The 63,641-nt window shown below is 41.6% G+C and overlaps 2 protein-coding genes across 2 annotated transcripts; one reads left to right on the forward strand and one right to left on the reverse strand.

Annotated features, from left to right (window-relative positions):
- Positions 1 to 16,146: 16,146 nt before the first annotated feature.
- On the reverse strand, positions 16,147 to 31,356 carry b4galt7 (xylosylprotein beta 1,4-galactosyltransferase, polypeptide 7 (galactosyltransferase I)). Its single transcript, XM_083980477.1, has 6 exons — positions 30,920 to 31,356; positions 22,774 to 23,136; positions 20,975 to 21,200; positions 20,175 to 20,258; positions 18,870 to 18,974; positions 16,147 to 17,928 (listed from the first exon to the last, which is right to left on the reverse strand). Exons 1-6 carry the CDS (start codon positions 30,970 to 30,972, stop codon positions 17,773 to 17,775), a joined length of 987 nt encoding a protein of 328 aa, XP_083836603.1. The 5' UTR covers positions 30,973 to 31,356; the 3' UTR covers positions 16,147 to 17,772.
- Positions 31,357 to 40,045: 8,689 nt separating this feature from the next.
- On the forward strand, positions 40,046 to 53,026 carry gm2a (ganglioside GM2 activator). The gene is made up of 4 exons (XM_083981050.1): positions 40,046 to 40,293; positions 41,702 to 41,854; positions 47,029 to 47,211; positions 50,555 to 53,026. The coding sequence occupies exons 1-4, from the start codon at positions 40,183 to 40,185 to the stop codon at positions 50,708 to 50,710; spliced, it is 603 nt and encodes a 200-aa protein (XP_083837176.1). The 5' UTR covers positions 40,046 to 40,182; the 3' UTR covers positions 50,711 to 53,026.
- The last annotated feature ends 10,615 nt before the right edge of the window (positions 53,027 to 63,641 follow it).

Consider the following 63,641-nt stretch of genomic DNA (forward strand, 5'->3'; position numbering starts at 1 on the left):
AAAAAATTTCAGAGTTATCAGGTGATTAATTTTCTGTCAGTAGAGTGAAAGATTTATTGTCTAATTCACTGTCCTACAAAAAACATGAAACTCCTGGTTGTATTTCAAAGAACAAGTCACGACTGACAAACCAAACTAACAAAAAGACAAAGTGTTTATAGTGAAAGAGGAAGAGGAGATGAGGAGGAAGAGGAGGAGATGATCTGAGAACAAGAGCCCAGAAACATCCTCTCACATCATTTCACTGCTTCTTCTGTCGGACTTTGACTTCACCAAACAACAGCGTGCGTGCAGACGTCCGTGGACATGTCCCCAGTGACACCAGCCTCAGAGTGAAATGTGCTTTTTTAGCACCGAGACGTGGAGGCCATTTTCACGGAGGGGCCGGGTGGCGGCCGGGGTCGTGTAGAGACACATCGTCCATCAGTGTCCACGGAAACGTCCCGCTGAGTCGGCGGCTCGGCCTCTCCGACGGCTGATTGTTTCGCATGAATATACGAGGTGTCGCTTTGTAATCGAGTCGCATGTTTGATTGCACCGACGACGGTCTGCTGCTGCACGTTGGAGATGAGACCTGACTGTCTCTGCACAAAACTCAACACAGTGGACAAACAGCAGCAGGAGAAACTTCAGCTGCAGGAAGAGTCAGAGTTCATTCAGCGCTCAGACAAACGGAAACAAGAGTTCAGGGTCAAATGGAGTCGAGTTCAGAGGACAAGAATATATAAAGAGAAAGGAAAAGAAAGAAAGGAGGAGGGATTTATCATCTGCATTTAGAAACATTTCATGATTTAAACACAGAGGACTGTCACTCACTAAGTTTACATGACACTTGAAAAAAACCCCGAATTATTGCCTTAATCCGACTAAAACTGGACAACTGAAGTGCATGTAAACGCGTTAGTCCGGAGTTCTCCAACTCCGATTAAGACACCCAATGGGGACAATGCGTGTGCTCCACAACAGTAGAGATGGCACAAAGTGGAGCAGAGAAGCTGCCCGAACCCGGCCAAGGAAAGAAAAAAAATGGTGTCAGCGCCAAATCAGTGCATTTCACACAGTGCGGCCAGCGAGAGGTTGTGTTTTATTTTAAAAAGAGAGAGAAAGGAAGCCTGTGAACCGTTGTTTGTATCCGAGTCCGGCCCACACCAGCGGCTCTGGTCGGGGACTGTTGAGAATTTATTAAGCTTATTAAGTTGTTTATATTCAGTTAAGTTTATTACTCAGTGACAGAAAAGTCAACAGGACAGGGGCCGTGTTAACCCGCTGAAATGATTCATATTGCTGCATGAGGAGGAGGACACCAATAGTTATTTGATTTTCTCTGTTGCTTGTAAACTGGGACAATGACAGAAGTCCGTTTAGACGCCAAAATCGAATTTTGAGCATAGCTGGATGAAGCTGTGCATGTAAACGTACTGACTGTGGGTGTTTGAGGTTTCGACTCTTCAACCTCAACAATAATACAGTTGTTGTGTGTTACACAACTGAACCTGACCGACAACACTTTTAAAAGTGGGTTTTCTTTAACAACGAAATGTAGTGAGAGACTAAAATCAGCTGTGATTATTAATTTAAAAACAGGGTATATACAGGAATCTTGAAGTTAATTTTAATACCTTTTTAAGACATTTTCAAGACCTTCTCAATATTTTTTAATACCTCACCGCCACTTCAAGCTGTAACCATTTACCATCAGTGACACTTTTAATTTAACAGCTTTAGTTTGTGATAAAGACTATAGACCACTATGATACAACAGAATTCAAAATAGGCTGGGATAATAAATAAAAGGCAGAGTTTATAAAAAAAACAAACATTGCTCCACTCTCAAAAAACAAAAACAACAATCTTCTTTTCTATTTTATGTACCGGTTCATCTTTGTTTTTTAATAAAATGAATAAATTCACACACTTTTACAATGTTTTTTAGGACTCAAACTCTTGGACAGCGAATTCAGAAAAAAATACCTTCAAAATGTAAGACTTTATAAAGTTGTGAAAATACTTTTTAATACTTTTTAAGGGTCTTAATTTTCCCAAAATTGATTTATCACCTTTTAATACTTTTCAAGACCCCGTGGATACCCTGAAAAAGAGTATGTGTGTAACTTTGTGTGTCTGTGTGTAAAAATCACTGACATCTGTTATTGTAATTACTGCTCTGGCCTCACCGGGTCTTGAATGAACCTGGTTGGACGACATTCCCTTTGAAGGAAACGCACTCACACACACACATGATGACACACATACACACACACACACACACACACACACACATGAAGACGTTACGTTCAGCTTCTGTCAGTTTCTTTCATCTCAGACGCATTAGAGACGTCCGACAGTCGGGAGCTGTCAGGGTCTTTGAACGCACCTCGCCGTCCTTTTCTGTCAGCTCCTCCTGATCTGAGGAAACACCGACCGAGCGGAGCCGATGACACAAACACACAAACACTGAGGAGCTTCAGGTTATTTGATGGTTGACTGAGTCGTGCTCATTGTTTTACCGTCCAGTGAGATAAAAATAAAAACTGGTCTGGACCGTCGATCTTTACATCTGAAAAAACATCTGCAGCTTTCTGTCATTAGTTTAAAACTTTAATCATAATAGTCAGTTTTTTAATATACTGTACTAGGATTTAAATCAGGCTCAGGCCCATAAACTGGGTCAGGTTGGATTTCCGTCATTAAAGGGACAACGAGGAGTTTCTATTTGGTTATAAAAAAGTCCCATATTAATGTGGATGAATCTACGTTACCACTTGTTAATTGGCCCATTTTAGATAAATCTATGGTTTTGTCTCTATGGTTATTTTGTTATTATTAGTGGTGGTGGAAATGCTGGGCGAGCCGACCAGCGTTTCTTTACTTTCGGTTTCGTGGCGACTCATGAGAATAACGCCGCCGAATCTCCGCTTATGGTGGGAACTACGACGGTATGTGATCGTCTTCCAACCTCTGACTTTAATTCTTGATGAATGAAAACATGAGTCCGTCTTGCGCCGGTCAAAGAATTTCACGGTGCGGAGGCTCATAAATGTAGTGTGAAAACACTTTGCTTTTCCAAAACTCCTCGTTGTCCCTTTAACATAGCGACCAAAACTAAAAAGCAACATGTACTGCAGCCAGCGGTGGTTGTGTGTCGACTCACCACTTGGCAGCCATATTGGTGACGGCCTGGACAAACAAGACCAGTTAGTCGAACTGGAAGAGAGTCATAGTAGGTTCACTTTCAATAGTCACCAGGACGTTAAAACCTGCACGTGCACGATCACCAATTAGAAATTAGAAAGTTTGGAGACCTTGCTCCTCTGAACGTACCTGTTCTGCAAAGGTTTCACTTTGTGCAACGACATGATTGGCTCGATATCGGGTGTTACAAGGCAGACGATTGGCTGTTGATGTTACGAACTACTCAGGATACTCATGCATCAGTGCACTTCTATAAATATATTGTATGAAATATTCAATATGCTCTTGAAAAAGGAATTATGCAGGATTTTTAGCTTAACTCTGCTACATTTTTACCTTGATTAAACATTTCCAGAGTCCTACACTGCAAAAACTCAAATATCTTACCAAGAACTAATCTAATTATACTTAAAATAAGACTCATCAAATAAAAAGTAGCTTGTTTTTAGACACTTTTTACTTCTTTCAAGCATATTTTAACTTGAAATAAGTAGAATAATCTGATAGTGGAGCAAGTTTTTCTTTCTTATTACAGTTCAAGCACAAAAAAACTTGCTTTCACTGACAGATCTTTCTACTTATTTCAAGTGAAAATTTGTTTGAAACAAGTGAAAATGATCTAAAAACAAGTTCATTTTTAGGTGATGAGTCTTATTCTAAGTGGATAGAGATTAGTTTTGACTAGAAGTGAGACATTTTGACAAGAAATACGACAAATGTTCTTGGAGTTTGGAGTGTAGTGCTGGTTAAATCAATGACTAGTAACTAGTTCCAGGGAGAATGGAGCGTCTCTTGGCTGAAAACCAACCTTGTAAGATCAGAGCCTCCGACCCGGTGTCCCAGCTCTCGTCTCCATGGTAGATACATACACAGATATACACATGGTAACATGGTAGATGATAAATAACGTTATCCACCGCTCCATGGATTGATTTCTCACCGGCTTCGTTGTTGGAAACAAATTAATGCACATGGAGGAGAGGAGGGTTAGAGACACAGAGGAGGAGACACCAGAGTTACATAGTTCCCCTTTAAATGTTAAGAGACTTTGAAACATTGCTATTTATCAATAAAACGTATTAAAAGCAGGTTTTTTAAATACTGTAATTACAGTGTGTGTGTGATTTCCTGTGGGTCAGAGATGGTTGTGATTTGCAGCAGCAGCAGACGTGATCAGACAGCTGCCTGACACATCAGGCTGAAATCTAAAGACTCTGTTCACTCTGTAATTGGGGGGAAAAATCTTGTAAATCAAACATGGATTTTAAAAGGGGACTCCCTGGAAACCCCCCACCCCTCCACCTCAGCTCCCAGGAGCTCCGGGGGGGTTGGAGACCCGGGGGGGCTGTTGCTCGGCCCAAACTGTCAGTCAGCGTGGCGCAGCGCAGCGCCGCGGGCCAACAGTCACCCCCCCTAAACGGTAATTTATGTGTTGTTGTGGAGGACAAATTGCTGCAGGAGCTGCACCATTAGTTAAAACTGCATTTCACAGCGACGTGTTTTCACCTGCAGCGCAGCTATGCCAAAAATGTCATAACTCAGCGCTGGCGGCCAGAGACACAGGATTTTATAGGGAGGTGGGGTGTGTGTGCTTGAGACCGTGTGTGTGTGTGTGTCAGAGATAATATATAGACTCTACAAGTTCTCACACACAGTAATACACAGTCATTAACGGAGGTAAACATGATGAGCGTCCTTCCTGATGGGACCGGTGTGAGTAAACGCTGCACCGGTTCTGTCAGAACCAGGTCAGACTGTTCTGTTCTGTTACACAATCTAAAGTGTTGCTACCTGTGATAAAAGCAAATCAGGTGACGGGACGAATGAAGCTTCGGAACTTTTGGGAAGACATTTTCCATTTGTACAGCGTTATATATAGTAAAGCAGAAGTAAGTGATATATTTGTGTTAATATAAGTCTTAAATAGTTATATCTTCCGACAGCAATCACTTACATAGAGTGTTTGGTCTGAAACACGGGTCTGTCAGTCACTCTGCTCTGCTCTGAGTCGAGGACAAAACATTTATCGTATCCTACAGTTTTTATCCAATGAGGAGAGAGAACGGCATGCAGGGCTGTGTGTGCAGCCAAGGGACGCCGTGAATGTGGCGACGTAGGGACGAGGACTGTTATGGTGCGTTCAAGGAAACTCGTATTTTTCCGACCTGTGAAGTCGTACCAGTTCGATCTGGTACGATTTCACGGGTCAGAAGTTACGAGTGGCCGTTATAGTGACTTTCACCGGTAAAACAGGTCGGGAAAACACGAGTGGGTTGCCTGGAACGCTACAAAGTCGTAAGTTGTGACTTGAAGCTGTAATTTACGGTTTCAAAAGCCTGCCTGGAACGCAGCATTAGCGAAAACGACCGGATCACTTACTTCTGCTTTAAACAGTTGATCCCTGACAGTCATCTGATATTATTGGGCTGTTCCAACTCATCTCTCTGTCACTCTTCCCTCATCATTACAACCGGCCCTCATGTTTGGTTTGGTCGCAGCAAAACGAGTTGTTCTTAGAGATTGGAAATCAGTTTCTCCTCCCTGTTGTGAGAAATGGTTGAACGATATGGTTTCTAGTATCTACCTGGAAGAAATTCGATATACTCTTTTTACATGTTTATATCTCTGTGGGCTGGCAGTTTGTCTTGTTCTGCTCTTTCTGTTTCATTGTATATTGTCTCTGTTGTTCTATATGTGGTTTAAACTTTATAAAGTGTTAAAAAAAAAAAAATCTTAAGTGTGTTTCCACTTCACGGGTCGAGAGTGAGTGAGAAGCCGGTCGTCGTAGTAACAGGCAGAAGGAACAGAGACACACTCAGCTTCGTCCTCACCTGCACACACCTGCACCGTTTTTTTTTTTTTTTAACAACTTTATTTACAACAAGAGTATACACAGGACTGAATACAGTTAGATGAAATAAGTGTATACAACATTAATACACAACCAAACAATCATAAATACGCCAGGGGATGACAGCAAGACAGAAAAAACATAAACTTAAATAAATATTTTGTAAAGCTTACAAAGATCATACGTTTTAACAGCTTTTTTATTCTCACAATCACAGAGGGAGGAGATATATTGACCAACATATGCAGACAGTTCCAAGAAGTTTGGCTTCTTACCAGAAAATTTAGACTTATGTATATAAAATTTTGATAAAATAATTAACAAATTAATCATATAAAACTGAGAATTTAGTTTTTTATCATATTCAGTGTAGCCAAACAAAACATTTTTCCAGCATAAATTAAACTGGGGATAAATATGATCACTGATAAAGCGTGCCAGTCTGCTACACACCTGCACCGTCGTGTGACAAGTCAGAGTCAATGTGACATCACTGGTTTTCACAAAGTTGTGGTAAAATCAGAAGTGTGTGTGTGTGTGTGTGTGTGTGTGTGTGTGTGTGTGTGAGCCACCTCCTCGTGGTCGTATCCTTTCACCACTCACACTAGCTCCAGGTCACATCCCCGTTAGTCTTGCTACGTGCTGTGTGAAGTTGTGACTCGTGACCTTTTGTATCAAATTTGATACATGGGTTTTTGAGACCTCTATATCCTCACTGTGATTTTTTTCCCCTTGAAAAACCTAATGTATACAATCAGATACATGTAATGGTCAGATAATCCACCAGGGTGAAGTAATTAATACACCAGGGGGTCTTCACTTGGGACATCCAAAATGGCCACCGTCAATCAGTGACCCACATGTGTTTTATCATGGATATTTTTGGCTATTTTGAAAACATTATGGTAAGAAAAACTTTTTTTTTTTTACTGAAACTTGAATAGGAACAGTTACTGCATTGATGTAATGTAAAATCATTTAATATTTAATAACTTATTTTATAGTAAAACCGTGTTGAAAATGTGTGTATCAAATTTGATACAGCAGGTTTAAAAGGTAATTTTTTTTGCAAATCTGTCAATAGTCATTTTATTGCATTTCATATATTATGCATTCCATAAAGCAACATACAGTCTTCTTATTATTTAAAGTTACTGTCCCAGGTGGCTATAGCCTATTTAAGATTTTTTCATCAAATTGCACAACTAAACACCCACCCCCTCTGTCCAAGACCATTGCTATGTAAAACAAACCGTTGCTAGCCGCTCTGATAAGAGTAGCACACAGCTATGCATGATATTTACCTTATGTTTAATTTTTACCTTCATTAAACAGCTTGGGACTAATTGTAACTTGCCTTGAACACTACAGCTGAAAACCAAACCTGCATGATAAGTGGTCGTATCCTTTCACCACTCACACTAGCTCCAGGTCACATCCCCGTTAGTCTTTTGCTACGTGCTGTGTGAAGTTGTGACTCGTGGCTTTAAAGTGCTTTGACCTTTTGCCCCTAAAATCTAAACCAGTTTGTCCTCGAGTCCAAATGAACGTTTGTGCCAAATTTGAAGAAGTTGCTTCATGGCGTTTACAGAGCTGTCGCATTCACAAGGTGAAAACTATGTTCTATGAGGTCACTTGACCTTGACCTTTGACCTCTGGCTGTCTGTGGTACATTTGAGGGAATTTCTTCAAACAGCTCTTGAGATATTGTGTTGATGAAGATGAGACGTATCATCACCATCTCAATGTTATAATCATTTTTACCTATCCTGTATTAATTAAACTTATTTTTATTATTGCCATTATTTATATTATTAATTTTAATTCAATTCCATTTTTTAAGTTTGTGTTTATTTTTGGTCCATTTTCATTTATCTTCTTTTATGTAACAAGTGATTATGCAGAGTGTGTACATATACATTATTAATTTAATATATTATATAAAGTATATTATTAATCAATATAGATGAATTAGCATGTTCATATTGCAGTTAGTAATAAAGGTTTAGCTCATTTGATTGATGGGTAATAATCTATAATCACAACATTGTTTCTTTGTTTAAAATATTTCTGTTGAAAAAGTTCAGTGGAGTTTTTAAAGTCTCGTCACATGAACTCACTCAGGGAAAGTTTAATTACTGTACATCAAAGCACCTGAGTTCAAGTGTTGGGCTGTTTTCCACTTGGCAGCGTTCACACGGCTCCACTTCCTCTTCATTAACCCCGACCGCAAATTACAAGCAAATTTCCCACAGCAGACAATTAATAATTTATGATTAATTAATCTGATTGTTTCTGGTTTTTCTTGTTGTAAAGACTCAGAGCTGCTGCTGCTGCCGCTGAGGCTGATTATGAAACTTTCAGGTATTTATAATGTTGAATAAATAAATGTTTGTTGACTGGGAGTTTTGTCTTTGACACGTGGAAACTGAATCATTCACAAAGGATGGAGTCTGTTTTATTTTCCACCTCTGTCCATTAACGTCAGTCGTGTGTTTGCTCCGAGCAGCCGGGGGGGTGAAACCTGTGGATCAGTGAGTTCTGGGGCTCGGAGCTCATAACAAACAGCACAGCGCCCTCCAGTGGCCCAGCACGGAACTGCAGCCGGAGCGGTTTTAGACCTGTTCAAGGTTCTCAAGTAGAAATACAGTTAATGTCCATTTTTAAGGACTGGATCCTGGATTGAAGACTGTGGACAGAGGTTTTCCTGTCGTCCTGACCCGACTACACCATGCAGACCACATGATCCTGGACCTGAACTGGTTTCCAGTACCTCACTACTGGTTTTGAAACAAAGCTTGAAGTCACCAAGTGTCCTTAAATCTCCAGGTTAATACAAGGTGATATACAGTATAAACCATATATGGACATATGTGGAGGTTTGATTTTGTTTTACTGAGCAGAAATATTAAAAATTAATCAATTAAATGACTTTAATCCAGAGTGTTAATTACAGCTGCTGCAGACGAGATGTTTTCTGTTCAGGTAAACCCGATCTTTACTAAACTTTAACTTCAAACCAGTTTAAGTTTGATAAAATGAAAAGTCAGAAGGTTTTAGATCAGTTTGAAGTTTCTCTGTGAAAAACACTGAAATTAGTTTATTCTGTTTTACAGTCTGTTTGTCATGAACAGACCTCGTCTGTGGTACTTTATGTTATAACTGCTCCTCCTATACACGCCATATAGTCTCTTTCTCTCTCTCTGTGTGTGTGTGTGTGTGTGTGTGTGTGTGTGTGTGTGTGTGGTCCTGTGAAGTGTCTGTCAGGTTTGGTTCAGAAGCTTCCAGCAGCAGCAGCGAAGCAGCCAATCAGAGTGTGACAGACGAGTGAGAGTCCGACCATCTGTAGGTGGACTGATGCCGACACGGCCTCACACACACACACACACGCACACACACGCACACACACATGCACGACAAAATAAAATTTGTTATCATATCGCTTTTTGCCTTTCCTGGTGATTTTCAACACTTTACACACAGAAATTGTTTTTTTTTCTTGCTCAGCGTCATTTAATGTTTTAATTGCACTTTTGGGGTCTCTTTTATTGTATCAATTATCATTGTCTTTTTGCTACCTTGCTACCTTGCTCTTGCTATGTATGTCCTCGCTTGTTTCGATTGATTGTTTTGTAATTCTGCTCTTCCTGGCCAGGACATCCTTGGAAAAAAGAGATTGTTACTGTAACTCTCAATGGATCCTTCCTGGATAAATAAAGGATAAATACAATTATTTACTGTGAGTTATTCTATTCTAACTATTTTCCTAAACCACAGCTTTGGAGCTTCATGAACTCGCCTCCAGTCCCGATGAAGCTCAAGGTAAAACTTTACATTACAGTGATTATACTGAAGTAACTGATGCATGTTTTGGCCTCATGTTTATTCCCGGTGGAATGAAATTTATAAAGTGGAACAAAGCACAAACACAGACTTATGCTAAAAAGGATGAGAATTTATATTTCTGGTTTAGTGTAACACAGTTTTTACAACTGGAAACCTCCTGAAGCACCAACACATCTAGAGAAGCCATGAGGACAACAACTCCCATGGTGCAACACTCCTGCCACTAACGCTGACTCAGTTTTAAACTATTGATCAGTGTTGTATGGATTGAGAGGTGCAAACATCTGTCCAGTCTCAGATTAAACCACATATACAGTATATAAATATATATATATAAAAAAAACCTCCATCCTCCTCACATGAAACAACCTGCTGCGGCTTCATCATTGCGCCTCAAATCTGTTTCTACTCCAACATTAGAAAAAGCACCAGATGACACTTGTTTGTGTTTTGACTCCGTCTGGTCCCTCAGTGTTTTATTAGCCGTGTATGAATATGATTACTTTGCTCTCATCCCTACCAGTTTATCTTTTATTTTTTGCTAATTGCTCCATAATAGAAACATAATCCCCCCACATTCATTAACAAAGACTGAAAATTAAGTGTTGGCACCACATCTGCTCCCGAGCCCTCGGCATCTATAAATACGTGTGAACCGTGCAGCACCGCTCTCAGTTATTACTATACAATTTCCATTATCTTATATTACTGCGGAGATAAAGAATTATAATTACTGAGGGGGGAATTGGAAAATTAGCACAAAGCAGCAGTGCAGGAGAGCTGCTGTCGTCTATTTGTGGTTAACAGGGAGGTGTTTTTTTTTTTTTTCCTGTCGCAGTCACCTCCAACAAAAGGTGAAAATTGCACCCAGGGGGGAACAGCTTTGAGGGGGGAGAAGGTGTAGATTCTCTCCATCCTCCCTTTGTCTCTGTCGCCGTCTTTGGCTCCCCCCCAAAAGAAAAAAGAAAATCCACAACTGTACCACCATCAGAGCTGGTTTTTATATCTGCTGGAGACCCGAGCGGCCTCCAGCAGCTAAACGAAGCTGAGCCAATCCAACCCGATCAACATGTGTTAAAACAGAAGCAGAAAAACGCCGGTAAACAGGAAGAAGAAGAACAAACTGTGACTTTAAGGTGAGTCTGTAAAATTAGCGACTGATGTGATTCAATGTCATTCTGGTTCCACGTCCAACAACATATGTTTGTACTTTATACGAAAGACGTGCATCAAAATTCAGAGGGCGGACATTCTCTGAGCTACACATGATCCTCAGGAATCGAATCTACAGCCAACAAACCTTTATTAAATCTGTGACTCATGAGCTGTGAGACGTCAAAACAGAAGCTTAACGAGGAGGAAAACACAAAACGAGCGAACAGACACATAAGACTGACTGAACATGGCCGACTGTCTGAACTCACACATTCAACGTGTGGAGAGAGGCTTTAATAAAAATCAGTATGAAGAAGAACCAAAAACCATCTCAGTGTAGTTTCCATCTCCTCTTGGGAGCTCTAGTAACAACAGGTCGGTGTCAGCCAATCAGAAGAGAGAGGCTTTGAGTCTCTCCTCTGATTGGCGGACTGTTTAAAATGTAGCAGATTTCACAATAAAACAAACAGAGAAACCAAATCCTGCAAGTTGTTGGATGGTGGGTCCTGGTGGTGGTGGGCGGGGCTTTGTTGTGACATCACAAAGTGACAGGAAGTCCTGACGGCTGGTTTTAAGGCTCAGTTTCTGAATACAGGCTGTGTGCATTTCTCTGTGGACTGAGGCTTTGATACTTTCACAGTATTAATATAGAACCTAGAGCTGCTTTATAATCACACTACACATGGACATCTACCTTTATACTGTATGGAGCTTTAATACAAACATCTACCTTTATACTGTATGGAGCTTTAACACAAACATCTACCTTTATACTGTATGGAGCTTTAACACAAACATCTACCTTTATACTGTATGGAGCTTTAACACAAACATCTACCTTTATACTGTATGGAGCTTTAACACAAACATCTACCTTTATACTGTATGGAGCTTTAACACAAACATCTACCTTTATACTGTATGGAGCTTTAACACAAACATCTACCTTTATACTGTATGGAGCTTTAATACAAACAGTAGAACCTCCATGGTTCAGACTTATTCATGAGACCTCAATAAACCGTTTGACCCCTAATCCTCTTGATACATCCTGGGCATTTGGGTTCAAATCTATTATTTATATAGTGTCTTATCAGAAAAAAATTGTTGTTTTACTCCAATAAACTCTTCAAAACATTTCATAAAGGATTCAAATTCGTCACAATCGTTTTAAAGTTGACACTGAACAACAATAAAGTACAGACTGTGAATAAACAGTCCTTTTTTTTTCTTTCCGAGTGCAGTATGCGAGTGTGGGTAATGAAGGCTGAGAGCTTTCATTAGCAGATCCACAGTGGCTCATTAGGAGGAGCAGGATGACAGGCTAACTGGCTGTAAACGCCTGCTGTTTTAACCCGCTAATGGCTCCGCTAACCTCTGATCCGTCGCTCAGGCTAACGGCGCACCTTCATTTATCTGCATTCACCTGCATTTACCTGCATTCCTCCTGCCGAAGAACTCTGTCTGTGTGTTAAAAGTCACACCAACAACTCCACATGTAAATGAGGAGGCAAGAGGAGGTGAGAGGAAAAACTATATAAGATGTATAGGTAGACACACACACACACACATACACACAACAGGGAAGCGAATGTACTTAAAGGCTGTGATCTCATCCTCAGCTGAAAACATTTCCTGTGTGTTTGTGAAGTATTTAGGTCTTAAATTTACTTTGGTTGTTGTTCACAGTGACTGAGAACGAGCAGGAAACGGCTGTCGACACCTCCAGTCGAAGGTTTTGTTGACGTGTTCATACAAGTTCAGAGCATATGAAGAAATACAGTGGAGGAGTGTTACAAAATCACTACATATAACACTAACTTCAGCTTTAACAGTCAGTTTGAATTATATTTTTTTCCTAAAGCTGACTTCACAGAGTGGTCTCTGATCTAACCTGAGCTGTTGGTGTTAGCATATCCATGCAGCTAATTGACTTCCTGGTAAAGTAGCACTGCTTACTATCATTTTGTGGGGTGAGAGGTTGTGTTAAACATCCCTGTAAACAACTGGAACATAAACTGTGTAGTACTGTGTGGGAGCTGTACACAGTCAGAGTGGAGGCTAATGTTAGCGCTGTGTCTGAATTACAGCCAACGTTAGCAGAAACACCTCAGTAAGACTTTATCCCAGAAGTCTGTTTCTTTGTAGCGCTACCACTAATTAGTGTTTGTCTGATTTACTTGAAATATCTTAAGTCTGCTGGTGTATTGGGTACTGTTTCTGTAAGTTAATGTAATTATGAGGAACGTATGTTTTTGAACATCTGATTATTTCACGACTACGGTAATAGCTACACTGTGGAAATGAATAAGGTCCAGTAATATGTATATGTTGTTTGTATTGTTTTTGTTTTGTCTTGTAGATCGTTGTGAGTTGTTGTGGTTATGGATGTTGTTATTGTGTTTATGGTGTGATGTGTTTCTGTAATTATCTACTGCAATGGATAGTTAATCTGTGAAGGTATAGACTCCAAGGAAGAATAGCGATGGCCTTAGTCAAAGCTAATGGAGATCTAAATAAATGAAATGAAACTTACTTAGAATAAACATGTAAGCTAAGCTAACAGGAACTATTATTAGGAAACTAATGGTCCCAGGTTGAATTTGCCCGGAATTGTCCTTTAATATTTTTTTCTTATCATACCTGTTCAGTTAGTGCAAGCTAGCGTCAGACAGTCGCTATTGTTTTAGAAATACAGTATAAAGCAATAGAGTAGCCTATCTTTGCTCTCACCACCTTCTCACCATCCCTTTTTATATACAGTCTATGCCAGGGCTATTCAATTACAAATTCAGTGGGGCCAGATTTTAAAACCGAGACCTTAAGTTGGGCCGGACATTTTCAGCGGTCAAGAAGGTTATGACAAATGAGGGGCATTTTTAAAACCCAGCATTAGCTATTAAAAACAAATCTACAATAGCCAGAAAAAAGAGAATAAGTCAATAAAAGTAGTAGCCTACCTAGTGATAGTAGTAGGCTAGTAAAGGTGTAGCATTAACATGCTTTGAATTGGAGGTTTTTTTAGGAACTAAAAGTTTCCTGAGGCCTACTGTCTGAGTTTCCACTGAGGTTTACAGCAGGGGTTTATGTAAATCACTAAATGTAGCCTAGTCTTAAAATTAGGCCTAAAGATGAACAAAGATTTATTTTCTAACATATTTTGATTGGTGAAAAACAAGGAGCAAAAAGCCATTTTGGGCAAATTACTCTGGGAAAGTATTTGATTATGGATTATTTCTTTGAAAAGTAGCCTAGCTATCCTAATCAAGTTACTGTTATGATTCCATTGCAAGTATTTAGTTGCGTTAAAATTAAATTATTGGTTACTTAATTCCCTCAAAAAGAAAGAAAAGAAAGGGAAAAAAAAGGACAGTGGAGCGTGGCGTGCTGTCACTGCGTGGACGGTGCTCATGTGTGACTGAAAGGAGTGGAGAGACTGGTGGAGTATTAACCAGCCACCACGGTTTATTGTTGGCTGATGGGAGGGCTGAGGGTCGGTCAGCTGCTCTCCAGAAACACCGTGTCGTGCCACAGCGGCCCGGTGGGGAGTGTGAGGTCCGTCGGTCCGGCAGACGGGGAGACTTGTCTCTCGCTGACCTGTAGCACCACAGCCTCGGCCGTCCGGACGTCCGCCGTGGCCCGACACGGCGTTTCTGGAGAGCAGCTGACCGACCGAGCCTCGGTTCTACCGGTAACTTTCAAAACAACGCACTGACCGGGTGGGTGGGTTGCGTGTTGCTAGGCTGCGTTGAGTGGTGCATTCACTGTCTGAACTGCCGTAGGGATTTTGAGTTCTCACAAAACGTGTTTCCCTCTGTTTTTTTTTTTTTTTTTTTTTTTTTGGGGGGGGGGGGGGGGGGGGGGGGCAGGGGACCACGAGCCGGGCCACTCGGACATTGGGTCGGGGCCGGATGTGGCCCGCGGGCCGCCAATTGAATAGCCCTGGTCTATGCTCACCACCTTGTCTTGTTTGACATGGGACACAAACTTTACAAAGACAACAAAATGAAGGACAGTGATCAGATATTGATCAGCTGCTGTGTTGGATATAGTAAAGTTGGTAACAAGACAACAGAGGGATAATTAACGAGTAGTTGTGCTAAACGGATTTAAGACATGATGTGGAGGCGAAGAACCACCTGACGCAAAGCGAAACTTTGGAATATAATTGTTGCATCTGTCACATATTTGCGTCGCCGCTATTGTGAAAGACTTTAAATTTCATGTCGTTTATTCATTACGTCCTGGGTGTGAAAAGGCCTTAAAGGGATAGTAGCATTTTTTTTAAAGTGGGGTTGTATGATCTACAAATAGCCTCTAAGTACTTTAATTGCAGTAGAAGACTCTCTACACTCCTCCCGTTAGCAACGCCAGCCCATAATAGCCCTGCCCAGAGATTTACAACATACATTGTTGTGAATGGACCCAAAGAAACGGCCTATTTTCACGGCCTAAAAGAGGTTTTACGTGAAAAAAATACAGTTCCATTGTTCGCTATAATATAATTTTTTCCAGCCCTTCAAAGTGCAGGAAAAACGCAGTTTTTATTTGGACCTAACCAACTCACGTATCCCTCCGCCCAGGGTTAGCGCCCGCCGATCAGCAGTTGGTTAGGTCCAAATAAAAACTGTGTTTTTCCTGCACTTTGAAGGGCTGTAAAAAATTATATTATAGCGAACAATGGAACTGTGTATTTTCTTCACGTAAAACCTCTTTTAGGCCGTGAAAATAGGCCGTTTCTTTAGGTCTGTTCACAACACTGTATGTTGTAAATCTCTGGGCAGGGCTATTATGGGCTGGCGTTGCTAACGGGAGGAGTGTAGAGAGTCTTCTACTGCAATTAAAGTACTTAGGGGCTATTTGTAGATCATACAACCCCACTTTAAAAAAATGCTACTATCCCTTTAACATGGTAAAAATTATGAGTCATTCAAATTCCAGTGAAGAACCTTGAGGTAAATGAAGGCAACAAGGTCACAACAGTCTGTTTTATCACTGGTTTGAACATTGTTCCACAAAAATTTCAACATCAACAAAAATGAAGGAAGAATGTCGAGTCATTTTTTTTTGTATTGTCAGATTTATATAAATACTTAATATTGTACAAATACATGACACCGCTGTCTCTGGAAAATAAAATCAGAATGACATCATGGTCTGTATATGTACAGACTATTCATCTAAAGCCATCGCCTTTTAAAACTCCAGAGCGCCACCTGGAGGCCGGTCAGCACATTACAACAGCAGAGAACTAGACTACGGAGCCAGACTGGATCAGAACTGAGCCTCAGCTGTAATATACTGAACGACAAGATCCCTCACTGGCTTCCCAGCAATAAACACATGCATTTCCATGGTAACAGACAAGAACTTCCTGTTTTCAGTTCCTATAAATTAAAAAAGCTGCAGCAGCACTACAATGATAGTTAAAATTAAGTAATCTTAAACTTTTTGAGAAGGTTTTGGTCGTGATGAACCTTCACGCTTGTGTCATTCTCAACTCGATTTTAAACATTTTCAAAGTTTGCAGGTTAATAACAGGTCATTTTATTCTAAAATTAACTTCTTGATCTGTGTTTCTGGAAACTTTACATGTCATTTTCATTTCATTTTAATTTGAAAACTCTGATGAGTTCATGTTAACATCTCACTGTCATAATCTGCTACAGTTCAGTTCAAGCTGGTTTCACTTAGTTCGGCTCAGTTTACTTTGAAGAAACTCACTGCGATCATCAAAGGAAAGAAACGAGGAAACATTTTCTCATAATTATGACCAGTTTACTCGTAGTTATGAGAAAAAAAAACTCCTTAGCTTGTTTTCTTTGGCTGATTCAATGTGTCTCTATTTAAAAAAAAAAAAGGAACATACTGTAAAACTAAAAAAGTACCTATCTGAGTAATTTCAGAGCTTGTTCTCTTTGTCCTAACAGTGTCAGCGGGAAAATACAACAATGATACTCTTGAGGTTAGTAGTCAGAGGTCTGCCTATTAACTGTGTTTCTGAGGAATCCTTAGGCGCTGATTCGTGGATAAAAACCTTAAAGAAACCCTCCGATGTCACAGTGTGACAGCAGACATATCCCATATCTGGTGAAACATGAGGCGTAGTAGGCAGCCGTCGCTTGACCATCTCTGCTCCATTTGCACAAGCCCAGAGTAAAAAACAAAACAAAAACAACAAAAAGAAAAACACTAAGTTTGCATCACACCATGCCAGCAGGTACCAAAGAGAACAAAAAAATAATAAAATAATAAAGAGTTTCGACAGCTCAGGTTTGGTCATGCTCGTCTGTTTATGACTGAGCTCAGCCTGGTTCGGTTCGGTTCGGCTCAGTGTAACAGTCTCCATCCTCCCTGGCGTCCGCCACCAAACAGACTCCAGGTCAGTTCAGGTGAAACAGGGAGGAAACGGTAACGTCGTCGACACGTTTTACTGGTCACTGTTTGTTAAACCTGTTGTCGGTTCACGGTCGTATTGAGATGTACCTGATGAGGAGGAGTGTTGAGCTCCGGCCGGTTCTGTTCCCCTCCAGTTTTAAAGTTTAATAATCGATGAGTTTGTTCACACCGTTCGCTCTTTGCAGCTACGTTTAGTTTCACAGAGAGAGGAGGGGGGATTTTTCCAGCCGGTAAAATAAGAAGCATGAAGTAAAACAGCGTCCCAGCTCGGAGACGCGAGGTCGAACCCCGACCCGGCCCCGGTTCCGGCTGCAGGGACCCGGTTGGGTCTAGGCCAGCAGACACCAGGGCGTTTGGTTCTGGTCACACTCCAGTTTGGTGTTGATGACGGTGCAGGGAGCGCCGCTGATGCTCAGCTCCTGTTTGGACTCCACCTGGTAGCGCAGGTTAGTCAGCCCCCCCTCCGGATCCACCTTAAACTGCTCCTACAGGGAGGAGGATGAGAATAATTTGTGATATTTAAGTAAATAGACGGTGCATAATATTAAAAAAGCATTCAATTTATCATTTGTTTTCATTATTCTGAATGGGTATGCCATTAAGCAATCAAATAATTTCCAGGAGATCATAGCTAGATACAATAGCGCATACAAAATAATTAACCTAAATAACTTCAGATAAGACCAAACCAAGATAAGATAAATAAAATAAATATATTTCCATACAGTAGTTTCTATTTTCCATACTTTTAAAGACCTGGAAATGTAAAAAATCAAATTCCATACTTTTCATACTTGCGTAGGAACCCTGTTTTAAATGTGTTTAAAATGTTTTTAATAGAAATCTGATCGACTGCTGTGGAGTCTTTAGGGATGAAGATAAAAGTCTTGACAGTGTTTTTAATATGAAATGAGAAGATTGAGACGTAACTCTCTTCTCTTTTGCTGCTTAAGTTTTTGGAGTTTGTAGATGAACAGCAGCTCGGTTCATGTTTCTTCACAATGTCCAACACTTAATTGTTATTTTCTGATTCATTCATCAATGGCTGCTTTTATAGTTCACAACCTCTGAGGTGTAAACACACACACACACAAAGGTCTGAGATTCTCTGACATTTAATGCTGACGAGGTTATTGTTGTTGCGTTGCAGCCACGTCAGTGTGTTGTTTGGTTCTATTCTTATTATTATTCTTATGTATGTACAGCACTTTGTTCCAGTTGTGGCTGTTTTTAAAGTGCTTTATAAATAAAGTTGAGTTGAGTTGATGCTCCACCTGTTAAAGCTGCAGATTTGATTAAGACCCTTGTGGAGTAGTTTTTTTGTGTCAGTTTTCACATATTCTCGAAAATATAAACTAGAAACTGTAGCAGCAGCTTGTTGTTCATTAGCCCGTTAGCATCGTCTCAGGTGAGTGAGTGTCTGTACCTGTTTCTGAGACGCCACCCTCTTCTGGTCTCTCTTCCTCCAGGCCGGGTCGTGGATGTGGAGGAAGGTTTTATAACCTGTGGTGATTCCACTCGGCCTGAACAGCTGCAGAGAGAAAGACGTCGATCACGTTTACAGATAAACACGGAGGAAGTCGGACGTTTAAACTCTCTTAACTTCAAGTGTTTGTATGTGTATGAGAAAATCTAAAATGCTTTGTTGAACCTTTTGATATAAACTTTAAGGAGGAAACTTAAAGGTGTTTTGTGCCACTGTTTAAGAGAATCTTAACTCAGACTTTAAGGACAATCTTAATAGTCCTTGGACCAAGACCCAAACTTTCACATATCGGTATCACCTGGGAGGGCAAATTCTAGTTGTGATTTTTTTATTCTTATACACCCCTAGATTAAGTTTTGATATGATAGACCTTGCTGACTGGCAGCTTTATAGTATTTATCACCTCTGTTGCTGTTCAAAAATGAAAAAAGTGCCCTGGAAATAATCTTTCTTTCATCATATCTAATCCATCATCCAAGATGGCATAGGTATCAAAGGTTTTGTCCTTGTTAGAGTCTCACTTTAACAACTTTGGGCCTTTCTCAAACGAAATCTGGTGTTTAATTGTCTCGCGTGCTCTCTTTTTTCACACTCCCTCGCTTGCCCTCGTATCGATCTGCCTAGACTGGACAAAAACAGACGTGCGGACATCATGAAAATGAAACACTATAATTCCTGTGACAACTGGTCAAGGTAGTCCCGGTCGCCCCACGTGTCCAGCCTCAGTAGGACAGATTCAGGAGGCTGTGATACTGGTGCTGCTCTGGCCTGTGGTTGTTGGGGAGGCCTGCTGCCATAAAGTTAAGTCAGTAGATATCTTGGAGGCATTCTCTCCCACTGTGGCCTTTCTCCTTGCTCTCTCCCATCATGTTGCTGAACAGGTCATGAGTCCATTTTCCAGCATGGGTGGGAGCATGGCATCCGGCTCGAAGGACCATGAAAAAACTATGATGTGTGATGTCCAAAAAGAGTGTTAAATGACTTTTAATGTGTTGTTTTGGAATTAATGACAATCTGCCTATATGGGAAAACAACAAAATGCGAAAAAAAAAAAAAAAATATAAAAAGCTGCTCCTATGAAAAGGCTATCATATTTTAATTTACTTATATTGACCCTAAAAACAATTTAGTATAGGTAAGGTTTTGCCCACTCAAGTGATAACTTAAGATGTTTTGTGCAGCTGTGGTTTAGTCAGTGAGGTCACTAGATCCAGTGTCTCTCTGCTGTGACCTCAGACTTTTTACCTGGAGCTCAGCTTTTCTCAGTCGTCTGTAGAACTCGTCGTCTTCTCGGCCCCAACCCCAGAACCGGTTTGACATCCCGTTACACTGAAAATTTAAAAAACAAACAAAACAAAACAAAACAGCGAGTTAAGTTAAATCTTCTGACTACAGAGCAGCTACACAGTTTCTACTGAGAGTCTCCTAAAAGATTCACACTGCCACCTCCACAGCTACAGATCACAGCAGGTCACAGAGCTCCATCTAGTGGATGAATCAGGTCATTACATTACTGTAAATAGAGAAAAAGGGACAGATGGGGGAACTGGGCTTCTTCTCCACTGTAGGTGAAGTTCTTTGTGGTTTTCTTATTATGGAAATATCACTTTTTAAAGGCTCTTTAACATATATTTGGGTGTTTGTTTTGCCTTCTGGCCCCAAAAACGTGAGAATTGACGAAGAAATCTGTCATTTTCAGGCTCCCGAGGTTGAAATCCATGTGGTTTTACAAGCTGTTCCCTCAGTTGTCCAAAAATGATGGAATTAGTTTTTACAGACACCTGGGAAATATTTCAATTTGTGGAAAAGGGGCAGAATATGTCTCCTTTAAGTTTAAAAGTGACCAACCAGATCCAAAATTAAACTTGCTGCCATAAACAGCAGATACTTCTACAGGATGATCAAGATTGTTGTGCAACTGTAACTAATTAGTGCTAAAAGGTGAGAACCTACAACCTTGATGTACTGCAGACTGCTACCCCGCGGCAGAATAAAACCCAGACTGAGAACCTGAGTGGTGAAAGGAGAGTGGAGCAGCTCAGTACCATGTAATAATGCCTCTTGGTGAGCAGCAGGATCCCTCCTACGTAGGTCTTGTAGTGGTAGAGCGGGTGCAGCTCGGGCGAGGCCACGTGGAACGGCCCGTCCTCGGGGAAACCGTAGTCCAGAGCGTCGTTGAGGGGCAGCAGGTCCACGTCGTGCATCGCCAGGTAGTCGGTGTCGTTCCCGCTCTCCGTGTAGCCCACGTTGATGAGAGACGCTCGGTTAAATCTGAAACAGAGGAGATAAAGAATGTTAAAGATAGATAGACATATATAAAACAAATCGCCTTGTTGTTTACAACTACTTCGGTTAGAAAACCAGCATGGGAACAATAGTGACAGACGAGTGTTTCGCTATACAGGTATATACAGTATCTCATTTTATGTCACTATATCGCCGTTTAGACTAATCTGATGTTTGTGGCAGAAGTGGCCCCGAAGATGTGGAACGTGCTCCCACTGGAGATAAGATTTGCCCAGTCGGCAGGCTGTTTCAAGGGTCAACTGAAGACATTTTTGTTTAAAAGGGCTTTTGGGTGTTAGATGCTGTAGGATGTGACTCACCTTTTATTTAACATTGTTTTTGCCTCGTCCCCCTCGGGTCGATCAAGTGCCACCTGATGTTTTCCTATGTTGTTATCTGTGCTGTTACTATGTAATATGCACAGTAATTTCTATATTTTATTGCCTATTGTTATGTACTGTATGATGGTTTTATCTATGTGAAGCACTCTGTGTATTCGTACTGAGAAGGGTGCTATACAAATAAAGTACTTACTTACTTACTTACTAAAGTTTATAAAACCAATGATTGGACAAACATTACTATTTATGTGTGCACATTTTTGTAATTAGTCATGGTTATCATAGATTAGCCGGGCTAACGGTTAGCTACCTGTTTAACTTTAATAACTCATTGACTGAATAAACGGTCCATGAAAAAATACTTTTTCCAGCGGATATCTGAGTTACAACATGACTGAGCTAACTGGAGTAGTTTCATGTCGTGTCCCACAACGGGAGGGTTTTAACAGCTGACGTCCTGCTGTTAGCTTAGCTACCGTTAGCTGTCCCTGTCAGCTGAGCCACTGATGCTTTCTAGACACTGTGATTCCCCAAAACTGAATAAATACAACACATACAGTGTTTCCCCCAGAAAATGTGTTAGTTAAGGTGGTGTCCGTCCTGTTGGCGGGGGGGGGGGGGGGGGTGCGCGCGCGCAAGCGGATCGCTCGTCCGGGGGGGGGGGGGGGGGGGGCGTATTAAGTTCCGCTTTCACCACACGCGCTGCTGTTATGCATGTGCGCTTCTCTGTGGTGTGTATGTGTGTGAGATGATGCGGAGATGAATGAAGGCGTTCGTCCGACGGGGGGGGGGGGGGGCGGCGGCGGCGGCGAATATCGCTACTTTTTTTTTTTTTTAAGACGTTAGTTTAGGCGGCAGCTCTTTCCTGTTAAGGCGGCCGCCTTAACAGGAAAGAGCTGCGGGAAACCCTGACATAGCAACACAAAACACACACACACAGAAATAGTAATGTTTCTTCAATCATTTCAAATTTGTCTAAACGGTGATAGGGCGTGAAAATTATGATATAGCTTATAGCTAAACTCTCGTTCGTTACTGTTCTCATTCAAATTACGTGCTGGTTTTCTACCAGGAAGTAGTTGTAAACAACATGGAGATTCAGTCTATTGATCCCAAGCTGGAAAATTACAGTTCTTATTATTATTCAGACTTTCCCAATAAAATGAACTGAAAATGAGGTTGATTTCTTCCTCTGTGGTTGCTGGAGCCGCTCTCACCTGTAGTGATCCACCTGGTTGATGATGATGATCTTGTGCCGGATCTTCTTCTTGTTGAGGAACGTGTGCATGAAGGGGACGAACACCAGCAGCTCCTCGAAGCGCTCTCTGAAGGGGATGATGAGGGCCAGCTTGTGAGGACCCCAGGACGGGTCGTCGGCTGCAGGCGCCTGGCCGTCGTGGGGGGGGCAGGGCGGCTGGACAAGATGCTGCTGCTGCTGCTGCTGCTGGGGGACGCGTCTGTCCTCGTGCATGGAGGACATCTCGCCTGAACAGCTGAGCTGCAGCCAGAGCAGAGAGACCAGCACCAGCACCATGCAGAGGCCGAACAGCTTGTAGACCGTGCATTTACCAGACAGGAACCTGCAGACACACACACAGCAAAGGCTCCGTCTTCAGCAGCAGAAACAATAGGAAAAATCGTAGAAGAATCGAATCGGGAGAAAAGCGTATCGTCCCAGCCCTAAGAAACAAACTAACAAAGAAACTGTGGTTTATTCTGTTTTAAAGGAGTATTATCGCAAATCCAAATCCTTAATTCGGCCACTAGATGGAGCCAGGCGGAGCTTATCAGATATAAACAAGTGGGCAGCTGTCGGAGAGAGAGAGCAGCCTCGTTTAGTCCCCCCCCCCCCTCCTCCTCCCTCCTCCCCCCTCCTCCTCCCTCACCAGGCTGAATGAACGTGCAATCGCGGGAAAAAGAAAACTCGCTAGTGGAAGCGGCAGCTCTACGTCGCGCACAACCACAACAACGACTGCAACTTCCTTCTCCTTAATAACACTGAGAGGACAGCTAAAGAAAGACACAGGGACGTCAGTGACTGTAAGCAGCCTAACACTGCTACATTACTTACTGTTGCATATTTGTCCGGTTCGGAGGTCGGATTTTTAACGCAGCAAGCGCCGGGCCGGCTTGGATCATAACAAAGACAAATGCTGCATTTGCCCCACGGACACTATACTGTTGGCGATTTTTTTTGTAAATTTAGTTATGGCTCCCCCCGACCCATCTTTTGCATATTTCAGCTTATTTTATGCTATTACTGCTGTATTTGCGATAATGCTCCTTTAAAGGTCCAGTGTGTAAAATGGGGGGGGGAAACCGTGACATCTAGCATTCAGATTGTGACAAGTGATGGTGGCCAAAAAAAAACTTGTGCGGAAATGGCGTCTTCTACGACTGGGTGTCTATTTCAGGAGCCTGGATTTTGGGTTTTCTTTTTGTAAGTATTACTGTCAAAAAAAAGAAAGAAAGAAAGCATTCAAACAGAAATAATCATTCATAAATTCACGAGGAACATTTGTGTAGAAGAAGTCGCCTCTGTCTAAATGATACATGAGCTGGAGTTTAAATAAAGTTGGTGCTGTTTAGTTTCAGTGTGTAAAGAGCTGCAGTGGTTTAGTGGTGGGTCAGAGCAGCAAACATCCAGACAAACATCTCAAACCGTCAAACCACCAAACACTCTCAGTCTCATGCTGCTTTTTAATCTTCACTCGCTCATTTGCATATTTTCCTTTATTCAGGGTCTCTGCAGGTTTCACCAGCTCAATTTAAGACTTTTTAAGACCATTATGGATGAAATTTAAGACCTATCATGACAAATAAAAAAATGTACAAAAGAAATGCGGAGTCACAAAATTAGAAATTGATTGCAATATATAAGTTGCGTGTTAGGCTTGTTTGTAGTTGAAAATACATTCAATAAAGCACAATGAAGTGTCGCAGGAGCATGTTATTGAGCATTTGCAGTAGCGAGGGCTCTATGATAACATTTTTCCCAAGGAGCCGCCTAAATGTTCAGGGACAGTCAGGACAGTCTGAGGACAGACAGCTCTGAGGTTGAAGTTTATAATGCACCATGACACTGTGGCAGGTCTCTGTACTAGGGATGTGAATCTTTGGGTGGCTCACGATTCGATTCGATTCTGATTTTCGATTCAACCGATTCTTGATTTTCTTTTTGCGATTTTTAGTTTGCTTTATTAACACCAGACCATGTGAAAAAGTTGAATGATGATGATGTCTACAGACTATTATATCAGAAGCCATATTTCCCCCAAAAAAATGCACATCACATGTTTCAGATTTATTCAGCAGCAATATATTTGAACCATTTTAAAGTAAACTGCTACATGAAGCTGATTTTATAGGCTACTCTCTTTTCAAAAGCCTGGACTGGAGGATGTGAATATTTGGGTGTCTCTTCGATTCAAAATCAGTTCTCATGCACATGCACATGGACATGTAGCCTATCACCTGTAACAAAGGCTGCTAAAAAAAAGAAAAAAAAAAAAAGACGCACTCTGCTCTCACGCCAGCTGACCTGCAGCCTGTCTGACTCTGCAGCGCCACAGAGGAGCTGTCAGAGCTGCTGCTGCTGCTGGTCCTCTCTCTTCAGCCTGCTGTTTGGCTGCACTTTGTATGAGTTTAAAAAAGTGAAGATCTAACGTCACCTGAGCACCGATCAGCTGATCCAGAGCGCAGTGGATGTGGCTGCTCACACCGGGTCCTAACTGGATGCGACGCGAGCGAGCGTCCGACAATCGCGTCACATCTGACGCTCTCTGTCCACACTGAATCCGTGCGTCTGTTGGAGTGGAAGCACATCAGCTGTGCGCTCGCCCGCTCGACAGACTGGAGATGTAACTACCCGGTTAAAAGATGGGTGAATTGTGCCTTTTAAACAGAAAACAAGTTTCTTGAAATATAGAGCCAACAGCAAGTTGTCTCTATAGTGTAGGAACACGAGTTGTAAAAAACACAATGCAGGGTTTTCTGTAACATTATAAGACGGCGCACCCGCCCAAGATGAAGGAAGAGGCTATTAAAAAGAAAAAGTCCGCTAGTCTCCTTGAAGCGGCCGTTATGTGTCGCACACACTGGGGTGAGCAGCAGAGCGGCCTCACCGTGACCACGGTCCACTCCTCCAACTGTCTGGTGTCCCCACTGCGCACCACGCGTCTTTTCAGTCACTTGTCCAAGTTCTCCTTTACTTTTTTTTTTCGAGACAACACTCATTATCTCTCTCTCTTTTACCGGCGGTGTCAGCTGATGTGCACATCTGCAGCAACCCAAACAAATGCACATGTTACTGTTGACTGGCTCTATTCCAGCCACATGATTGGTTCGGCGCCGTGGAAATCTCATTATCATTGGTTATTTGTATTGTCTGCCAAAACATGGATGAATGAAACCTATCGACCACGTCTCATATTTCTATCGAGGAAAAGTTATTTCACAATTTATAGACACAACACCGACAAGCACTGAGAACCGCATGTTGCAGTGACGTTATATAGGCTATAAAAATATATATAAAGCCGACGAAAAGGTGCAACTTGCCACTTAATTTCTTGTCGATGTATTAGGCTATTTGCGGGGGCTTTCGGGGGATCTGCTGACGGTGGAGGATCTGGGACTAATTCACTGTGGACCACCACCAGTCTGATCAGGTCCATCACAGCACAGCAGCTGCAGCTCTGCCCCTGTCACATTACTCTCGCATATCAGCGCAATATGTTTACATTAAACCGACATCAGGAGAATAATGAGAATTATGATAAAAATATATATTTGTTTCGAATTTTGGCCCCTGGATCATGATTTTTTTGGGCGCATTCTTGGTAAAAAAAAATCCTCTAAAAAAAAGACAGTTGGGATGCATAATGTGTCTCATAACAGTATACTGTGTGTCACGTTATCGGGTTAACCCAGAGCAGCTACAGCGCAGCGTTGTGACCTCAACCATGGTTGGTGAGAGCAGAAATGTTGTTGTAGGCCTGTGCATATTCTCATTTGTCCAGGTCATAGTATTTCAAAGGAGGTTAAATCGAAAGCAACTGGACTTATACTGAGTCTCCACACCAGTTAGTTGGACCAGTCCCAGCCTGGTCAGATGCTACATGAACTGATGAAGCCTCTTGGATGAAGGTGAAACGTCTTCCTAGACAAATAACTAAGTCCAGTTGAACCTCCTTTGAAGAAAAAAAAATAAATAAAAAAAAATGTTGTTGGCGGGCTCGTGAATTTTTTTTTGACACGAGTCAGAAGGAGCGCTAATTCGCGTATCTCGCGTTTGGTCGCGCGTCACAACTCGAGCGAAAAAAAAGCGTTCCTCGTGTTTGGTGGGAAGCCCCTTGTGGCCCTTGTGGGTCTTCCCACAAGGGCCACAAAAAAACTGTTTTCTTGTCTGTAACAACATCTATTGCACGTCTGTCCGTCCTGGGTGAGGGATCCCTCCTCTGTTGCTCACCCTGAGGTTTCTCCTGTTTTTCCCTGTTAAAAGGGTTTCCATGGAGTTTTTCCTTAGTCGATGTGAGGGTCTAAGGACAGAGGATGTTGTTACGATGCCATGTAAAGCCCTTTGAGACAAACTGTTTGTAAAAACGGGCTATACAAATAAAATTGCCTTGCCTTGCCTTGCCTTGCCTTGCCTTGCCTTGCCTTGCCTTCCCACCAAACACGATGAAATAGACGAAGACGCGAGGGTCCCGTCGCCCAAAAAAAATCCTGTGTATTGCGTCGCAAAAAAAAAGTTGCGTCTTTGCGTCACGGCCTTTTACACCGCGGACGTAACGAATAAACGGTGACGGTGTGAACGAACAACATAGAACAGGACCAGACGTGGTGTTGTTCCCTCTTTTCACCGACAGCTCCACTCTCTCTTACTTACACTAACTACTGTTATTGTTGAGGCCAGAGAATTGTGGGATTTGTAGTTTTTGACCAATCGCAGGTTGTGCTCCTGGTTCACACATGTATTTCTTTTTTAGGGGCATAAGAAAAATTAAGACCTGTCTAAAATTATTTAAGACTTGAACACAATAATTCAACAAATTTCACCAATCTTACAAATCTCACCATTAACAAATGATTACATTACAATGTCATGGAAAAGTCAATTTCCAGTAGTTCAACCCCAACCAAGTATTGAGTGCATATAGATGGACATAGTTTTCAGAAGGCCAACATTTCTATATTAAAAATGCTTTAATGTTTCAATTTTGGAGATACTGAATTTTAGGTCTTCACTGAATGTTAGTCATAATTATTACTATTAAAATAAAATGAATAAATAAAAGACATGGGATGTTTCATTCAGTGTGTAATGGACATATAGGTCTATATATAATGTGTTAGTTTCACTTTAATTGAACACATTCTACATCGCGGAGGCGACGTCTTTCCACTCAGGGCTTCCTTCACCTCTGAAACGGGGCAGAGCTCCGTGGGAAACACCTGCCTGACACAGCAACGGATATGCACGGGGGGAAAAACGGCGTCACCGGCGCACCGAATGCACGCGGATACGCGCCGCTTTGGGTAACGAGCACGCATGTCCCCCCCCCCCCCCCACAAGTCACCTAATTGGTCATGAAAAAAGCGAGTTTCGCTTTTCGGCGCACTGTTTGCATCCCTGAAAATTATTTAAGACTTGAACACAATAATTCAACAAATTTAAGACAGTTTAAGGCTTAAAATTTAGATTTTCAAATTTTAGACTTTTTAAGCCCCTGCAGATACCCTGTATTGTATTGTTTAGATTTTTGAATATTTTCATGCTGCACGTCATCACCACAGCTCTAGTTTTCAGCTAACTGAGCTGTCAGACTCAGGACACAGATCCCAAACAGAAGAGGCACAAAGCAGAGTTTAAAAACCTGTTGCTGTGAGTCCGGTCAGTCCAACTCCAAACCAGTCAACAAGCTGAACAACAACAATCAGTCCAACCACAGCGGAGGTTCCCAAACTGTGTCACAGACTCATAAACATCAAGTGACTGTTCAGTCGACCGAGAGGAAATCAATCAGCAGCCGTTCAGTCAGTCACTTATCAAAACAACATCTGATGGTTGAAGCTGACATGTTTCTCTGATGTTTATAAAGAAAAAAATCAAATGCAGGTTAATAGAAAACCAAAGTATTAGTTTGTGTGGACTACACTGCAGCCCTGAGATAGTTCCCCTCCTCTGAACTGACTCTCATGTAAGTTCTTCTTCGGCTGCTTGTGTTTACTTGAACTAATAAATAATCAAAATCACTGTAGTCTTCTATTTCCTGAAAAAAAAAAAGACTGATGATGAGTCAGGAAATGTGATCAAAGATGAGCTGATCAGATAATCAAGAACCGCAGAAAAGGTCTGAGGCTGTTTGAGTGACTCTGTAAAAAGCAGCTGCAACAACACGAGGTCAAACCCAAGGGTGTGTGTGTGTGAAGTGTGTGTGGTTGTGGATATGAGATAAAGAGCTGCTGCTTTAATAATAAAGAAGCTACTACTAAAGCTACTCCCAAAACTACAATGGAAAAGGTACCTCTTTACAATGAAGCTTTTACATGCTTCTTTGAATGTGAACATGTTTCTTGTTTATTAGGGGATGCACAAATTCCTGCTTCTCATACCGAACCGATAACATTTTTAATAGTTTATATCCACACCTGAGGTTAAGAAAGGCTAAGATGTAGTGAATAAAGATGAATTTAACATTACAGCTCTGCCTCTGAATAAACCAAATAATAGCCTATCACTGACATCACTACTGTTGTAATCAAAACAAAGAAAACAACAGTTATGACTCATCAAAAATCAACATTAGTTGTCGTTTTAAATCAACTCAGGGGGGAAAACGGACTGAAAATGAGTCATGGTGATGTTAGGTCATAATTATTGGTAGATAATTATCTGCCAATATCAGGCCTATAATCATCTGTACTGATGCTATTGTGCATCTTATCTGGGGATGAGTGACAGATACAGTTTATACTTACACTCTTGAATCCACAGGAAATAAAATTAAGTAAACAAGCTTGATCTAATCAATTTAGTTCCCCAGAAGAACAGAGGCTTACCTCAGATCAGATTTACTATAACACTTAGCTAGATTCTACGAGTTAAATCTGATCTGCTGCTGATTTTTGCCCTTATTTCACTTGATCAAACGTACAATTAATTTAAAACCTTAATATGATAATGTAATTTCTGGATTTTTTTTTGTTGATATTCTGTCTCTCTCTGTTGAAATACCATAACAACTAGTGTGTGTGTGTATCTTAATTTCTAAGTATACTGTATGTTTCCAAACCTAAATCTAGTGATTTATAGATTCATGACAAAAATAAACATTCAACATGAACTGAATGAATTAACCATTTTAGTTAGGCTACTTTTCTTCCAAATGTTAGCTAACCTCCATCAGATCTTATAATACACTGCTTTTCTTGTGTTCATGTCTCTGGACACAGTTTGGGAACCTCAGTTTTCTGAACATGGAGTTTCTACTCACTTCTTTTTGTGCTGGGGAACTTTAGACACCTCATTTCTTTCGAGAAAGGTCGAGAAACAGCATTAGTTTAGTTTCACTACTTTCTGATTAGGGTGAATGCTAATGTCATACAAATTCGACATCCTTCTTATAAGTTTTACTTTTTAATATTTTCTCACCTATTTCAGATTTCAACCATTCAACTGTTAAACTATAAATATGCAGGATTTCTACATTTTCCTCAAACTTTTTATTAACATGTTTAACTTTTACCCTTCAGATATGTTGTAGTTATTTTTAGTTATTCTGCCCTTTAACGGATTGTAACTACTTCTATATTATTCTACTTTTACACTTCAGATATTGTTTAATCTATATTAGTAATGGCTCAAAAAATGTTTTCAAACTGTTTTAAATTATCTGAGTGCACTTTAACCTTTCAATTCATTCATACTATTGTTCACTAATTCAAGTAATTAGCACCCATTTCATACATCCTCCATCTTTCATCTTCTACTTTTACTATTCAGATATTGTTTAATCTACATTAGTAATGGTTCAAAAATGTTTTCAAACTGTCAGTTTTAAGTAAATCTGAGTAGACTTCAGACTTTCAATTTCTTCATACTGATCTTCAACAATTCAAGTAATTTCAAACCATTTCATATTCTTCATATATTGTTTCATCTCTTCAAGATTTCTTCAGCAGTTTCTTAGTTTCAACAATTTATTCAGCTCATTCAGCTTCCAGGTTTCAGCATTCACCCGTATTTCCTTCAGGAAATGCATTCTCTAGTTCTTCTTTATTCCTGTCTTTTTTTTTTTTTTTAATGCGAGTTAAACAGGAATAAAGATACAGACATGGAAACTAAACAAACAAACGTACCTCTTCTCCTCTTTGAAGTAGAGCACCGGTTTTCTTCTCGATGAATACATCATCTTTACGGACCCTCTGACGTCACTCCGTCCGTTTGTTAACGGTCAAACTCAACCGTTAGAGACGTTAAATCCCGTCGCCACCGCCGACTGTTGTTGTGTAACAGTTTCACCGGAGAAAAAAGAAAAATTAGAGAAAAGCCCCTCCGGTGTTTCATTTTTCACTCCTCCATCCCATCCGTCTCTGTCTCCGTCTCGTCGCCGGGCACCGAGCCGTCCTCCTCGGTAACTCTCTGCTCACTTTCGCCGCACAAACCTCCGGCGGCGGTGGTGGTGGTGGTGGTTCGGTGTCACGGCCGAGAAACATAAACATCTGCTCGGTCAAATAAAAGGTTAAACCCCGGTGGTTCTGTCCTGGTCCATGTCTCTCTCTCTCGGTGCCTGTGTGTGTGTTTTCGGTAGCCGCCGTTACCGTACACGTAGCATGTAGCGGTTCGCACAAGCCGCTGCTCCGGGTTCGCACCACACGCTCATCTTCGTCGGCGTTTCTTTTCTTTTACTTCGTCATTTTAACGTCGTGGACACTGGTTCGACGCCGAGTGAGAAATAAAAATGAACAGAACCGGGAACCCGAGAGACACCGAAATAACAACCGGCGGGGATTTGTTTCTGTTTCAAGCTGGCGAGAAAAAAAAAAAAAAATCACACAAGCCGACTGTAATGCGGTCCGACCTGCATAAGAGTCCGGAGGGGAACAGCAGCGACCGACCATTGGTGGAGAAGGAAGGTTCCGGCTGTTTTTTTTTCAATCTCAATTTTTATTAACAAAATCCGGCATAACATAGACACAATTCAAAATATATCCGTCAATATGTAGCCAAAATACACAAAATTCAAAAAATGTCTTTCAATAATAAAATAAACATCTCATTCAAAAAAATTTAAAACAGTGGTGTGCTGTTTGAAAATCTACATCTATGGATAAAATATTTCGCCAAAATAATTAAAGTGTTATATAGCATATCTCTTTTTTTTATCCTGCATCAAAACCCCTATTTTAATAGTGTTGAAATTTAGGATCGGTGCTTGAACGTCCTTTTCTGAGGTCCAGGTTTGAAAAAATCCCCAAAAAGTTCTAATACAATGACAATCAAAAAATACATGTTCAAGAGTTTCAATATCTAGGTCACAGAAATTAGTTATTGCATTGCCTCGTAAACAAAAACAAGTTCCGGCTGTTTGTTTGTGTGTGCGCGCGCTGTTTTTTTTTTTTAATTAAAGGGACAGTAGCCTACAGTGGAAAAATGTTTTTAGATCGGCGGGGCGGAGACGCGAGCTGCTCAGAACAGCGGCGCTCTGGTCTATTGTAAGATAATATAATACATCCATGCCATGGTATGGGGAAGTAAAGAGCTGAAAAAGAATTGAGAGCTGTAAAACAAATTCGGTGCTGTTGTTGTTTGTGGCCTAGTTACGGGCCGACAATAACTGTTGCTCCTCGTCATTCTTCCAACGTCCGGTCGGACACTTTCGCCTTTCCCTCATCAAACTCATCAAATAGGCTACACAATCAAACAACTAGTTGTGATGGCTGCACATTCACCACGCTATGAAATAATAATGCAGCGTTACGAGACGGAGTTGTTTACGAGGCAATGCATAGCCGGAACCATTCCAGACATGGCTGAAATCTGTCTGTCTGTCTGTCTATCTATCTATCTATCTATCCATCCATCCATCTATCTATCTATCTATCTATCTATCTATCTATCTATCTATCTATCTATCTATCTATCTATCTATCTATCTATCTATCTATCTATCTATCTATCTATCTATCTATCTATCTATCTATCCATCCATCCATCCATCCATCCATCCATCCATCCATCCATCCATCCATCCATCCATCCATCCATCCATCCATCCATCCATCCATCCATCCATCCATCCATCCATCTATCCATCCATCTATCTATCTATCTATCTATACACCGCGGAACCGGGGGGGGCCAGGGGGGCCATGGCCCGGGTAACTTTTGTGCTCTGATTATTTTATGAATAGCCTAAAAGCTGTAGTAAAAAGTTGTATCTGTGTTTTTAAGAGCCAAGTCACCACCACACACACCTTCACTGCTGCCGATAAAAAAAACTGTCACAGAGTGCTGCATTTTGATTTGAATTCGTGAGTCTATCAAGTGCATTGTTTATCAATACGTCATGCGTGAGTGTTCTCGGTGCTTTCTTTTTTTGTCTCGGCGCTCAGAGTTTAAATATGTTCAACTTTTGGAACAGCGCCGCACTTAGCGGCTCGGACGTGAGGCGGCTCGTTTCGGCAGCGTTCAGAGAGAGAGAGAGAGAGAGAGAGAGCGCTCCGTGGACACGGCCGTTGGTCACGACTCACGGGCGCTCAGAGCAGTAGGGGCCGTGTCCACCGGACACCGGACGCTATGAAAAATATGCGTACCAGGCACACGTCTCTCATTGCTGGTGAGTCACACCCTCCTCTCTCCAGTGGATCTGTGTCCGCTCTGTTCCCACTCCGGTGCGTTTGATGTATAAAAACACTCTGCAGTAGCCTACACACGGTGGAAACTCTCTGATTGTTCCTAACGGAGTCAGAACGGAGCGGAGACCACCGGTGGATATTCATTTGAGCGCGTGCCTGCACACTGCGCGCATGTAGACCTTATCTCTTTGTAGATGTGCATGAATGAGGGAGACTGGGGACCGTTACGGTGAAACACCCGTTAGCTTTATTAGCCCATAATGAACAACCACAACAACCACGCGTACCCAGCATTCCCCGCGCCCCTGACGTCATCACGCTGTAGCAGTAACATACAGTGTTGTGCTAGTTACTGAAAAATAGTAACTAGTTACAGTTACTAGTTACTTCATAAAAAAGTAACTCAGTTAGTAACTCAGTTACTTAAACCAAAAAGTAATGCGTTACTGAGAAAGTAACTTTTTCGTTACTTTAAAAGGTTTTTTTTCCCAATGCTCCCATTAAATAAAGGTTGATTGAATTCCCCTCTAGCCTCATTTCAGTTCTGTAGCCTACTGATGCTGATGAAGAAACACGTGTTTTTATCTTCTTTTTACAGTCTATGGTTTTTATCTGTAAAATCTTACCATCATCATCATGCTGCATTGCTGCATGATGTCAGCAGTTACGTTTAAGACTGTTTTCAGTGACGGAAGTAAATTCACTCCAGCGGTATTTTTTTATCGATCGATCAGCTGTGTTTACCCAGAGCGATCAGCTGTGTTTAGCGTTTCAGGCGTCATAATTCGAGTCCGTCTGTCGGACTCTAACCGCTGCTGCTCGGGTGGAGTGGGTGCTGGTGTGTGCGCGCTGTGACTCAAGCTGTGTCCCAGTTCAGGGGCTGCAGCCTGAACTGAGACACAGCTTCGGTCTCGGATGCTGCGTTAGCAAAGTTACCTTAGCTCGCCGTCATGCCCTGCTCAGAGAATCGCTCTGACCTGCCCAGTCCTCTTCATGTAGTGTGTTTGATTACGTGTGGGACGCTAGAGGGCGGCCACCAACTAGTGCTTAGTGTCTGTGCTCTGTCTTTCTTTCAATTCAATGAAACTTGCTGAAATGTTATAGGAATTGTGTGTGCCGCTGTAAAACCTCACCCAAAGGAATGGAAAGGAACGGAGTAACGCAGCGTTTGGTAACGGGAACGGAGTTACTGATTTTAAAAAAACAACGCGTTACGTTATTAGTTACTGAAAAAAGTAACGGCGTTACGTAACGGCGTTACTAATAACGCGTTACTACCCAACACTGGTAACATAGCAACTGTCAACACAGTCTACATCCCCCTTCTTAAGTTATATGTCAACGAGCACATAATAGAAAATAGCACAGGCTTGCATATAAAGAAACCCCAAGCATTATAGAATGAACATGGGTTATGCATATAATGTGTAAATGCAAAACATGTAACATATCTGTCTTTTTTTTTTTTTTTTAGAGTGTCCAACAGTCCATTCAGCCAGAACAGGCTGCAACATGAGGGGGGGTCAAATGTCAGTGTGCCTGCACATCACAGAGCTGGTCTGTGACAAAGTCCTTGTAGAGAGAGCTGGGCCTTGACGCTCTCCCTGAGCGAGTAACAATCATAGGCCGCTGTCCCTGTGACAGTGCTGGTCCCACACTGTCATGTTGTGGGCTTTGTGGATGTGCGATTGCGGCAACAGCAGGTGGATCCCCTGCCGTGGAGTCAGACACATAGGTTTCAGGTGTCTGAAGTAGGTGGCGTCTGTTCCTGATATATGTAGCATCTCCAGCCTTGACCTGGTAACTATTGGGTTGTGGTGCTGTTCCTAGCACTGTTGCCAGCCTGTCATGTCCTCTCTGTGTCTGCATTCTCACTGTCTGCCCAGCCCGCAGTGGAGCCAGCGGCCTAGCTGACTTGTCGTAGTAGGCTTTTCCTCTCTGTCTCGCTTGTGTCAGGGCCATTTGGACCTGTGTTTCTACTCTGGGTGAGTACCTGGCTTTGGTCATGGGAATGAAAGCCCTGGTGCGCCGAGAAAGCAGGCATTGAGCTGGCGATGGCAGCTTGTCCCTGGGCATGTTGCGTAGGCTGAGGAGAGCTGCATCTATGTCCGTTCCATCTCGTGCACATTTCTCCAGCAGGTGCTTTGCTGAGCGCACAGCCCTCTCAGCAAGCCCGTTGGACTGAGGGTACAGGGGACTGCTGGTGACATGACAGAAGTCCCACTTGCGAGCAAATTCCTGGAACTCCCTACTTGTGAAGTAAGCAGCATTGTCTGTCATGAGTTGCTGTGGCACTCCGTGAGTAGCAAAGTGGCGTTTAAGCTTGGCTACAAGTGTGGCACTGGTTGTTCCTGGGAGACAGTCTATCTCGAACCAGCCAGAGTAAGAGTCAACAAGCACAAGATGCTCCTTTCCCTCCCAGTCAAAAACATCTGCTGCAGTGAGGGACCACGGTAGGTCAGGGATGTCATGCAGCTGAAGGGGCTCTTTAGGCTGGTGTGGCTTAAGAGCATTACAGGGGGCACACCTGGAAACTTCTCTTTCAACATCACTGTAGATGGTCGGCCAGAACAGTGTCTCCTTGGCCCTGCGCTTTGTGGCCTCGAGACCAGGGTGGCCCTGGTGCAGCTGTTGCATGTAGTAACGCTGGAGGGAGTGTGGAATGATGAACCGTTGTCCACGGAGGAGCAAGCCACTGTCGGTCGTGAGTTCCTCTCTCATGGCGTAGAATGGCCTCAGGTCACGTGGAACCTCCCTATATGTGTCAGGCCAGCCTGCAGCAACGACCTCAGAGAGACGCCGGCACACAGGATCAGCCAACGTCTCACGCTTCAGTTCCTCAACCCTGTGTGAGGAGAGGATGTCCACCACCATGACCTCGTACTCCTCCATTTCCTCAGCCTGGTCAGTGGAGGGCAGATGTGCACGGGAGAGAGCATCAGCGACGTAGAGCTCCCTGCCCCTCTTGTAGATGACGTCGAGGTTGTAACGCTGCAGGCGGAGCATCATCCTTTGGATGCGTGCAGAGGCTGTGTGAAGTGGCTTTTTTAGTATGGTAATGAGCGGCTGATGGTCAGTCTCGACAGTCACAGCCCGTCCATATATGTAGTGATGGAATTTTGTGCAAGCGTAGACAAGGGCCAGGAGCTCTTTCTCGATCTGAGCGTAGCGTGACTCAGTCTCTGTGAGGGCCCTTGAAGCGAAAGCCACCGGCCTGTCGTTTTGGAGGCAGACAGCACCCAGTCCGTGCTGCGAGGCGTCAGCTGACAGTACAACAGGTTGGTGCACATCAAAGTACCGCAGCACTGGGGGACCTGCGATGAGTTCTTTGAGTTTGGTGAATGCCGCTGTGTGGTGCTCCAGCCAGCACCAGTCTACATCCTGGCGCAACAGCTCGCGCAGGGGCGCTGTGGTCTCACTGTAGTCTGGTATGAACTTGGCCAAGTAGTTGGTCATGCCTAGGAACCTTTGGAGACTGCGCTTGTCCTCCGGCGGGGAAATCAGGCGGACGGCAGCGGTCTTGGCAGGGTCGGGTTTAACACCCTGGTTGGTGAGCAAGTGACCGACATAAGCAACCTCCGTGACCCTGAAACGGCACTTCTCAGGGTTCAGTCTGAGATTGACAGTCCGTATCCTGTCCATGACTTGGCGGAGACGTAGATCATGCTCCTCCCTCGAGCGGCCCCACACCAAGATGTCATCGATCACAATTGCACACGGCTGTCCTTCGAAAAGCTGCTCCATGCACCTTTGGAAAACTTCACTCCCCGTGGTGATGCCATAAGGCATTCGCAGGAAAGCATAGCGGCCCACAGGAGTCATGAAGGTGGTGAGTTTTGAGGACTCTTTGCTGAGCGGCACCTGCCAGAAACCACACTTAGCATCTAGAATGCTGAACATTTTGGCATCAGGCATGTCAGCGATCACCTCTTCCACAGTTTTCAACGGGTGGTGTGGTCTGAGGAGGGCTTTGTTGAGGTTGACGGGGTCGATGCATAGTCTGATGCTACCATCTCGTTTGCTCGCAGCCACCATGGCTGAAACCCATTCAGTGGGCTCCTGAACCGGTGTGATGACTCCCAGTCGGGCCATCCTATGCAGTTCTGCCACAATCCTGTCCTTCATGGCCAGTGGCACCCGTCTCGGAGCGCATATAGTGGGGTGCACGGTGTCATCCAGGCGCATGTGATACACCACAGGCAGCTTACCGATGGTGCTGGTGTCAAATAAGTCCTTGTACTCTGTCAGCTCTGGCGCTTCCTGCTGGACGACAGCATGCACCTCTGGTCCAAAAGTCACGTAGCCGAGTCTGACACTGTCTCTGAGACCCATCAATGGCTTGACGTTTCTGTCCACAACTTGGAATCGCAGCAAACCGCAGCTAAAGTTCATGTCTGCCGCACCAAGAGTCTGGATTATGTGACCTCCGTAGGCTACAAGATTTGCTCTTTTGCTGAGGTTGATGTGAGCAGTAGGATCAATGTGCTGAAGAAGAGCCCTGGATATGACGTTGCATTTGGCCCCAGTGTCAATCTTTACAGTCAGTTGTCTGCCAGTGTTGCAAACAGACAGTTCAGCAAACCTTTCATCTTGCTCATGCACATCCTTTGGCTTGTCTATGCTCTCACAGTAAAACATTTCTACAGTCTCGCAGCGAAACACATCAGTTGGCTCTTGCGTTGGCTGCGTGTCAAGTTCACTCACGTGTGTGTATCTGCCCCGGCGTGCAATGGGGGGCGGAACCTGCCCTGGCCTGTTGGCGGCAAACGATTTGCCCGATCTGCAGCATCTTGAGAAATGGTTCATTTTTCCACATGTGTTGCAGCGCTTGTTGAGAGCTGGACACTTGTTTCGGTCAGGTGCGTGTTGACCGCCGCAGTTTGTGCATGGGTTGAATTGCACTGTGCACACCTCTGCTTCCTTCTTTAGTTCTCTGTTGCCCTTCTCAGATTGTTCATGTAGCATGCAGATTTCAATGGCCGAATTTAGTGTCAGTTTCTTTTCCTTCAACAGCTGTGCACGGACAGCGTCACTTTGAATACCACAGACCAACCGGTCTCTTATCAGTTCATCATGCAGTGTCCCGAAGTCACATTTCTTGGCCATTATTTTCAGCGTGGAAACATATGACTGGACTGACTCGTGCTGTTTCTGGTCAGTAGTGTTGAATGCATGTCTGTCCATAATTACGTTTTTTACTGGCAGGCATAGTTCCTCAAATTTCTTTACCAGCACGGCAGGGTCCTCGCGATCTTCGTCGTCCGCAAAATCAAACGTGTCGAATTTATCCAGTGCCTCCGGACCGGCGAGGTTGAGAAATGTGTAGGCTTTCACTTTCTTACTAGCCGTTGCTAGCCCGGCGTTGCTGTAGACGTGCCATTCCCGCTTGAACTTCTCCCAGTTGTGAGCGATATCCTCGTTAAAGACGAGCGGGTCAATCCGGCGGAGTCCTTGTGCCATCTTAGATTAAGTTCGGCTCACTTCTTACACCATGTAGATGTGCATGAATGAGGGAGACTGGGGACCGTTACGGTGAAACACCCGTTAGCTTTATTAGCCCATAATGAACAACCACAACAACCACGCGTACCCAGCATTCCCCGCGCCCCTGACGTCATCACGCTGTAGCAGTAACATAGCAACTGTCAACACAGTCTACACTCTTCCTCTCACATTGCGGATTATTGTGTGTGTGTGTGTGTGTGTGCATATGTAGGCTACAGAGGCACCTGTGCATAAATACTGTAATACTGTCCCGTCTAAATAAACAGGACATTTACATTTAGGCTATGCAGTGTCATTTTGAATTATATTTTACACAGGGGTGCCTTGAGATTTTATGCACTTTTGAAAGGTGCCCTGACTGAAAAAAGTTTGAGAAATGCTGTATTAGACTATATATTTTCCATCTTTGCTGAGCATAAAGTTTGTTCTAAATTAAATAAAACCCTGTCCCATATAGACGCATGTCTCTCTAGACGGGTCCGCTCGGCACACACACACACACACACACACACACACACCTTCCCAAAAAAAAAAAAAAAAAGAACTATTGGCAGAAGTCCGGGCCATGAGAACCGTCATTTTACCTCTCGTATGGATAATCTGCGCGATGATCCAACGGATTTGATCTGTCCCGGAAAATCCGTTGTTGTGATAGACTCATGTGTTTTCACAATGTATCACAAACTGCTACTACTTTTATTTCCGTATCCTTGGTAACAGTAAACCCCGGTACAAGGATTTCAAAATAAGGGCACACTGACCACTGCCCCCCCCCCTCCCCGCTTGACTTGAAATTATGGCCCCCCCTCGTCCAGATGCGTTCCGGGGTCCATCTATCCATCTATCCAGCTCTCTATCTGAAGGAGTTGTCAAGTAGTCAGCAAATACAGTAGGTAGCCTAGGTTATAGCTAGTATGACACAAAAACACAAATTAAAAATATAATAAATAAATAAAAAAAGAAAATTATTATAATACAAACGTAAATTACAGAAATAAAGTCATTACTGTAATGGGAGGAAAACACAGACACGTGACGCAGACAGTGGTCACGTGACAGCCTGGATGACGTGACCGCCGGTGGGGTAGTAAACACGGAAGTCATCGCTCCGACAGCACACGCTCGGTCCTCGGTCCTCGGTCCTCGCTCAGCTCGCTGCTGCTCCGCTCTCGGTCGCTGCTGTTGTTTGTAGCCGGGTCTCATCTCTCCAACCTCCGCTGCTGCTGCTGCTGTGAGTCGGTGTGTAGCGGGACAACAGCATGGACAGGTCGGTGCTGCTGCTGCTGCTGCTGCTGGCCGCCACTCTGAGCCTGGTGCTGGCCGCAGGTGGAGCGAAGCTGAGCGGCGGCAGGAGAGGCAGCAAGGCGAAGGTGAGCAGTAGATGTGCAGTGTCGGAGTGTGTTCAAGCGCTCATGTGTGAGAGTTTAGGCCTAGAACTAATATTGATGAACGATTAGAAGCAGGTGCGATGTAATGTAGAATAACAGGAGAGTTTCCAGCGGTTTTAGCCTATTTTATTAATAGATAAAGTCTTATATAAACACTAGCTATAACTCAGGAGCTGTTCGTTAATATTAGCCTTTATAATATTCAGTCAAAACTTTATTTAAACAACAAGCTTTGTTTTCCAAGGAAGCCCTGAAACAACATATAACTACAAGGACAATAACACATGAACAGAAACAGAAATTAGAATGGACAATCAATATATAATGTCATGTATAAAAGAAGAGAAACTATTGTCAAGTAGCTGGGATTTGTGCAAGAAACAGTGTGCGTAGATTGTTAAATAAATACAGGTAACAACTAGAACGACAAATAGGAGAAACTATTGAAAAAACAGAACATAGCTATAGGCTATCTGTATGTAAACAACATATAATTTGAGCTGCCCAGTTTGTACAGGGAAGTAATAAAACGTGTAATTAGGGCAGCGCAATTAATTCCTGTATAATCGAAAGTACAGTTTGACAGCCTGCAAAATCCAAGTTGCAGGAGCTGTAATTTATTAATTATTTTGTGTCAAAACATTGTTGCACATTGTCAACACCATAAGTGTTGTGTTGCTGCAGAGAAGCTCTAGACAACCAGTCATAGTATTCCTAAGGTGTAAAGCCTCGTGTTTGGTACAAACATCACCAAATGTAAATGTTGTTTGAATGCAAGAACACATGTATTGTATATCTAAGAGAAAAATAAGAGAAAAATACCTCCCTAAATACTATGTTTGTCGCCCATCTATGTTTAAACTTAACTAATTTTGTTATTACAGTCTGATAAAAGAAAAGTTATTTATAAACTAGGTGCTTTTCTGAAATGTGTTCTTCCTCTGTTTAAGTGATGTTGCTCTGTCCTGGTCAGAGATGTATGTACAAAGCATGTACAGCCTCCACTGCCTCTTGCTATGTCTGATTATTTGTACTGTTTTATTGTTTGTGCTCCATACCACATGCGTGGTCGTGAGAAATAAATAAAGTAAAGCAAAGTAAAAAGTAAAAATGACGATTCACATTGAAATCTTCACATGTTTTATTTTATATTTTTTGTCTAAAAGTTGAGGCACCGTCACCACGAGGTTTAAAAACGTTAAAAGTGAAGTAATTCATCTAATTTGAATTGTTTTTGAATCTTATTTGACTTTTGTGCAGCAGAAAATTTAAAATGCAAAATTGTCAGTGTGAACGGGACCGAACAGAGTGACTGGACTGTGAGCTGAGACATGAAGCATTATGTGACTCCTTTGTGTGTGCATGTGTGTGTGTGTGTGTGTGTGTGCAGGTTTTTGGTTTCGACTGGAAGAACTGTGGTCTTCCCGACGCTCCGGCTGTGTTGAAAACCCTGACGGTGTCTCCAGACCCGATCTCCATCCCCGGAGACCTGACGGCCTCAGCATCTGGATCCACATCTGTAGAGCTGAGCGCCCCTCTGTCTGTGAGTCCACATTATAAAACCTTTATTATAGAATATAGAGAGAGAATAACTGTCCACAGCTCACACCATGATCTCAGCCTGTTGTTTGCATGTGACACACACACGTGACCACGTCCTCGTCACACACTTTTACACAACAACTGTTTCCTCCTCCTCTTGTGTAACGTTTCGTCTCAGCTCGTTTTCAGTCCGATAGAAAACACCGACGAGTCTGAACCTGCTGCTGATCCTGGAGCTCAGACTCTGAACACTTTATATTTACCTGTTGTCTACAGTGGAGCTTCATAATGAAACCATGACTACCGCGTCTCTTTAAAGGGATAGTTCACCCTAGAATGATATTTCGCTCATTATCTCCTCCCCCTCATGTTGACTAAGGGCTGGAAGAATTTTCAGAGTCCACCGTCCCTTCTCTGAGTTACAGGGGGTCTTGGCGTAGCAGTGCATTTCAATGCAACGGTTGCAAAGGGACACCGGAGCTCTTCGTAAAAAAACACACACAAAAAAACATCCAAATACCTCCATGATGCTCGTATGTAATGTCCGTCTTGTGCTGAAGCCCCAAATTGCGTAATTGTCCCGAAAAAAATTAAATAAGTCTATATTTTAAGCTTGTTTGTAGCGGAAGCTTCTCGAAGCTCCTCTTCCTGGTCCGTCCAAATCTTGCGTGATTTGCGCCGGCGTCAGTGCGGTTACTGCGAATCACGCGAGATTTGGACGGACCAGGAAGAGGAGCTTCAAGAAGCTTCCGCTACAAACAAGCTTACGCAATTTGGGGCTTCAGCACAAGACGGACATTACATACGAGCAGCATGGAGGTATTTGGATGTTTTTTTGTGTGTGTTTTTTTACGAAGAGCTCTGGTGTCCCTTTGCAACCGTTGCATTGAAATTCACTGCTACGCCGAGACCCCCTGTAACTCAGAGAAGGGACGGTGGACTCTGATAATTCTTCCAGTCAACATGAGGGTGAGTAGATAATGAGCGAAATATCATTCTAGGGTGAACTATCCCTTTAAGGCCGAGTATTTACTGACTCATGTTACTCCAGTTAGAAGGAAGAACAAGGCGATAAAAAAGAAAATGTAAAAAAGATCTGTAACCGAGATTCATTGGTTTTACATTCACAGAATGTTTCTTCCAGTTGGACCTGTTCTCTTTTATTTCCTCCTTCTCTGTCTGGGATTTAAAACTTTATTGATTTCAGTCACAGAACAGAACTCTAACTCACAGATGTTTCACCTGTTTGTTTTGAAGTCGGGTCACAGCAGAAGTCGGTTTACGAGCCGCCGGTGAATCTGGGTCATGTGTGCGAAAACAGCCGTGATAAGAAACTTCAGCTCTCAGCAGATTTTTCCTCTTTGATTATATGAACAACACAGAAATAATCAAACAAACTACTGTAAACAAAGCTGTAAAAAGTATATAAAAAAAGAGGAAATAAAACCTTGAAAACCTCTTGAGGAAACCCCCTTTAAATATGGAACAATCATTCACTTGGACTCAGCGGCCAAAATGTCACTGTGATCTCCCAGAATATATCTTCAGTCATAACTCACTAATTATTTGACACAATTTCATTTAAAGGTCCTTTAAAATGAAGTGGTGACACTTTATATCCCAAAAGAGTCAAAAGTCAACTTCACTCAGTACAATTACATGCACAGCTTAATCCAGCTATGCTCAAAATTCGATTTTGGCGTCTAATCAACTTCTGTCCTTGTTTGCTACTGAGAAAATTGAATTACTGACGGGAACGTGTCCTCCTCCTCAACACCAGGAGGCGATATGCGTCGTTTCAGCAGGTTAATACGGCTCCTTTTCCAGTTGACCTGTTAGCCAGGTGGCAGACCGGTGTTTTAGAACAACAGCAAGATGGTTACTCATTACAGCTTTGTTCATCTCGTACGTAATGTCCGCGTTACTTATTGTGCAGATAAGGTTCACGCTATCTATCCCTCGTGGTCATGGTGATTTCAAGAGATTAAAGGTACATTGTGTAAGTTCTCCTGTTATCTATTGACGAAAATCGATTATTTGGTTCAAAAGTCTGTTTTTCATTAACCAGTAGGTTAACAATACGACATCGCCATGACAACATATTGTCACGTGTATTGTTTTGCCTCGTGCTCACGGACCACTTGTTTACATAGAGGCTTGTTTATGCCGTTACGTGCAGCGACTGTCGTCCGTCTGCCATCTAACCGATTTCACGTGAATGCAGCATGAAAAATACGACTGAGTTGCTTGCGATATACAACCGCAACGCTAGATGGGAGGAATTCCTACGCAATGTCCCTTTAAGGTGTATTAATGCCGGAGAAAGTCGAATCCCAATCGCAAGACTAACGAGTTTACATGCACTCAGTTGTCCAGTTATAGTCGGATTATGGCAATAATTCAGTTTTCTCAAGTTTCATGTAAATGTACTGACTGTGACATCATAATGTTGTGTAAAATCACCTGCAGCTCAGAAGCGAGAAACTCGGACGTCGTCTAACTTGACTTTTTGTCGGAGGAGTTGAATCTAGTTTTATTTTTGTTAAACTTCCTGTGGAGACTCAACGTTTTTGTAGCAGCAGCACAGAAACATTTTGTCAGTTCCTCTTTACTTGTTTTTTCTCTCATGACACAGAGAGAGAGAGATAGAGAGAGATAAAGATAAAGGGAAACACAAGGCCGGATTTGAACCTGTGATGTTTACACTAGACCACAGAGCCGCAGCAGCAGCAGCAGCAGGAGGAGGAGGAGGAGGAGGAGGAGGAGGAGACTTTATTGATTTAACTCGATTAACTGAGTCAACGAGTGGAAAAAGTGACAGATGAACTCAGTTAGAGTCGGACAAACAGCGTGTGTGTGTGTGTGTGTGTTTGTGTGTTTATGTGCGTGTCCCTCATCATCATCAGCTGATAACTGATAATCAATCGCATTAACTCCACTGAGCGACACTGTGTTCTTCACAGGGTTTGATTGATGATTGATCAGATCCAGTCAACACGATGGAATCAAATCAGACAAACATGAGCCGATGGAAAATATTCACTCACTCACTCGTTCACTGTGAAAAACAACTTTTATAAAGCCAGGGAAATAAAAAAAAAACAATGAAACAGGATTAGATTCATGCTCATGTCACATGTTGATGTTATATTTTAACTTTGTAATGTTTTATAGACCTGCTTTTATGTGATGTCGTCTTTTAAATCATCTTTTATTGTTTACATTTTATAACTTTTATAGAAGCTTATTCTCTGTAAAGTTCAGACTCTGTTTGTCTTCACTCTTTAACTTTACATCTGTCCTGCTTTTTCTTCCTGTTTCTGTTCTGACTCGCATGCTTTTGCTTTTATCGAAAAAAAAAAGATCCTATATGAATAGTTTGTTATTATGATTATTACTATTATGCTTTCTAATGCACATAAGATTGAGATTGCTCATGCTAAAAGTCTTAATCTAATCTTGTTTTGCTCTAAATAAGGGAGGACAAAAGTCAAAGTTTCCAGAGCTCAAAAATCCAAAACTACTTTTTGCATTTGTTAAATGACCAAAGTATTCATAAATTATGATTATTATACATTTGAATTATGATTTAGGAAGTTGTTCGCTCGGAGAAACTAGAAAACGGTCACTTTTCCATGCCATACAGAAATACTACAATAGTTTTGCTCAAATTCATCTGAATGAACCAGGAAACTCTGAACAAGCTCTTTTTACAGTGTTAAAGACCAGAATGAACTCTTTGTCTGTTTTATTTTCTTCTCTGTTGAGTAAATACATAATCTGCAAAAACTCTTAAACACACAGTTTTATCTACAGATGTTTGAGCTCATTCAGTTTTAATGTGGATAAATAGATCAAAGTTAAAGTGGTGAAGAGGCTTCAACAACAGGACCTGCTGTGTGACACGTTATCAGGTGTCATGTGACTTCCTCAAAGCTCTGCCCAACACTTCCTTTTTATTTTCTCGTGTTAAACTTGTTTATGTGACTTTTACTGCTCCTTGTTCTTCATCCCCGACTCATTTGACTTCATTTCTTTCTCCTGACGTTTTCCTTCTCTCACTGAGATCTTCTTTCCTCTTCTTTTCATCATCTTCTTATCGTTGTTGTCATTGTGTTCCCTGTCTAAACGTACCCTTACTCTCTTAGATTCACTGTCATGCCCTTCACTGTTGGCCTATTTTATCTCAGTTTTACTCAGATGCTCTTAGCTTTATTTTAACACCTTCTTCTGTTTTGTCCCATGATCTTATCTCCTTTCATCATGTATACCTCCTTTTATTTATTTTATCTAATTAACTGCATCCTGCATTTTAATTTGAGTCAATTTGTTGTTGTTGTCGTCTATTTATTGTCACTCTCTTTTTTGTCATTTACTATTTATTACCTATTACTCGAATTCTTCATTTTAATTATTCTTTTACTCTCTATGCACTATTTTATGAATTGATTTGTTGATGATTGTGCAGCTGAGAAACTGAATATCTACCTATCTGTCTATCTGTCTATCTATCTATCTATCTATCTATCTATCTATCTATCTATCTATCTATCTATCTATCTATCTATCTATCTATCTATCTATCTATCTATCTATCTTAACATTTATTTACAATATAGCCGAGACAAAACACAAAACATTTGATGACAACACACAACACAAAAGGTTTGAAACATACATAAGCAGCATATCTGAAAAATACCAAAAAGTAAAAGTGACAAAGATAAATTGAAGACAGAGAAGTCTGGTTAAAAACAGGAGCAGTTGGAGGTTAAGAGAGAGACTTGCATTAAAAGCTACTAAAGGGTTATTATAGGATGGTAAGAGGCCAGTGAGAGCTTTAAAAATAAATAAAATCCCGTGTCTATCAGGCCTGTTAGATAGCGAGGGCCATTCAACTTGTTTGTGACTTGTCCCCTGTTATTCCCCTGTTATTGTATTGTTTTTATGTTCTGGGACTCCGGATGGAAATTAGCATCGATGCTACAATCCGGCACATTTACATGTTTCTTATATACATTGATGTGCGCTGTCCCAGTCAAATAAACAAATAAAGTCTCTTATATGTTGTTTTGTGAACCTGTGCTTTTAAAGAAGCTATATAAATAAAGTTATCATTATTAATATTATAAATCTGACCCCCGTCTCTCTGTGTCGTCGTCTCCTCCTCTTCAGCTGAACGTGACCCTGGAGAAGGAGGTGGCGGGTTTCTGGGTGAAGGTTCCCTGTCTGGAGGAGCTGGGCAGCTGTCACTATGACGACGCCTGCGACCTCCTGAACCAGCTGATCCCACCGGGGCACGACTGTCCCGAGCCGCTGCACACCTACGGGCTGCCCTGCCGCTGCCCCTTCAAGGCCGTGAGTCCCAACACACACCCACACTAACACACACTAGAGGATCGATTGATTTCAACCATGAGAACACACACACCTGCTGAGATCTCACAGAATCTCACGAGATCAAACCAGGGTATCCGCGGGGTCTTGAAAAGTATTAAAAGGTGATAAATCAATTTGGGGAAAATTAAGACCCTTAAAAAGTATTAAAAAGTCTTTTCATGACTTTATAAAGTCTTACATTTTGAAGGTATTTTTTCTGAATTAGCTGTCCAAGAGTCCAAAAAAACATTGTAAAAGTGTGTGAATTTATTAATTTTATTAAAAAACAAAGATGAACCGGTACATAATAAAGAAAAGAAGATTTTTGTTTTTGTTTTTTGAGAGTGTAGCAATGTTTTTTTTGTGTTTTTTTTTTATAAACTTTGCCTTATTCCAGCCTTTTTTGAATTCTGTAGCATCACATTGGTCTATAGTCTTTATCACAAACTAAAACGGTTACGTTAAAAGTGTCACTGATGTAAATGGTTACAGCTTGAAGTGACGGTGAGGTATTGAAAAATGTTGAGAAGGTCTTGAAAAAGTCTTAAAAAGGTTTTAGAATTAACTTCAAAATTCCTGTATAAACCCTGCAAACGTGACTTCTAATAGTACAGCGGTTAAGCCCTCAAATCAAGGGAAATTGTGCACTTTTTGAAAGAAACATGAAACTTCTACCATAGTTAGTTTATACCATAAGGTTTATTTTAAGATCGGGAGGGAAGTCAGATTTGACCTCTGAGGCCCGGGAGAGGTCAAATCCAAGATGGCCCCCAAAAATATTCAAAAATGCCTAGCGTTGGAACCAAACATTGTAGAAAAACACTTAAGGTGTCATTTCCTACTAACTTTAGGGTGCTCATTATGTTGGTGATACCCTTGAGACCAATAGAATTCAAGAAATTGCATTTATGTTAAAGTCAAGGTAAAGAATATATAAGAAAAAATATTTTTTATGTACCCCAGAACATTCTTCAATTGAATTATTTGTAGTCTCTGTATTATTTAGTTATTAGTTATTATTTAATGGGATGTGTAGATATTTGTGAGCTGTAACAGTACCAACATCTGGTTTGAGGCTCCTCCCATGTTCATCACTCTCATATTTAGGCTCCAATTCGATCGTTAGCGGTAAAATAATCATATTGATACGACACACTTGACAATTTTTAACACAATTAATGACTTGCAACAAGCCTCGGATCAGGCCACAACCCCGCTGCTTCATTTGTCCATTGTATTTGTCCTTCATTCACTGGTTGCGTCTTTGTGTAACCTGATGATGGACGTCTGTCAATCAATATTTTCCTTTTTGCACCAGGCAAATTCAATCCAGGACTGTTTAGGCTGTAAAAATGTCCTAAATGATGTCGTTTCCAGTAAACTCTGGACTATCTCCCTTCAGGACACTTGGATTGCAGTGGATGAGCAGTGTGGAGGAATATTAAATGGTTTTTAAGTAGTTTTATGGACCTTTTTGCATCGGGCTACGGAAGCGCATTGCATTCACTTGATAAAATAAAATTTAGACACCTTATCTCGTAATTACGAGATCTTTTCTCGTAATTACGAGATCCTGATGTCGTAATTACGAGATCTTTTCTCGTAATTATGAGATCCTGATGTCGTAATTACGAGATCTTTTCTCGTAATTATGAGATCCTGATCTCAAAATTATGAGATAGAGAAAAGGGAATGTCTATAAGTCCGCTCTTGTCTCGATCAGAATCAATGGTCCATGGTAGTACAGTGGATAGAGCAGTTACCTCTCACACGGGAGACTAAGGATCGAATCCCATGGTGGGGCTTATTGTTTACATTATGTTTTTTAATTCGGAATTAATTATTCTGAATTAAATAGTTTGAAATTAAAATATTCTCCTTCGAGTTTACATGGAAATAATAATTCTGAATTGGGGTTAACATGGAAAACACATTAAATCGCCTTTATTTAATTCTGCTTAAGGTCTGGGGGTCGGGAAGCGTTCTGATTGGACAGGGGGTACACGTGTTACGTGTTTACGTCTACCGGAAGAAAACAAACTCCATTCTCAGTGTGTGAAGTGAACTGAGCTGCAGCCGCGAGCCGCTCCGCTGCTCCTGAACCTGAAAGTTTCTCCTCTTAACTGCCAGGATGGCCTTCCCTGGGTGGGGAAGGCGAAGCTCACTGATCGCCCCCCCCGCCTGGCCGCCCCCAGCGGCGGCGGTGCCGGGCTCACACACCCTCACTGCCAGGATCGCCTTCCCTGGGTGTGAGCCCCGGCCGCCGCCGCTGCTCCGGCGGTGATCCTGGCAGTGAGCTTCGCCTTCCCCTCCGGAGCAGCAGCAGCAGCAGCGGCAGCGGCCGGGCACCGGGGTCTGTGGAGCGGGTTCATGAAGCCTGGTTGTCCCGACATGACTCAACTCACAACACTGCGGCTGTAACGTTATGTTGTGTGTGTTGTAGCCTACTTTTCGGCTACAAGACACACAACATAACGTTACAGTGTTGTGAGTTGAGTCATGTCGGGACAACCAGGCTTCATGAACCCGCTCCACAGACCCCGGTGCCCGGCCGCCACTAGAGCAGCGGCGGCGGCGGCGGCGGCCAGGCACCGGGGTCTTTGGTGTGTATGAACGGCACAATCGGTTACGTGGGCCGGTGTGTCCCCCGCTGTCTAATAATGTAGGCTACAGTGGCCTAATATACAAAACGAGAACGATGTGCTCCACCCAGGATTCGATCCTCGGTTTCCTGTACTGGTAGCAACTGCTCTAACCACTGCACCACCGTAGCATTCATCTATTAAGACAACAAGAGCGGATTTATAGACATCCTTCTTCTTTATCTCGTAATTACGACATCAGGATCTCATAATTACGACATCAGGATCTCATAATTACGACATCAGGATCTCATAATTACGAGAAAAGATCTCGTAATTACGAGATAAGGTGTCTAAATTTTATTTTATCAAGTGAATGCAATGCGCTTCCGTATCGGGCCCTATTACTCTCATATAAAGTTTTTCGTTGGACTACGAACCGGCCTCCTGGGTCTCCAGATGCACTTTGAGGAATTTCATTTTTTGTTGAACTATTCCTTTAAAATGCATCCAAAGTAGCAAACAAGCGATGTGTGAGTAACTTAAAACACAGATACAATGAGGAAGACCTGCTCCAGAATGAGGCGTCAAATCATTCCAGTGTTTAACCAATCAGAGCCGTAGCGCTGATAGATGGATGGTTCCAGTTTTAGACGATAGAAGACGATATCCAACCTGTGACTCTGACCTCTGACCTCTGACCTCTGACCTCTGACCTCCTCTCTCCTCTCCCTCCTCAGGGCTCCTACTCCCTCCCTCAGTCCGACTTCTACCTGCCCAACCTGGACCTTCCCTACTGGCTGACCAACGGGAACTACCGGGTCCAGGGCGTCCTGGGCGGCGGCGGCAAAGAGCTGGGCTGCCTCAAGGTGGCTGTGTCGCTGCACTCCGACTAAAACCCAGACCAGAACCGAGACGGGAACCGAGACCGGACGACGACCGGAGGTTTGAGGGCTTCTTGTTTAAGTTCATTTGCAGGAACGAGCTAATTGAAAATCGGGAAACGAAAGCAGAAGTTGCACAAAAGTCGAGGGACGGATGAACCTGAGACTTCAAACTTTAACCCAGAGGCAAAACCAACAACGGAGAAAACGATGCATTTTATATTTACAGACATTTAACTGTGGAAACAAAGGAGGCACAGAGCACCAGCCTCTTGTCTCTGCACACACACAAATACAAATACTGGGAATTATAATCACTTTGCATGAAAGTGAAGCTTCTCCTCCTCTGATAAAATCAACTTGAGCCATCAGCGTCTTTTATTTACAGTATCAGCTTCTCTTCACCTGCTGCAGTTTGAACACGACACGTTTAAAGAGCTTTTGTGTTTTTGTGTCTCATGTTTCTGGGATAAAGAGGTGAAAATTTCCCTTTTCTTCTGACTGAAAAACATCTCTACATGATCCTCACTGTCTTTTTCTGCAAGTTTAAACACAATCATGAATGCTTTAACAACATCCCAACAGGATGCATGTACACAGTGCATTCAGAAAGTATTCATACCCTTCATGCAGTGTTAAGACCTGTCAGTGTGATATTTCAGTTTTCCATTTTTAATACATTTGCGAAAAAAAATTCTAAAATAAGTCTAAAATGTTGAGGGGGTCTGAAAACTTTGTGAACACACACTGTGTTTAATGAATTTACCACTTGATTTGCAGTTTTTAGAGAAGGTTTTAACAAGAAAACTGTGAAACAATCAACAAGAACTTGTCACCAGCAGCAACATCATTAACTGAGAAGTGCTGCTGTGAGTGTGTGAGTAACAGAGTAAGAAACAATCAGTTCGCAGCTCAGATTCTTGCAAAACTTAAAATCCTTACTGATCGATTGAAAACAGACAAAAGCTTCAGCTTCACTGAAAAAATAAGCAATAAAGCCATAAAAAAAAAAAAAAAAAAATGATGAAAGAAAGAAACGATTTTCAGTCCTGAGTTTGTTTCTCTTCTAGATAGATAATACAGGAGCTTAGAAAATGTCTAACACATCTTACATTTCAACCTTCAACATACATTTAGCTCAAACTGAGCTAAAACTAATCTGATAAACTGATTCATAAAACACATTTTCACATGTTTTCACTCATTTAACCATATTTTTTTTATTTCCATGATAAGTTTCTAATTATAAAAACATAAACCCAGAGGCAGCTACGTGATCAGTCTGTGCACAAACACAATCAGATAAACAGCAGCTGTTCGCATCTGCCGCAGGTTGGATGAATCTGAAACTCTTCTTTCCCCCACTTCTTTATATTTCTGACCACAGATAAAGTTCATTCCTCCACAAAATCTGTTTCTATTCACTCATATAGAAAATGAAACTTCTCTGTTTTTTTCTTTTTACATCTTTTAAACTTTTAAACTGCATCCACACTTATATACAGTCACATGGATCAACTCAGCAGAAAAAACAAACAAGGTATTTTCATGTGAATATTTAAACGAGCGCCCTCTGGTGGACGTAAACAGCTACAACAGCCAAAAGCCTTTTTATTTTCTTCTTCTTCCGATCCTTTGGTTCCTCTGAGGTTTGAATGAATTTCTAGGATTGTTTTTAATATTTTCTGATAATTTACAGTAGTTGATTTGTTACAGTTATGATTAGAACAAACAGAGCTTTTCATGTGCCTTGTTGCAGCAATGCATTCTGGTCTATTCTGCAGGTGTGAGCAGGTGTTCATCTAATTTTTTCTTTTTTCCTTTTCTTAACCATGTGGTTGGAAAAACAAATGTAGCATTAGATCTTTTCTTTTATGGTCAAACACATTCTTAAAAAAAAGTGTAATATTGATAATTATGCTAATAATAATAATTCATAGATTCTGTTGTTGAGAAACTTTTGATTTTTGTTCTTCTTTTGCCTCAATCCTCTCATTTATTCCATTATTATAAATTTTTTTATTGTTTAACAGGGAGTTTTTTTTATTGCTTGGAATTATGATTATGATTTATTTTTTACTGAGTGCCTGATTAGATCTTTAGGATGGATTGAAGCAGAGAAATAAAAAATTAAATCATTGAACATAGAGATTGAGCTGATGTGTGAGATCAGTTGATGTTAGTTTAGTTAATTACCGTATGATTTTAATTTGCCTTAAAAAGGTTTAATTTGTTTTCTATTTTACTGATTACAAATGATGTTGAAGTTGTGCTTGCCATTCATTTCAGCCTGTACAGTTTTTAATAAACTTTATCCCATGAATTATATTTTCAACTTTTTTTATTACGGCCCTCAGCACTCATCATTAAAAACTAGTTTTCACATGAACCTATAGAAGTACGACACTAAGCTCAGTGACCGTAACTAATTTTATGGTTTATAAATTTGGTTAAAATTGAATTATGATCATTTCATCACAAAGACAAAGGTCTGAACCTGTGGGATTTTTAATGTTTCAGGAAAAAAAAACATCTGGTTTATTTTTCACTACATAAGTCGAAACTGTAGTTTTAAAAACAAACAGGAAATGAAGCAAAACTTAAAGATTCTGATCAGAAATCAATATTAATGCAACAACGATAATGATCACAATGATCACAAAGCGACTGTTACCTCATCATCAACTCTGTAACTGTCTTATTTTAATGTTTTTTCACGTGAAATACAAGATTTCTTGTATAAAAGATGCCATAGATAGATAGATAGATAGATAGATAGATAGATAGATAGATAGATAGATAGATAGTTCTATTTATCCCGAGGGAAATCCACATCTTCCTGCAGATTTAGGATAAAAACATCAGAAAAACATATATAATATTAACAATAATAAATATAATGGTGCAATAACAATAACAACTGTCTTTTGGGATGTTTCAATACATAATTATACACAATCGTATAAAATCAATAATAGAATATTATGAACTTTATATTCAGGACTTTTATTTTGTTGTTGCTTTAAGCTGCAGTTCCATGTTTCACCACAAGGTGGCGACATCAACATCAGTTTCTATTGATCAGTAGTAGGCTACAGCAGGATGACCACAGGACAGCAGAGTGAACTCAGAGCATCAGACCTGTTTTAAGTTTTATTCATCAAATTAATTGTTGCAGTAGGAATCAACTAAAACTAAAACAACACCAGGCTCTGGTGACTTTTATTGTGGCGAGGACAGTTGTTGTGAACGCGTGGAGGTCGTTGACAGGAAGCAGCAGAGAAAACACAAAACAAAAGGAGGAAAGAGACGGATGACAAACATCCAACGTGAGGAGAGTGAACGAGTGTTTGACCTGTTATCTAACACAACAAGTTCAGCGATAGGGACAGAAATATGAATGAAGGAGAGTTATGTGTATGTGTGTGTTCTCAGCTGCATGTGACTCCGAGGCCCTGATGTGTGTGTGTGTGTGTGTGTGTGTGTGTGTGTGTGTGTGTGTTTCCGATGAGAATCAGCTCCAGCGGTCTGGAGTCGTTCATTAACTGGTTCTGGTTCTTTGTGGTCTCGTGCAGATCAAAGAGCCGAGTCCAGATCCCTCAGATGAAGAACTCACTTTCTGTCCCGCCTCCTTCAAACTAATGACTGTGACCTTCTCTCTTCACAACATCCACATCAACAGCTGCATAACATCTGTCTGGGAGTCAGATAACGTGTCCTCACTAACTACTGTTAAAGTCTAGAGACCTTTAGGAAGCTTTTATTTTGAAATTTTGAAATTATATTGTATGGCCAGCTCCATAAAGGTAGATGTTTGTATTAAAGCTCCTTCAAAATAAAGGTAGATGTTTGTGTTAAAGCTCCACACAGTATAAAGGTAGATGTTTGTGTTAAAGCTCCATACAGTATAAAGGTAGATGTTTGTATTAAAGCTCCATACAGTATAAAGGTAGATGTTTGTATTAAAGCTCCATACAGTATAAAGGTAGATGTTTGTGTTAAAGCTCCATACAGTATAAAGGTAGATGTTTGTATTAAAGCTCCATACAGTATAAAGGTAGATGTTTGTGTTAAAGCTCCATACAGTATAAAGGTAGATGTTTGTGTTAAAGCTCCTTCAAAATAAAGGTAGATGTTTGTGTTAAAGCTCCATACAGTATAAAGGTAGATGTTTGTGTTAAAGCTCCATACAGTATAAAGGTAGATGTTTGTGTTAAAGCTCCATACAGTATAAAGGTAGATGTTTGTGTTAAAGCTCCATACAGTATAAAGGTAGATGTTTGTGTTAAAGCTCCATACAGTATAAAGGTAGATGTTTGTGTTAAAGCTCCATACAGTATAAAGGTAGATATTTGTGTTAAAGCTCCATACAGTATAAAGGTAGATGTCCATGTGTAGTGTGATTATAAAGCAGCTCTAGGTTCTATATTAATACTGTGAAAGTATCAAAGCCTCAGTCCACAGAGAAATGCACACAGCCTGTATTCAGAAACTGAGCCTTAAAACCAGCTGTCAGGACTTCCTGTCACTTTGTGATGTCACAACTAAGCCCCGCCCCCTCACCACCTGGACCCACCATCCAACATCTTGCAGCATTTAGTTTCTCTGAGTGTTTTATTCTGAAATCTGCTCTTTTTTTTTTTACTGGAGAGGGGAAACATAAAACTACACTGAGATGTTTATTTTTTATTTTTTATTTTTTATAAATTCCTGTGATTAAAACTTCAAAATAAAACACAGGAGAAGAGGAAAATGTGGAGCTTTAGTTGATGAAACTGACGTATATGAATATCAATAGTTAAATAAGAGATAAGGATGTAATAAACTATAATTTACAATATATATATAAATAAGTTAATAAAAATTAGTGAATAACAACTTAAAAAACTGATGAGCGTTGCTGCTGCTCCAACGTCTCTTTGCTTCATGTTTATTTCTCCACCTGTTCATTAACGCAGAGAAAAAGTCTCCACAAAACCAGAGAGAACTTCCTCCCAATTACTGACAGCATGTGTGTGTGTGTGTGTGTGTGTGTGTGTGTCTGTGTGTGCGTGTGTGTTTGGACACACATGTGGACCACTTGCTCCTACAGACAGGAAGTTCTCTGCTTTGTTCAGCTGCAGCGTTTCCAACCAATCAGAGGTGACTGTGGTTTCACTTAAAGAACAACCGCAGCACATGTTGACCACACACACACACACACACACACACACACACACACACACACACACACACACACACACACACACACACACACACACGCTCTAATCATTAATAATAATAATAGTTCTGATGAACTTTATCATCTTTTGGTTTCTTCTCGTTGCATCATGTGCTTTTCACCACTAGGGGGCAGAAACTGAACCAAATCACTATAATTTAATTAGATTCAACTTCTCATATAAAAGTTTGTGACTTCAGCTGGAAACAAGAAATTAGATTTAAGTTCATGTTTTTATTTAATAGTTCCATTTTGATCTGAATTAAAGTTGGACAAACACAGTGTGACCTACTTTAAACTGGTTCTGTCCTTTTTAAAATACTGTTGACACCATAATTCACATTTAAACATTATGTCGTCTTTACTTTTACAGCTCAGAGCAACAATATAATGATTATTATGACAGTTATTTTATTGGTCGTACAGTTTATTTTTTTTGTTTTATTTTTTTTAATAATTGTTACATATATACATATTGATTAAAAACATCAGATAATTAGTCATTGATGTGTCAAAACAAACCAAAACAAAGACACACTGTGGTGAACAGAGGAGATATAGTGAAGTGGTAGTTTCCCACAATGCACTGGGAGACATTCTCCTCTGAATCTAATAAAGACACAAAGATCACGGGATGAAAACCCAAAGTGAAGTAAATAGTAAATGTGATTTTCTATTTAAATGTCATGTAATGAAAATATGACACTGTGTGTGTGTGTGTGTGTGTGTGTCTATTTTAGTCCTCTCTCTTCTTTTTGAGATTTGAAGGACTGAGTTAGAGCTTTGTCTGTTTACAGTTTATTAAGATTCAGAGAGAAAAAACAAAACAGAAGAGTTATTTTCATATGAAGATTTGTATTTAGTTTCCTTTGTGTGTGTGTGTGTGTGTGTGTGTGTAGTGAGGTCAGTGGGTCAGGGTGAGGTGGAGGAAGATCTACAATCACAGGAAGAAACAATTAACCTGCAGCACACACACACTCACGCACGCACACACGCACACACACGCACGCACACACACTGCAACACACACAGTGATGATTCTGCATCCAAACAAACAGTAAATGTAAAGAGCTTCATCATCATCATCATCCTCCTCATTATCATCAACGTCATCATCATCACTGTTCCTCCTTCTCCCTCTCCTCTCCTCTCCTCTCCTCTCCTCTCCTCTCCTCTCCTCTCCTCTCCTCCTCTCCTTCTTCTTCCTCCTCTCCTCTCCTCTCCTCCTCTCCTTCTTCTTCCTCCTCTCCTCTCCTCTCCTCTCCTCTCCTCTCCTCTCCTCTCCTCTCCTCTCCTCTCCTCTCCTCTCCTCTCCTCTCTCCTTCCTCCTCCTCTCCTCTCCCTTATTCCTCTCCTCTCCTCTTTTCCTCCTCTCCTCACCTCTCATCTCCCCTTCTTCTTCCTCCTCTCCTCTCTCCTTCTCCTCTTCTCTCTCCTTCTTCTTCCTCTCCTCTCCTTCTCCTCTCCTCACCCTTCTTCCTCACCTCTCCTCTCTCCTTCTTCTTCCTCTTCTCCTCTCCTCTCCTCTCCTCTCCTCTCCTCTCCTCTCCTCTCCTCTCCTCTCCTCTCCTCTCCTCTCCTCTCCTCTCCTCTCCTCTCTCCTTCTCCTATTCTCTCCTTCTCCTCTCCTCTCCTCTCCCTTATTCCTCTCCTCTCCTCTCCTCTCCTCTCCTCTCCTCTCCTTTTTTCCTTCTCTCCTCACCTCTCATCTCCCCTTCTTCTTCCTCCTCCCCTCTCTCCTTCTCTTCTTCTTCCTCCTCTCCCTTCCTCCTCTCCCTTCTTCCTCTCTCCTCTCCTCTCCTCTCCTCACCTCTCCTTCTTCTTCCTCCTCTCCTCTCCTCTCCTCTCCTCTCCTCTCCTCTCCTCTCTCCTTCCTCCTCCTCTCCTCTCCCTTATTCCTCTCCTCTCCTCTTTTCCTCCTCTCCTCACCTCTCATCTCCCCTTCTTCTTCCTCCTCTCCTCTCTCCTTCTCCTCTTCTCTCTCCTTCTTCTTCCTCTCCTCTCCTTCTCCTCTCCTCACCCTTCTTCCTCACCTCTCCTCTCTCCTTCTTCTTCCTCTTCTCCTCTCCTCTCCTCTCTTCTCCTCTCCTCTCCTCTCCCCTCTCCTCTCCTCTCCTCTCCTCTCCTCTCCTCTCCTCTCCTCTCCTCTCCTCTCCTCTCCTCTCCTCTCCTCTCCTCTCCTCCTCCTCCTCCTCAGGACATCCTGTCCCTGACCCTCCGCCATCAGACTGTTTCCTGCGACAGGAAACTCGTTCCCAGTTGTAGAAGAAGAGGAGGAGGACAAGAAGGAGGTGTGGAGAGGAGGATCGTCTGGAGAAATGTTTAAGGAAAAGAAAGGAGGGTGGAGACATGACGGAGGTGAGGAGGAGGAGGACGAGGAGGAGGGAGGGGGGGAGGGGGGGAGGTCAGGGGTCGACATGCAAACAAACAAATCAGTGGTTGAGTGGGACAATGGGAGAGGAGGTGAACGGGTTCAACTCCATCACTGATTGGACGTCAGCAGACGCGTGTCATCACCTGTTGTCGGGTGGGATCGACCAATGAGACGACGGCTCTGACAGAACTGAAGAGATTTATGCTCGATAGAGAGTTTTTATTTATTCCCCACATACGTCAAAACTTCCCACATTGTAGTTTGATGATGAAAACTGTTGGAAATTGATTGATTTTGAATTAGTTACAAATTGAATGAGATATTCCACAAGTGAGAATTAAATTGAATTGCTATATGATCCATATTAGAGAGAGCACAATACGTACACATACGTCACAAAAATCAATTAGGCTACATAATTTGAAATGAAATATAAAGTAAAGACAAAAATTAAAATTTGTGATATAGTTTCATACAGTAAATCTACACTTTAAAAGGGTTAATACAAAGTATAAACACAAAATCCAACACTCAAATGACATTGACTAAAACTCAAAAAACAACAGTTTCACCTGCATCATACACAGACACATACACTTCAAAAGAAAAGCACAACTCAGAGTTGATTAAACATGGACATGGAGAACATATAACTGTAACTTTCTCTATTTTCTTTCACATTTTTTAGCATTAAACTTCTTCATGTAACAAAATGTGCTCTCTATACATAAAGTTTATTATTTAGGCTATTATGATTTATTCATAATGAAGTTTTAAATGTTTGACATCAGTCCTTAGAAAATGTGAAACTTTAGTGCAGCAAAAAGACAAAAAACGATGACCAATCAAACTGAAGGAGCCTCAGCACCACACATATATTTAATGCAGTGACAATAAAGGCCTCTAATCTAATCTAATCTAATCTAATCTAATCTAATCTAATGTGTGTAATGTTGTGTGTGTGTAATGTTGCGTGTGTGTGTTTTAGTGAGTGAAATGTGTTTATATGTGTTTATTATAAAACATGAAATGAGCAAAACTGGTGAAAAAAACTGTTGATGGTTCTGTTCAGGTGGAAAAATAATAATAAACATTCGTTCAGGTCACGAAGAAGAAAACAAATATAGAAAATGAATGGAATGACACACACAAGTACACACACACACACACACACACACACACACACTGTGCATCCTCTCACTGGAGAGTGTGGTATTTGTCTCCTTCCACTCTGATCCTTATCTGGCAACATGTGGGTCAGCAGATCAGCCACATCCTGCTTTTAACACACACACACACACACACACACACACACACACACACACACACACACACACACACACACACACACACACACACACACACACACACACACACACACACAGGGGTTTTCAGCAGCTTTCAGGCTTTAGGCCAAACAAAAGGTGAATTTTCTGTCAACTGCTTCACTAATGGCTGCTAATGGAGTCATGTTATCACACACACACACACACACACACACACACACACACACACACACACACACACACACACACACACACACACACACACAGTCGCACACATGCATTTGCACACGCACACACTCACCTTGATGTTGGAGAGATGATAGTTCCAGGTCGGTATCAGAGGAGTTCAGTCTTTATCTACATCGCTGCAGCTGTTCCAGATGTTCTTCAGTCATTGGTTCAGTTCATATCCATAAATGCAAATTTCAGAATTCTTCACCATCATTTAAATTGTTTTTGATTGAAGTTGATTAATTATTTTAAGCCTCTTAAGAAATGTATAGCAATAATGAACATACATTCTGAATTGTTCAACCAATAATCTGTCACAGCAATTATAATAACAATTCTCATGGGATACGAGGTCTGCCACCAAATTTATTTTCTTTTATTGTTAATTTGATTGTTTTCTCTTTTGCTTAACTTTTGTTATACTGTCATATATGTATATGGAACTTTACTGTACTGTTACTATTGTATGGAAATGTGAGCTGGAATGACTTAAATGTTCATTCAGAAATTCGTATTTAATAGGATAAACCGCTTGAGAGGAATCCTCTCGTTTTCAAGGGGGTCCGAAAATACATACATTACAGACAAAACACAATCAACAATCTACAACAACAAAGACAACAGACATCAACACAAAACATAAAATAAATGAGTAGAAAAATTAGAACAACCTCTCAATGGCCGCAAATGGCCATAGCAGTAGCCTAATAGAACTAAAAAATATATAATAATAACATAATGTTGCAAATTGATATTAAAATTACAGTGTGTTACAAATAATATTAATATAACATAATCTGAAACATGTGCAATTTAATTCAAAATAAGAAGACAAGGAATATTTAAACCTATGAAAAAAAGTCAATGTTTGTTGCTACAACTTTCAATAAAGTTGAAAAAAAACAAACAGTCACTGGTTCAGTTTTCATCCAGTCAGAAAAATGACTGTGAAATGAGGTGAATGAGGCAGTGAAAGAGTTAAAGTCCACACACACCACACACAGCCTTGACCACACACACACACACACACACACACACACACACACACACACACACACACACACACACACACACACACACACACACACACACACACATACGCACGTCTGCTTTCAATTAATTTACCACCTGTATGAAAGTGTGTGTACGTGTGTGTCTGCAAAAGCGCTTTCCTCCTACAACCTACTACCACACACACACACACACACACACACACACACACACACACACACACACACACACACACACACACACACACACACACACACACGGTGCCAGTTGATTGGCTGCAGACAGGAGGTCAGCGGTGTTTGTTTTGGTGATAGTCTAATCTGATTGGCTGACCTGAGCAGACTCATGAGGTCAAAGGTCACGTCAAATATTTCTCTCTGTTTGATGAAGTTTGTGTTTCTGTTTCCAGATGTTGTTGATGTTGTTGTTTAGTTTTTATTTATTCATGTATTTTTTACTGATAGTTTCATGTAGTAGTAGTAATGAATAATTGAATGAACTTTATTGACAACATCGTCACGACTCAAACTCCAGCAGCTCTGAGTCCCGTCAGTCGTCCATCATCTCTCTCTGACAGGTGACACTGAGCCGATGTCTTTATGCTTTAAACAGTCCTCACCCCCCATCTCCCCTTCCTCACCCCCTCACCCCCCCTGTGAGCCGGGGGAAAGCAAGAGGAAAAGTGATACCGTTGAACCTTCTTCAGCCTTGATTGTCTCTCAGCCTGCAGGATATTCTGGGGACAGCGTGAAAACTAAGCCTCAGTGCATGCTGGGAAAACACGGTGGGGTCGGGCAGCTGTGAGCGACAACTGGTTTCTAAACAGAGACTGAATCAGTGTGAGCCTGAAATATACTGCATCTCTGTCTCTGTGGTTCGTACTTGTCAAGACTGTTTTTCTAAGTTTGAATCTAAAACTTAAAGGGATAGTTCAACTTTTTGTCAAATTGCCCCATTGCCATAATCCCTATAGTTTTAGAAGTAGGTTTGTTACCTTTAATTGTCGGTGCAAGCTATTTTTAGAACGGCGGAGCAGAGCCGTGAGCTGCTCAGAGCTACGCTACGGAGGCTAATGGGATTTCTTGGTTTCCCTCATCAAACTCATCAAATACACAATCCAACAACTCCACAACGCTCTGGTGGACAAGTTGTGACCTGCACATTCACCACACTATGATATAATAACAGAACATTACGAGATAAAGTTGTTTTAGAGATAAATGCAGAGACTGCTTGATGAAAAACTGTCCCTGAAGGTAACGTGCATCAGAGGTTTTGCATGAATTTACCTCTAAAACAACTCTGTCTGGTAACGTTGTGTTATTATCTCATAGCGTGGTGAATGTGCAGGTCACAACTTGTCCACCAGAGCGTTGTGGAGTTGTTGGATTGTGTATTTGATGAGTTTGATGAGGGAAACCAAGAAATCCCATGAGCCTCCGTAGTGTAGCTCTGAGCAGCTCACAGCTCTGCTCCACCGTTCAAGGTAAAGGTAACAAGCCTACTGCTACAGTATGACTATAGGGATTATGGCAATGGGCCTATTTGCCAAAATGTTGAACTATCCCTTTAAATATCACACATCAAACATCATATGATCCAGGATTTGATGATGAACTCTCACATGTTCGACTGCTCCCTCCCTCCCGCTGTGATGTGATTTGCTGGAAGTGTTTTGACCTCTGTGGCCTGTGGTTGAGGACGAACGCTCTGACTCCTCGTAATTATACGTGGGAATAAAAGTGTGAGGAATGTGGGTTTTGTCGCGTTGAGGACGAGCTGCTGGATTCTGAGCATTCGTGTCATAGTTGGTTGAATCTTCAAGGACTGAATCATCTCTTCATTTCCAAGGACAAACGACAAAAACAAAGAAGAGGAGGAGGGAGGTGTCACTGTGTTGGAAGAATGAAACTGATAAACTTTATAAAAGAGCTTTTCATACAAGAATAATCTCAAAGTCGTTGAAATGAAATATAAGGCTGAAGTGAAGGACAATGACGATCAAATAGTTTATCACATAACCATAATACCTTTTAAAACAGACTTTACAAAGTGATTTTACAAACAAACCAAAGCCAAACATCTGAAACATGTAGAGGTTTATTATAATATACACTATAAAACACTGGAAGTCAATGGAGAAATATTTCAGTTAATAATCTGATCTCTTCAAAATAAAAGCACGAGTTTTCAGCATCCTTATGGTAAATGGGAGTAGCCATACTTTCTGAGGTGACTGTTAGATTATTGGTTTTTCAATTATTTGCATTATAGACCATTTATTTTTCATTTGTTTCTCATTGGTTTCTTAATATTATTTGCTTATTTAGCGTATGTAGTTTGGTTAACCTTTATATTGATTATTTTGGGCCTGTGATTGGGAGAAGCAGCAGTTTGTTTGGATGAATTAATCAAAAAAGGAAAAATGAAATGTCTATGTTTGGACAGTATAGAAACCACATCATCAAACATGATGCATCAGTGCAGACTTTAATCTATTTGAAACAACCACCACGGTGATAAAAAGCTGTTTAAAAAACTTCCCATGATTTGACTTCAGGAGTCAGACGTCCACATTTACAGGAGACAACATCCCATATTTAGGCCATGAAGCTCAGACAGAGTGTCAGTGAAGAAGAGTGACAGCTCTGAAGCTGTCGCCGTATTTATGATGACGGCCGATCTTCACATCTTCACCCCCCCCTCCTCACATGTGTTTGTGTTGCGGCCCCAGACCGTACGTCACTGCCATGGAGCTCAGTTATACGCCTGGCTGTGGCCTTTAACCCCGCTGGGATCCAACTTAACACACATTTTCCA

The sequence above is a fragment of the Trachurus trachurus genome (genome assembly GCF_905171665.1).
Source record: "Trachurus trachurus genome assembly, chromosome: 10".
NCBI classification, from domain to species: domain Eukaryota; kingdom Metazoa; phylum Chordata; class Actinopteri; order Carangiformes; family Carangidae; genus Trachurus; species Trachurus trachurus.

Excerpts from the sequence above, each read along its gene's own strand:
- b4galt7 (XM_083980477.1), bottom strand. The coding sequence starts at position 30,972 with ATGATGTATTCATCGAGAAGAAAACCGGTGCTCTACTTCAAAGAGGAG. Across the intron at positions 18,975-20,174 it reads TGAGAAAAGCTGAGCTCCAG|CTGTTCAGGCCGAGTGGAAT; the intron begins GTAAAAAGTCTG and ends TTCTCTCTGCAG. Across the intron at positions 17,929-18,869 it reads GGGTGGCGTCTCAGAAACAG|GAGCAGTTTAAGGTGGATCC; the intron begins GTACAGACACTC and ends TCCTCCCTGTAG.
- gm2a (XM_083981050.1), top strand. The coding sequence starts at position 40,183 with ATGGACAGGTCGGTGCTGCTGCTGCTGCTGCTGCTGGCCGCCACTCTG. Across the intron at positions 40,294-41,701 it reads GGAGAGGCAGCAAGGCGAAG|GTTTTTGGTTTCGACTGGAA; the intron begins GTGAGCAGTAGA and ends GTGTGTGTGCAG. Across the intron at positions 47,212-50,554 it reads GCCGCTGCCCCTTCAAGGCC|GGCTCCTACTCCCTCCCTCA; the intron begins GTGAGTCCCAAC and ends CTCCCTCCTCAG.